At 35.2% G+C, this 72,089-nt stretch overlaps 2 pseudogenes; both read left to right on the plus strand.

Moving 5' to 3' along the window:
- Positions 1-35,741: 35,741 nt before the first annotated feature.
- LOC147786398 (cysteine proteinase inhibitor 1 pseudogene) lies at positions 35,742-36,101 on the plus strand (annotated as a pseudogene).
- A 21,337-nt stretch (positions 36,102-57,438) lies between these two features.
- Positions 57,439-57,798, plus strand: LOC111783561 (cysteine proteinase inhibitor 1 pseudogene; annotated as a pseudogene).
- The last annotated feature ends 14,291 nt before the right edge of the window (positions 57,799-72,089 follow it).

Raw genomic sequence — 72,089 nt, forward strand, 5'->3', positions numbered from 1 at the left:
ATAGCATTCAAGTAATGTCCCTTGATTTCACCTGTTTCAGCCTGTGATTTATAAATGGCTTCCGCACAAAATAAGAAACAGTCTCTCCAACGCATAAATGGTTGGAAATTCACGTTTTCATCATCTTGGGTAAAATCAAGTCTACCGCGTAGACATTCATAAACTGCTATACCATAATTCTTGGTGGAGAATCCCAATTTTGGTTTAATAGTACATCCCAATAGATGGCGACCATACTTGTTCAATTTAGCTCTTTCAACCTGGATACCATGAGGCGGGCCTTGGAAAGTTTTAATATAAGCAGTAGGGATTCGCAAATCCTCCATACGTAGAGCACGCAGAGCACGCAGAGCCTTGAATCCAAATACATTACCCACAATGGAAGTAAACATGTTAGTAGCATAACCTTCTTCAAAATGGTCTAGGGGATAAGCTACATAAGCAATATATTGATTTTCTTCTCCAGGAACAGGCTCGATTCCATAGCATCGTCCTTTGTAACGATCAAGACTGGTAACGACCCAAAATTTCTACATATCTAGAGTCGCCACTAACGTCTCATGCTCATCTCTAATGCAGAATAAAAATCTAAGAATGCTGGAGTTACGTGTTTCAATGGAAAACACTGTCGGACTTACGTGTTTCAAACATCGTGCTGGAGTTCAAAAAAATAAAATAAAACGATTACAAATTAATTAATATAAATGAATGAAATGCAAACGCCCTATCCTAACCAAGACTAGAAATTAAATATGCAACTATCCTATGCACGCGCCATAGTCTATGATCACAATGCCACCGTCAACCGTACATGGGAGCCTTGCCTTTACCTGAAAAACAATATGGCACACGGCCTGAGTATTTCGAAGAAATACTCAGTAAGTTACCCCACTATAGGGGTCATGCTAATGCAAACACATGCAATCATGAATAGGGACCTATCTCTAATCATCTTAGGGGTGGCCTCCAGTCTCGGACAAATTGGATGTGTAGTACTTCCCTACACACGACTCACATGTGCGAGTGTGAGTCCCCAGGGTGATCGCACACCCCCTGGACGCTTTGGTCAAGCTAATCTGTAGCGACGTCTGGAGATTAGCAAAACCCCATAGTGGCATGTGCCTCATGAACACCCTCATTTGTGTGCTTTCGCACCTGTGCGCATTCGCGCTCATCATAAGGTGCGCGTCCGCACTCATCATCTCTAGGGGAAGTAGCCCTATGCTTATGAACATACAAAATGCATGAGGTCCCTCTAAATCCATCGTAATGTCTCTTCTGACACAACCCTCTAGTCTCATCTCTTTGTTACTCTAGGTAACGCATACTCGTGGATATTTATATTAATATCATTTCATGCTCTTAGGGTTGTGTCCTACGTCGATCTAACGACATGATGCAATATGGCACTCATCATCATCTAGCATACTCAATATGGAAAACATCATCATATTAAGGTAAAAATCATGCAATCATCATGCTCATCATAATGCCACAACGTGCGTCAACATATCAAGCGTCACTCAACAAAATATGTATATACTGGCACATATCATTAAGCATCATACAATTTATTTAGCCTATCCTATAGTAAGGCCACTTACTTGGTTGGCCTTGGCCGAAGTACTCCCTAAATAGCTAAACGTAAGCTCCCGTTCAGTGAGAGCTGCTTCCTACGTCGCCGGGGTTTGTTTCTTATCACACCGTTCACCACTTTCCGTTAGTATTTTACAATTAATTTACCTATAATTTCAGAAATGTGAAATACGGCTCTAAAACGGCCTCGGATACCTTAATCGGGGTCAAAAACAGATCTGGGAGGGTCGAAACAGTGGAAACCGGGCTGAAAACAGGTGAGCCGAGCCGAACAGCCGCTGGAGCCGCCGGAGCGTCACCGGAGGGAGCCTGAGCCGTTTGCGCCGAGCCGAGTCGAGGGACTGCCTGCGCCGCTGTGTGACACGTGGTGGCAGCAGAGAGAGCCACGTCGAGCGGTAGTGTCGAGTCGAAGCGCGGGTCGCAGTCCGGTTCGGGTCATGGTTCGAGTCGCGGGCTGTGGAAGGCTACTGGGCCAAGACTAATCGTTGGGCCTCGGCTTACTGGGCTGGGCTGCAAGTGTTTGGTTTGCAGGCCAGATCAATTGGATCGTGGGTCTAGTCTGGGTTGGTTCAACTGAACCGTTGCTTCTGGGCTGGTTTGAGGTTTGGGCCGCTGTAGTTGGGCTGGGCCGAAGGCAGAGGCCAAGGGAGGAATGGGCTGGCTCTCTCGGGTTTTGGGTTCGGGTTGACTCGGATCCGTGGATCTTGTCTTCCTTACCCGACTTCGGCCGATTTTTCGGCGAGCTTTCTCTCTCCTTCCCGTGGTGTTTTTGTTGCCGATTCGGTCCTCTTTCTTCCCTTTTCCTCTTTGTTCGTCGTCCTTCTTTCTTTTCTAGGAGTTTTGCGGCCTAAAAGCTCCTAAAAGCCACAGATCTAAGAACGATTACGAAAACCTAATTTTTTCGACCTCGGTTACCGACGACGACGCATACGAAATAACATAAAACGTGTTAGAAAACACGCATACAACTAAGAGAGGCAATAAACCAACTTACTCATTATTCAACTTGTTACACAATACATATATAGACAGAATAGCCACACTAACCGGCAATAACTACCCTTAACCGCTAATAACTTCCCTTAACCGCTAATAACTTCCCTCAACTGACATAATTTGAAATACAAACCGTAAATAAAATGAATTACGGTTAATACAAGATTAAATAAACTAACAAATCATCCCCTTGATCTTGTATTTCGATCTTCACATTCTTACATTCTTCAAATCAATTCTTTCAGTAAACGTCCTAACCATATTCCTTAACAAGCCGCTGATGTTGCCACAATATACTCTGCTTCACAGGATGAAAGCTGCCGCCATTATCTCCGCCTTCCTTCTTCTCTATCTTCCTTTCAATGGGCAACTGCTTTTCATCGACAGTTTTAATTACCTGTTCTACTTTTTTGGCCAATGGCTTTTCCTCAACAGTTTTAATTACCTGTGCTACTTCAATTGCACTGCCAGAAACAATGGCCTCCTTCTCCTTCTCTGCTTTCGTTTCTTCGGCGACCTGTTTTTCAATAGCACAGCCATTGTTTCCGTCCTCCTTCTCCTTCTTTCGCCGTCACAGTCCTTCTCTTTTATCTCCTTTGCTTTCGCTACCTCCGTTGCCACATTCTAGACCTCCGCCACAACGCCATCTCTCTTCTCCTCGGATTCAAACTTCACACCGCCAATGATTTTCTCGCCATCGCTCTTCTTCTCTTCTCGCTTCTCTATTTTTTTCCTCCGATTCAATCTTCACAGAGCCATCGATTTTCTCCTCATCGATCATCTTCTCTGTTTTTTTCATAGACGCAGCCTTCACATCTCCACGTCCTTTTATCTCTACAAGTGTTCCTTCTCCGAACTTCACCGTGCCGGTCACTGACTCGTTCAATTCTGAGAACCAACTTCGACAACCAGTCATGTGATTGCTGGCTCCCGTATCTAGGAACCAAATGTTGTTTTTCTTCTCAATTTCTTTTGGGACAATCTTCTCTTTATAAAGAGCCATTTCCGTCAACTCTGGTGAACCGAGAGTTCGGACCTCACAAACTTGTGCCGTAAGTAAAGCTGGCTCATCCTCATCACTTTGCGTCTCAGCCAAGTGCGCCTGATCCTCCCATTTCTTCGATCTACAGTCGGATGCATAATGGCCAATTTTTTGACAATTATAACACTTCACCTTCCGACATTCTGAGGCATAGTGGCCTAGGCCATGACAATTGTAGGATCTTACCTTGCTCTTGTCAGCCTTCTTCTCTTGATGAAACGAGTCGTTTCCACGACCATGACCTCTCCCTCTCCAGCGACCACTGCGACCTTGCCCTCGGCTATGGCCTCCATTGTCGCTACGTTCTTTTGCTTTCCATTCTCCTTGAGTCAATAAGACATGCTCAGCATTCTCTTTGTTGCCACCGATCCGTTCCTCGTATGCTTTAAGACGACCGATGACTTCCTCCATGGTCATCACCTTTAAATTGGTAAATTGCTCTATTGTCGATGCGATATGAAGAAACTTAGGAGGTACTCAGCGGAGGAATTTTTTCACCAAGTATGCCTCTTCAAACTTGTCTCCAAAAGTACGTATTTTATTAACAACTTCTGTCAACCTTGCTGCATAATCATCAATAGTCTCGGACTCCTTCATATTCATAATTTCAAACTCAATCTTCAGAGTTTGGATCTTTGCCTCCTTTACACGTTCAGCACCGAGATAAATAGTTTTTAGTGTCTGCCATGCTTCCTTTGCTGTCTCTTTCTCTGCTAACAAAAACAACATCTCCTCAGGGATTGCTTGATAGATAGCTGCTAAGGTCATTTGATTCTTCCTTTCATCAAGACTATCCAGAGGCTCAGTTGATTCGATTGCGTCCCACACCCCTTGAGCACGCAAATAGACCTTCATCTTCATAGCCCATGCTGAGTATGGTTCTCGATAACGTCGGGTATTGGAGTGATACCAGACCTTCCTTTGTTGCAGACTTCGACGACATGATCTTTGGCATGTAACCACGCTCTGATACCAATTGTTAGAAAACACTCATACAACTAAGAGAGGCAATAAACCAACTTACTCATTATTCAACTTGTTACACAATACATATATAGACAGAATAGCCACACTAACCGCCAATAACTACCCTTAACCGCTAATAACTACCCTTAATCGCTAATAACTACCCTTAACCGCTAATAACTTCCCTCAACTGACATAATTTGAAATACAAACCGTAAATAAAATGAATTACGGTTAATACAAGATTAAATAAAATAACAAAACGCACCCTGAGTTATTGTGCTTTCGTTAGGGATCCTTCTCATGGTGGTAACAGGTCGTTTGGTGTCGATTTGAGGGTGGTTTGAGGGCTCGTCGGAGAAACTGGACACTCGCCGACGTTTGTCCGAAATCTCTCTCTCTCTCGAAATTTTCTCTCTTTTCTCCCTTTGCAGGTGTTCTGAAGATGCTGGGTGTCATGGGCTGAGGGCTGGGCGTGCTGTGGCCGTCGTTTCGCGTGGGTTCCGCAAAACTCGGCGGTCGCCGGAAAACTCGCAGGTTTTCCGGCGACTGAGTTTTTAATTTTTTTTTTAAATTTTTTTATTATATATATATATATATATTTTTTCTTTCTTTCCCGGGTCGTTACATTGATTGTGATGTCCCACATTGGTTGGGGAGGAGAACAAATCACCATTTATAAGGGTGTGGAAACCTTCCCCTAGCAGACGCGTTTTAAAGCCTTGAGGGGAAGCCCGAAAGGGAAAGTCCAAAGAGGAGAATATCTGCTAGCGGTGGATCTGGGTCGTTATAGGTAAGCCCATCGGTCCACATATCCATGTACCAGTAGAAGATTCAGCAGCTACTGCGGCTCCTGCTTCCTCGGGTGGAACTCCCGGTTGAGGAGTTACTCGGAATGCTACCAAGATATCGGTATCTTTGGTTTCATATTCAGGAGTATAATAAGTCAATTTATAATCTTTAACACCAGCTTTGAATCCAACACTTGCTTTAGTCTCTGTTTGTGGTGACATAAGTCCCTCCCTACAACTCATGAATTAAGAATTCTCGCAACAAGAAGGTCTACTCGACATGAATTAGGAGTTAAGGGTGAGGAAGAATTATGGGATAATCTTTTGTTCCACAGTATTTTGTTACATGTTATGGCTTATCACATGGACCCAATCTCATATGTACAATGCTAGAATACAGTATATACAAGAATAACTCTTATTTCTATAATATTGAGTTATCACTAATTTGGTTAACGACATTATTAACGACTTTAATGAGTTCTTTGTAAATATGAACCATCATATTAGGTATCGTAATTTTATCCTAATAAGTATTGTCTTACGATAGGTAAATAATCGAAAATAAAACTACAATCCTTTCCTTTTCAGAAGTTCCTCGTTCATAACCCTTATATTATATAGGTTAGATTGATTTTAATGTAAATTACAAATTTAAAATAAAAATTAATCACATTTTGTGCTTATTTCAAATTATTAATTGAAACTCGACTTATTCATCTCGAGTTAGTGTTTAAATAAGAGTGTTCTTTCAATAAATATCTTGAGACAAAATCATTTTTAAATAGAGTTTTCTTATAGTTAATTTTTATTTATAATTTAATAAATCTTAATTAACTATTAAATATAAGATGAATAAACATACCTAAATTAATCTTTAGTTCTATAAAAAGAATTAATTCATTTAATGAATAGTTTTAAAATTCTACAAACTCTTTAGAATTAAAATTAATAGACTACCTTAAGCTATAATCCTTGTAACCACACAAAATTTTCTACTTAATCTAAGGTTGTTACTGTATACACGTAAAACATAAATCGCATCTTAAAACAAATCTATGGACTTTGTGTTTGAAAACATCTTTAAAGCGACAGAACAAAGAACTAAATAAAATAAATAAATGATTAAATTAAAAACATTATCCAATTATAGCCTACATCTGATCTCAAGTTATCCTATTATACGGTTAGGGTATGCAACTACCCTATACATGTGTCATGGTCTCGAGTTGCGATGTCGTCGTCAGTCGTACAAGGATGTTTTTCCTTTACCTGAAATAGAAGTAGCACGTATCTTTAGTATTTTAAATATAATACTCAGTAAGTGACCCCACTAATGGGGTTATATGCAAACACATGCAATTTAATGAATGAGACCTATCATAACGGTCTATATTCCTTAGGTGGCTATCATAACCCTATCGTTCTATCATTCTATAATAATCCTATCATTTTCTATCCATACCCTAACCGTATCATTTTTTCAATCGATCGTGACCATATCGTTTCGTATACATAACTTAACCATATCATTATATTAATCATATCTTAACTATAGCGTTTTCTATACATAACATTATCGTATCTTTTTATCAACCTATCACAACTATAGTCTTTTCTATACATAACCTTATCGTATCGTCTGATGAACATATCGTAGTCCTATCGTTACATTATGTTTAGTGCATCCTTCTCATATCCTATCTCAAACATATCATTAAACACATCATATCGTAAGTATGATCATACAATTCACATATCATAACATATACCTATCATATCATAATCATATCGATTCATAAATAATTCACACATATCAATATATATGACAAGTGCAGAACCATAGGGCACGTGTCAACATCAAATATAATCATGCGGATAGTAAAGTTATATTCTCTATTATTTTATGGAAGATATTGTTATGTTATATGAAAGAATTTGATAGGGTTTCTTGATCATAATTCCTCTATTTTATCTTTTAATTCCCTTTCACTCTCTGTAGAATAATTTAAAATTTTATTTTTAATATTTATATATTTATTTATGGTAGTAACTACTATTACCTTATTTGATTTATTTCACCATAAATGACTCTTATTTTTTATTTTTTTATTTTTTTATATGGTAGTAAACATATTAAAAGAAAACGCTTTGAATACTTTTGTTTAAAAAATTGTAATCTCCTCCACATTTATGCATTTATCCATTCCTATAAATACCGGCCAACCTTCTCCTTAAACAAACCATCAAATACTCTTCATCATCTTCAAACTTTATCACCATGGCTAAGGCTCTTTTCCTCATGGCTTCTCTTCTCCTCTATGTCCTATCGCTATTGTCGCTCGCAGCGGCAACCCAACGTTTAGATTTGGCTGGTAGCTACAAACCAATAGAAAACATAGATGACCCAAAGATTCAGAGCTTAGGTGAGTTCGCAGTCAATGAACACAATAAATAGGCAAAAACTCAAATCCAGTTCCAAAAAGTGATTGGTGGAGAAATGCAAATTGTGGCCGGGACCAACTATAAACTTCGATTGACAGCTCTTGAGGGGACTAGTAGGGGAACCTATGGCACCCTTGTGTTCACTGACCTCAACAACAAGAACAACCTTATCAACTTCTATAAGGTCCCCAAATAGACTTCTTGCTTCTTATCAAAGACTATGTGTGTTTTTAATTCTCTATCTTTTTTATATTATGTTATGAATGTTTGGAATCTCGATCAACCCTATGTATGGTTTAAAACTTAATATAAGTATAATTTTGTTGAATAAGATATATGTCTTTGAATAAAAGAATTATACGATCAACTTAAATTTATATAAATAAAACAAAAAAATAAATCATATAAAAGGGAACATACATATAATAAATCAAAAATAATTAAAGTCAAAACAAATAAAATTAATTTCATAATTTTATAGAATAACTTAAATAAAATGTACAAACAAAATTTAAATCATCAAAACATGCGTTTCATAATTATAATGAAAATTAAATATTAAAGAAAAAGTTTAAGAAGTTCCCTTCTATGCCTGGTTGAAAATCAACATAACTCTAGTGAGAAGTTAGTGTAAATAATATCACATTTTCTTTGAAAAAAAAATAAATTAAATTGAGACATTTTTTGGACGCACTTAGAAATGTTTACAGGGCGGGATAGGGTTAGGGAAGTCTTCCCACACACGTGTCCTATTTTAATTTCTATCACTGTGAAATGTTCCATTTATTTTTGTGATGATTTTCGTGAGAAATTTGTTTTAAAGACTTTTTAGGAGATAATTTTCATTTTTCAATATAGTTTCTAATAAAAGCGGTAAAATATTCTAATAAAATCCAATAATATTTCATGAGCAAACATTTAATATAATGTTACAGCCCACGTAAATAAGGTTGCTACTACATGCATATCTTCACTACCAAGTGCGGAAATCCTTTACAACGATTTATTAAAACATCGTCATAGAATTAAAATAAGTTTCGTATTTTAACCCAACATATCTGTAAGATTCATAAAACTTGAGTGTTCCTCACAGATTCGTTGAAAAAGATCGATAGAAACAAAGGTTTTTCACATAATGATTTAAGTGCCTCCACTAGGGTCTTTTCGAATGGGTTGAAGTTGTAAGGTCTTATAGACACGAGTAAATGTTGTTTTTTTTTCATATTTTAAGCTTAAGACAATCTAGTCGATATGGTATGATACTAAAAGGAGAAAACAATTTTTCAAATCGAGTTAACGACCCTGTCTCAATGGGGAAAAAAGTTTCAATGTTAACACTTATGGAATTTGACTCCAAAATCACCCGGAAGCGAAAGTGCATAAGTTTTGTATTTTAACCCAACATATGTATAAGATTCATCAAACTTGAGCGTTCCTTACAGATTCGTTGAAAAAGATCGAAAGAAACATAGGTTATTCACATAATGATTTAAGTGCCTCCATGAGGGGTTTTCTCGACAGGATTGAGGTTGTGAGGTCTTATAGACACGAGTAAATGGTTTTTTTTTTCTTTCCATATTTTAAGCGTAGGACAAGTTTTAGTCGATATGGTATGATACTAAAACAAGAAAATAACTTTACACATCGAGTTAATGACCCTGTCTCAAAGGGGAGAAAAGTTCCAATGTTAACACCTATGAAATTTGACTCCAAAATGGCCTGTAAGCGAAAGTGCATAAGTTTCATATCTTAACTACACATATGTATAAGATTCATCAAACTTGAACGTTTCTTACAGATTCGTTGAGAAAGATCAATAGAAACAAAGGTTTTTCACATAATGATTTAAGTGCCTCCATTAGGGTCTTCTCGCAGGGTTAAGGTTGTGAGGTCTTATAGACACGAGTAAATATTGTTTTTTTTTTTTTTTTTTTCATATTTTAAGCCTAGGACAATCTTTAGTCGATATGGTATGATACTAAAAGGAGAAAACAACTTTTCAAATCGAGTTAACGACCCTGTCTCAAAGGGGAAAAAAGTTCAAACGTTAACACCTATAGAATTTTACTCCAAAATGGCCCAAAAACGAAAGTGCATAAGTTTTGTATTTTAACCTAACATATGTGTGAAATTCATCAAATGTGAGCGTTCCTTACATTTTCGTTGAAAAAGATCGAACTAACAATGGTTTTTCACATAATGATTTAAGTGCTTCCATGAGGATCTTCTCGACAAGGTTGAGGTTGTGAGGTCTTATAGAGACGAGTAAATTTTTTTTTCTTCCATATTTTTAGCTTAAGACAATCGATATGATATGATACTAAAATGAGAAAACAACTTTGCAGATCGAGTTAATGATCTTGTCTCAAAGGAAAAAAAAGTTCCAATGTTAACACCTACGCAATTTGACTCCAAAATGGCCCAGTAGCGAAAGTGCATAAGTTTCGTATTTTAACCCAACATAAGTGTACGATTCATCAAACTTGAGCGTTACTTACAGATTCATTGAAAAAGATCGAAAGAAACAATGGTTATTCACATAATGATTTAAGTGCCGCCATAAGGGTCTTCTCGACAGGGTTGAGGTTATGAGGTCTTATAGACACAAGTCAAGTAGGTGCGTCTCCAGACTCTACGTGGTGAGTTGGAGAGCATGAAGATGAAGGAGTCAGAAAATGTATCTGACTACATTACATGTGTACAGACCGTGGCGAATCAGCTAAATCGAAACAGAGAAATGTTACCCGAGACGCGGGTTGTGGAGAAAATCTTGAGGTCGTTAACAGACAACTTCGAGAATGTCGTATGTGCCATAGAAGAGTCAAAGGACCTGATGAAGTTCACAGTCGATGAGCTTGCCGGTTCTCTCGAGGCACATGAGCAACGCAAGAAAAAGAAGGAGGAGCCACTCGATCAAGTGCTTCAGACGAAGGTATCAATAAAGGATGGAAAAGTACTCCATTCACAAAATTTTCGAGGTAGAGATCGTGAAGCCGCGGGAATGGTCGAGGTGGTCAAGGCAACAGTTATGAAGAAAACTATTAGTAGAAGAGACTGTCGAGCCAAGCAAATTGGCGTGGAAGAGGACGCAATCAAGGACGCAGTCAAGGATACAATTTCAACATCCAAAGCTTTAAATGTCAGAAATATGGCCACTATGCAAATAATTGTAACTCCGACAGATGTTATAATTGTGGCAGAATGGGTCACTATGCGAGAGATTGTCGAGCCGAAGAAAAGATGGAAGAAACCATCAACCTGGCCTTAGATGACGCAACAAGTGGAGGCATCCTCTTGATGGCTCAAAACGAAGAGCCGAACACAAAAAGAGATGGCGGTGCGAAAGACGATGGCGATAGTCGTGAGGTAGTGGAAGTTGTGTGAAATGAGGTGATACGCAGCAGATTTGGCGAAATCGCGGTATCAGAGATGAGAAAATTGAAGAAGGATAAACAACCGAATAACAAAGAGCTTGAGCTCGAAGAGAGACAGAGCTCCAATGGTCGGAAAGGAAATTCGAGGAAGAAAAAAGAAAGAGGATGAAAATTGAAGAAGAAAAGAAAGAGTTGGAAACAAAAGTTAAAAGGTTAGAGAAGAAAATTGCTGAGCTGAATGAGAGTTCCACCTATCTCAACAGGAGAAGGAAGAGAATAGACAGGTAATCTCTGAACTTGCGAAGAAAGTTGAAGAAGGCGTGAAGAAAGAGAATGACCTGTTAATGGAGATTGAGGGTCTAGTGGATGAGCTAGTGAGGGAGAAGAAAGATATAGAGATACTGACTCAACAGAGAAACTCACTCGACGTGCACCTGAATCAAGTCCAACAGAAGACAGTGAACTTACGACACACGATTGATACATTCACTCGTGATAAAACCAAACTAGTGGAAATAAGAATGCTAGCAGTAAAGGTCGCTATGGACTTACGAAGGGAATTGAGTAAACTGAACGAAGTCATGATGTCTGAGTCAAGCGTGGTTGAGAACTGAAGAAATGAAGAATTGGAGTCTCAGATGGGCTGTTCTTGAGAAGATCCAAATGAAGTCTCGTCAGAGAAGGACAACCCTATTTTGTCGCTCGAGGAAAAGAAGAGTAAATTGAAGAAACCACGACTGAGATCGAGAAAACGAAAACGGTGCAGGTGGAATCATTGAATAGAACATTTAAGTTTATGGGGGGAGTTTTTGTTGGAAATAAACTTGAATGAGAGAAAAAAAAAAAAGAAATAAAGAACCTTAAACTTAAATGAGAGGGAAAAAGTGTTATTATTCTTTGGTTTTTAAATTAAGTCAAAAAAATCATATGTAATTTTTGGAAAGGAATAGTTTATGAGTGAGAAAAACCTGGCTTAGTTCCATTTTTAGGGTCAGTAAAACTTATAATAGGCCTTTACTTCTCAATGTAATAACAGAGAACGAGAGAGAGAGAGCAAAAGAAGAAAAACAACAAACTTGTTTGAGTTGAAGTAGAGTATGTAATAGAAAAAAGCTTTTGAGAATTCTTTGTCTCCTTGTCTCTCCCCTCTCGACACCCACTTTACAGTTTCATGAGAGTTATCTAAACGAGTTAGTTTTAGAACGAGCGTCTATTTTCTACAAGTTGGTATCGGAGCGGCTTTTAATTTCAACAAATTGGTATTAGAGCAAATTTATTTTCTACACACCACGCTTTGAACCAGAAACCTCCTCAACACTCAACCCCAAATATTTGGCGTGGAGAGTAGCCGATCAACGAATTCTCTGTCTCCTACTCTCCTCTCTCACCGAGGAAGCCATGACTGCTGTCGTTGGTCTCTCTACTGCACGTGATGTTTGGATTGTATTGGAAACTACGTTCAGCCATCATTCGAAAGCTTGTGAGCTGAGACTCAAGGATGACTTGCAGCTGATGAAACGTGGCACCAAACTTGTTGCTGAGTATGCCCGTGCCTTCTAAACAATTTGTGACCAACTTCATGTCATTGGCAGACCAGTCGAGGACATTGATAAAGTGCACTGGTTCCTTCGTGGACTCGACACTGAATTTTCAGCTTTTTCTACTGCTTAGATGGCTCTCACCCCTATCCCCTGTTTTGCAGATTTAGTCTCTAAAGCTGAAAGTTTTGAGTTGTTTCAGCGCTCCCTCCTCTGACTCCACTCCTGCAACATTCACAGCCACTAATCATGGTCGCACCTTTGGAAGCCACCCTGCATCCTCTAACAACCAGCGAGGTCATTCTTATTCCCACAAAAACAACTCTTCCAATCGAGGACGAACCCACTCAGGTCAGGGTCGTCGATCACCTCACTGCCAAATATTCCGCAAAGAGGGCCATTATGCTACCGCTGCAACCAACAGTATGTTCAACCTGATTCTTCTCATGCTCACCTTGCTGAAGCCTTTAACACGTCATGTTCTATTGCTGGACCTGATGCTGCTGATTGGTTTCTGGACACTGGGACTTCGGCCCATATTACTGCCGACCCATCTATTTTAGATCAGTTTAAAATTACATGGGTAAGGACTATGTGATCGTAGGAAGCGGTGCATCCCTACCCATTACCCACACTGGTACTCTTTCTCCTCTTCCAAATATTCACTTGTTAGATGTCTTGGTTGTCCCTCATCTCACTAAAAATCTTCCTTCCCTCAGTAAATTAACGTCTGATTTTCCTCTCTCCGATACATTTACTAATAATCTTATTACTGTCCATAATCATCAAACAGGAATGGTGGCGGCAATCGGTAAAAGAGATGGGGGGCTATATGTGCTAGAACGTGGCAACTCTGCTTTTATTTCAATTCTTAGAAACAAATCTTTACGTGATTCATATGATTTATGTCATGCTCGCCTGGGTCATGTGAATCATTTTGTTATTTCTTTTTTAAATAGAAAATGTCATCTTTCTCTTACGTCTTTATTGCCTTCTCCATCATTATGTAATACTTGTCAGCTTGCGAAAAGTCATCGCTTGCCTTATTCCTGCAATGAACGTAGTGTCTCATGTGTTAGATCTTATTCATTGTGATCTTTGGGGTCCTTCCCCCGTCAAATCAAATTCGGGTTTTCTTTACTATGTTATTTTTATTGATAATCATTCTCGATTCACTTGGCTTTACCTTTTAAAATTTAAATGTAATTTTTTTGATATTTTTCTTCAATTTCAAAAATTTGTGGAAAATCAATATTCTTCTCGTATCAAGGTATTTCAAAGCGATGGAGGTACTGAATTTACTAGCAATTATTTCAAAACTCATTTACGTAATTCTGGCATCCACAATCAACTCTCTTATCCATATACACCTGCTCAAAATGGTCGTGCTGAGAGAAAACATCGTCATGTGACTGAGACTGGCTTGGTTCTTCTCTTTCTCTCATCTTTCTCCTCGTTTTTGGGTTGATGCCTTCAGCACTGCAGCTTATATTATCAACCGGTTGCTACTCCACTTCTTGGAGGTAAGTCACACTTTGAACTCCTCTATCAACCGGTTGTCGTGTTTATCCTTACTTGCGTGATTATATGCCTAATTAACAAGCTTTCTCCCCGCAGCATTCCTTGTATTTTTTTGGATTATAGTCCTGCTCATAAAGGGTTCCATTGTCTTAATCCCACCACTACTAAGCTATATCTCACCTGCCATGCTCAATTTGATGAAACTCACTTTCCTGCTATCCCTAGCTCCCAGGCCCAACATCTTCCCTCTCTTCCTATTTCAAATTTCTTGGAACCACATCCCCCCTACCACTTCATCATCGCACATTTCTCGATCCAGTTCATCCACGTGTGATATTTGTTCTGACCTTGTGGATGAGTCCGTGTAGGTTGATACTTCTCTTGCAGTTTCAACTTTGCCACCCTTGACTTCTGATTCGACCTCTATTGAACCTATGGTTGATTCCTCTTCTTTGGGCACTCATCCTATGATCGCACGAGCCAAAGCTGGTATATTCAAGACTTATCATCCAGGAAATCTTGGTATTTTAGGCTCATCTAGACTTCTTTCTACTCTTCTTGCATCCACTAAGCCAAAAGGATTCAAATCTGCGGCTAAGAATCCTACTTGGCTTGCTGCCATGGATGAAGAAATTCGAGCGTTACAACAAATTGATACTTTGACTTTGGTTCTTCACCCTGCCAATACCAACATCGTGGGCTCTAAATGGGTGTTTCGTATTAATATTTGCCTGATGGATCCGTCTAGAATTTCAAGGCTCATCTTGTTGCAAAATGTTCTATTCAGGTTCTTGTTCTTGACTACACTGACACTTTCAGTCCAGTTGTCAAAGCTACCATTGTCCGTGTTGTGCTTTCCATTGCAGTCACAAATAAATGACCTCTTCGACAACTTGATGTCAAGAATGCTTTTCTCAATGGAACTCTTATTGAACGTGTTCATTTGGAACAATCTTCTGGGTATATTGATCCTCAATTTCCCATTCATGTTTGTCTATTAAAGAAAGCCCTCTATGGCTTAAAGTAAGCTCCTTGCGCCTGGTTTCAGCGTTTTAGCTCATTTCTTCTCACACTTGGTTTTTCTTGCAGTCGCGCTGACACACCCTTTTTGTCTTTCATCAGCAATATAAGCTTATATATTTGCTTCTTTATGTTGATGAAATTATTGTTACCGGCAACAACTCATCTCTTATTGATAGCCTTACTCGCAAGCTTCATTCTGAGTTTGCTACCAAAGATTTGGGTTTTCTCAATTACTTTCTTCATCTTGAAGCTTCACCCACTCCTGATGGTCTCTTTATTAGTCAGTTAAAATATGCTCGAGATATTCTTACTTATGCTCAGTTGCTCGATAGCAAACCAGTTCACACTTCCATGGTTGTTTCTTCACACCTAACTGTTGATGGTTCTCCTTTCTCCGATCCTACTCTCTATAGATCTCTTGTTGGCGCCCTTCAGTACTTGACTATTACGCGTCTAAATATTGCCTATGCTGTCAATTCTGTCAGTCAATTCTTGCATGCCCCTAGTGCAGATCACTTTTTTGTTGTCAAACGTATTCTTCGCTATATCAAAGGAACACTCCACTTTGGTTTTTTCTTTCGCCCATCCACTGTTCCTAGTACGCTAGTCGCTTATTCGGATGCTTACTAGGCTGTTGTCCCGATACTCGTCGTTCTACTTCCGGCTATTCTATTTATCTTGGTAACAATCTCGTTTCTTGGAGTGTAAAAAAGCAACCTACTGTCTCACGCTCCAGCTGTAAATCTGAGTATTATGCTCGTGCCACAACCGTTGCGAACTTCTTTGGGTTATAAATCTTTTGCATGACCTCAAGGTCCCTATTTCACAGCAGCCCTTACTCTTATGAGACAACAAAAGTGCTATTTTTTGAGCTCTAATCCCGTTTCTCACAAGCGGGTCAAACATGTTGAAATAGATTATCATTTCCTTCGAGAACTTGTTATCGCTGTCAAACTTCGCACACGATATGTACCTTCTCATCTCCAAGTTGCTGACATCTTCACAAAAAGTATTTCTCGACCTCTCTTTGAATCTTTCAGATCCAATCTTCACGTTCGTTCAAATCCGACGCTCAGCTTGTAGGGGGTGTTAAGGATAGTTGACCGTTCATTATAAGGCATATTTGCCTTACATTACAACTTTGCCCTTTTACTAAAAGCAAATATATTGTATTGCATCCAACCCTCTTCTAAGGGATGCATTTAAGAGTGCAATGATCTTCAACTTTCTATAGTTTTGTTCTTTCTTTGATTCAAGTGATTACCAGACCACAGTTCAAATAGCAATAGGGTGGATGTTGATTCATTATAATTTTGATTATCCAATGATGTGAAAATTATACAGCGCACCTTGCATCGTAGAATTTTAAAATGAAACCTTCGAGAATAAGATTTCCCGTAAATAAAATGTTGAACAAGTTTCATATGGAAACAACCCTATGCATGTGTCATGGTCTCCTGAGTTGTGATGTCATCGTCAGCCGTACACGAGAGTATTGTCTTTACCTAAAAAAAAAGAGTAGCACATGACTTGAATATTTTAACAAATAATTAGTAAGCGACCCCACTATTGGGGTTGGATGCAAAAACATACAATCATGAATGAGACCTATAATTTAAATTTGTATTTCTGTAGGCGATTATCCTAAACGGGTAACTGGATGTGTATTTACTATTATACACATGACCGACACATGTGAGTATGAACACACCAGTCGGTTCGCACACCCCTGAGCCACTTTTCCTGATCGGGCTAGCATTCTCTGGTGCTACTGCCAGAAAGTAGGAATAGTGACCGTTGCAATATTATGATAAACATAATGATCGTTATTCTACCTCATAACGTATACGTCCGTACCATTGTAAAATGGGAGATTCCCCGATGCATGTAAGACACAATGATGCATGAGGTCACAACATTTTCGTTCATTAAACATGTATAAAAACCCCTTCCGTCTTTTCTTTATGTCATATCATTTTTTTCATAGCTTTCAGTACATATGTAACAGTTACAAAAAAAAAAAAAAAAAAGCACCAGAATTCTCGTGCCTTCAACATACCACGCTCCCCCGACGTCCATGACACGCTACATAGCTTCACAACATTCAACCGCTCCTTACAAACTCACCTGCAAGAATGAAGAGAGTGACAATACCGAGAGTAGACGAAATGTTTACGTTATCAAAGAACCAGCATCAGCGAGATATGAAACTTTATGTTTACACTATAGGAAGGGCAAAGCTCTAAGGAAAAACTCAACAGGGATGGAGAATGTTTAGGTAAGCCAAACCATACCTTTCTTTCGTGCATTTTAGTTTAGAGACGGGAGTTGTGTAAGGTTGCTGATAGAAATTTGGGGAAGGAATTTTTTTTTTTTTTTTTTTTTTTTGTTACCAAGTTAGAGTTGATTCTCTAAATCTTCTCTTATATCATTTTTTTGTTTGGTCAAATTACATAAGATTATGTGATCCAAATACGAAATAATATATATATATTTAATAGTTACTATTAAACAAAACAATGAAAACATGGAACTTAAGAATCAGAATCATGATGATGACGACTATGGCAAATGAACTGAATTTTGAAATGTCAAAGGGTAGGAGAGTGTAGAATGTCTTCCCTAAAACGCTAACAATTTAATAAAAATTATATATAAATATATATATATATATATATATAATCATTTGAATATCTCATTTCCTATTAGTAACACGATCTAAATCCAATCACTCGCATTATTAACTACTAAGGAGTGGGTCTTAAAAAAAAAGTGATCCATTATATATAATATAGTGAAGTTATACTTAGGGTTCTCACAAAAGAGAATTTTTATTTCAATTAAATCAATTAAATTATTAATTTAATTGATTTAATTAAAAAATAACGGTTTCTCTCATGTTAGATCAAATTCACATTAAACAAAATCGTTGTTCTCCCTATGAATATGAAGAACTTTTTTCATAAAATCTCGTTTACTAAAAAATTTGTATTCAAAGGACAATATACAGGATGGGTAGAAGAAGTTGTGACACTTGGCTCGATCCATGATCTGAAATGACGCTACGAGATATAATATATTAAACGACTACACCAATTCTAAGGATCCATAGGCTTAATTGCGAATCCGGCACAACAATAAAAATGTTTACGTTGTTTCGTCTTAGACTTTTATTTCAATTTTGAATTTTGTATATCTAGCAAAAAGATATACAATAGTATCTTTGTATTGTATTCGGCTCAATCTTTAAGTAAAAGATTGGGTCGAGTTTTGTTTAATTGAAAGTCAATTAAAAGAACGAAGAGTAATTACTGGATTACAAAGTATCTACTTCCTCAAATTCGAATTTGATCGCCTTCCATACTTCACAAGCAGCAGCTAGTTCAGGACTCCATTTACTAGCCTCACGGATAATTTCATTACCCTCACGAGCAAGATCACGTCCCTCATTACGAGCTTGTATACATGCTTCTAGAGCTACTCGGTTAGTTACGACACCTGGTGCATTACTCCAAGGGTGCCCCAAAGTTCCTCTACCAAATTGTAGTACAGAATCATCTCCAAGAATCTCGGTTAGAGCAGGCATATGCCAAACGTGAATACCACCAGAAGCCACTGGCAGAACACTTGGTAAAGAGACAATCTTGAGTGAAATAAATAGCGCGGCTTCGATCTTTATGAACAAAATCATCACATAGTAAATCAACAAAGCCTAAAGTGATGTCTCTTTCCCCTTCAAGTTTACCTACTACGGTACCAGCGTGAATATGGTCTCCACTAGACTGACATAACGCTTCAGCTAGTACACGAAAGTGCATACCACGATTCTTCTGTCTATCAATAACGACATGCATTGCACGGTGAATGTGAAGAAGTAGACCATTATCCTGGCAATAATGAGCCAAGCTAGTATTTGCAGTGAATCCACCCGTTGAATAGTCATGCATTACGATAGGAACTCCCAATTCTCGAGCAAATATAGCCCTTTTCATCATTTCTTCGCATGTACCTGCAGTAGCATTCAAGTAATGTCCCTTGATTTCACCTGTTTCAGCCTGTGATTTATAAATGGCTTCTGCACAAAATAGGAAATGGTCTCTCCAACATATAAATAGTTGGAAATTCACGTTTTCATCATCTTGGGTAAAATCTAGTCCACCACGTCAACATTCATAAATTGCTATACCATAATTCTTAGTGGATAATCCCAATTTTGGTTTAATAGTACATCCCAATAGATGGCGATCATACTTGTTCAATTTATCTCTGGATACCATGAGGCGGGCCTTGGAAAGTTTTAATATAAGTAGTAGGGATTCGCAAATCCTCCATACATAGAGCACGCAGAGCCTTGAATCCAAATACATTACCCACAATGGAAATAAACATGTTAGTAGCAGAACCTTCTTTAGAAAGGTCTAGGGGATAAGCTACATAAGCAATATATTGATTTTCTTCTCCAGGAACAAGCTCGATTCCATAGCATCGGTCCTTTGTAACGATCAAGACTGGTAAGCCCATCGGTCCACACAGTTATCCATGTACCAGTAGAAGATTCAGCAGCTACTGCAACCCCTGCTTCCTCCGGTGGAACTCCCGGTTGAGGAGTTACTCGGAATGCTCTAAGATATCGGTATCTTTGGTTTCATATTCTGGAGTATAATAAGTCAATTTATAATCTTTAACACTAGCTTTTAATCCAACACTTGAAGGATAATATTTAGTAGTGGTGGGTTTGGGCTGTTTCAAATGGTATTAGAGTCAGACACCGAGCGATGTGTGAGCGAGGAGGTAGAACCTCGAAATAAGGATGAAAACTAGGCGGTGTGCCAGCAAGGACGCCTGGCCCGAAGGGGTGTAGGTTGGGGGTCCCATATCGATTAGAGAAGAGAACGAATGCCAGTGAGGACGCTAGGCCCCAAAAGGGATGGATTGTGAGATCCCACATCAGTTGGAGAGGAGAAGAAACATTATTTACAAGTGTGTGGAAACCTCTCCTTAGCCAATCGCTTTAAAAACCTTGAGCAGACAATATTTGCTAGCGGTGAATTTAGGTTGTTACACAAAATCTCTAATGTTTTCATGGAGTAACACATGAACCAACTCAAAAAAAATACAAAATTAATAAATTTAAAGAACATCATCTATCGAGTTAGCCCTAGATAATAGAAATAGAAAGTGAATAGAAAAACATAAAATAAAATTATCTTAAACGAATATAAAATAAGGGCTAAAATATAGAATATTTAAATTGTCAACTTCAATGGAAGGATTAAAAATAGACATTTATTTGACCTAAAATAAAAGGTGAAGTATGGTTTGGTAATAATTTTGTTTATGTTTATTTCCTCACAATTTTTTATTATAATTTATACCACTTCAAAAGAAATATTATAATACTTTGTTAAATTCTAATTTTTTATAAAAAAACTATATAACATAATTTTAAAAGCACTTAACAAAATAAAAAAAAATTATATAATTATCGAGCAATGTCTAATTTATCTATTAGATTATGTTCAAAATACTATTTTTCGTGTTATTATCAAATTTATTATACATTTATTACATTAAAAACTAAAGCCACATGGATCGAAAGAACTCCCTTCCCAATATCGAACACGCAAGATAGGAACAATTTGGATTGTAGAATATATATATATATTTTATAATAAATAATCGAAGTATTTTATTACATGTTATGGCTTATCTACATGGACCCAATCTGATATGTACAATGCTAGAATACAGTATATACAAGAATAACTCTTATTTCCATAATATTGAGTTATCACTAATTTGGTTAACGACTTTAATGAGTTCTTTGTAAATATGAACCATCATATTAGGTATCGTAATTTTATCCTGATAAGTGTTGTCTTACGATAGGTCAAGAATCAAAAATAAAACTACAATGTTTTCCTTTTCAGAGGTTGCTGGTTCATAAGCCTTGTATTATATTGGTAAGATTGATTTTGATGCGAATTACAAGTTTTAAATTTAAAATAAAAATTAATCACATTTTATGCTTATTTCAAATTTTTAATTAAAATTCCGACTTATTCAACTCCCATATTAGTGTTTAAATAAATGTGTTCTTTCTAAAAATATCTTGAGACAAAATCATTTTTAAATAGAGTTTTCTTATAGTTAATTTTTTTTATATAATTTAATAAATTTTAATTAACTATTAAATAGAAGATGAATAAACACACCTTAATTAATATTTGTTTACAAAAAAAAAAAAAAAAAAAAAAAAAAAAAAAAATCATTTAGTGAATAATTTTGAAATTCTACCAACTATTTAAAATTAAAATTAAAAGACTACCTTAAACTATAATCTTTGTAACGATCCAAAATTTCTACTTAATTTAATGTTGTTACTGTCTACACGTAAAACATTAATCTTATCTTAAAACAAAGCTATGGATTTCATGTTTGAAAACGTCTTTAAAGCGACACAACAAATAACTAAATAAAATAAATAAACGATTAAATTAAAAACATTATCCTATTATAGCCTACATTTGATCTCCACTTATCCTATTATACGGTTAGGGTATGCGACTACCTTATACATGTGTCATGGTCTCGAGTTGCAATGTCGTTGTCAGTCGTACAAGGATGTTTTTCCTTTACTTGAAATAGAAATAGCACATATCTTGAGTATTTTAAATATTATTAGTAAGTGACCCCACTAATGGGGTTATATGCAAACACATACAATTTCATGAATGAGACCTATCATAACCATCTACATTTCTTAGGTGGCTAGCATAACTCTATCGTTCTATTAATCTATAATAATCCTATCCTTTTCTATCCATACCCTAACCGTATCATATTTTCAATCGATCGTGACCATGTCATTTCGTATACACAGCTTAACCATATCATTATTGTAACGACCCAAAATTTTCTACTTCATTTAAGGTCGTTACTGTATACGTACCATAAACATTGAATGCGAAAGACTTCATTTAAATTCCATAAACATAACCTTTATCTTAAAACACAGCCATAGACTTACGTGTTTCGAAAACATCTTTAAAACGACACAACAAAAGACCAAATAAAACGAATAAGAGTTTAAGTTAAAAACATTCTATTCTAGCCTAAGTCTAAGAAAATAAATACCACTATCCTATGCATGTGCCATGGTCTCGAGTTGCGATGCCGTCGTCAGCCTTTCCTTAGGTTGAAAAAAAAACCGGGAAAGATTATAAAAACAAAATAACACAATGTATCAAAAACAAACAAAAAAATGGATTTTAGCGTCTTTGAATTCTAAGCAAAAAGATTCAAAAGAGCTAAACGTGTTTTTAAATCAGTTTTATGCCTCTTTGGAGGAGAAAAATAAATTTATATTACCGCGGGAAGAGGTTAACACGACCAAATCTCAATTCTATGAACAGTCAGTATTGAATCTTATGGAAGAATATAAATCGAAGTTTCCTTTAGCAGAAATTGAATTACGTCAGCTCCAACAGAAAATAGAAGATTACAGTATGAAGTTCGACGAGAGTGCAATATATAATGCCTTAACCTAAAAAATGTAGTAGCACATGACTTGAGTATTTAAAGAAATCCTCAATAGGTGACCCCACTATTAGGGTTAAATGCAACAATCACATGCAATGAGATGATGGGACGTATCTTTCATTTCGTTTTCTCTACGGTGCTGTCCTAACGGATAATTTTGGACGTGTACCATATACTATACACACAATCCATACGTGCGAGTATGGGCTCACCAGCAAGTTCGCACACCACTGGGCCACTTTCCTTATCCGGTGGGCATACTCTGGGAGCTCCTTAGGCCGGACCCGCTAGAACTAGTAACCGTCACGGTAGCGCTATGCAAAGCATAACGATCGTTGTCCTACCATTGGATGTACGCGTCCGTACCCTCGTGATGGGATAGGAGTATCCCCCCAAATGCATGAGCACACATAATGCATGAGGTACCAAAACGTTTCCATTTTCATTATCCTTTAATACAACCCCGCTAGCATTATGTACATATCATATCATTTTTCATATCGTTCATCATTCATGTCATATCGTTTCTCATTCTTCAGTTCTCAAATCATACATAATTCTAACGGGGTTATACTTCATACCATTTATCGTAATTTCATGTCACTCATATCATGCTGTATACACACAATTTATCATATACACATCATACCATGACATATTGCATCACAATGTATCATATCATAAACGAGTCATAACGTAAACACTTCATAATCATATCGTTCTCTAACTTATCATAGCCTTAATGTTCTTATACCTATCACAGACATATCATTACGTGAACGTACTTTAGTCATCTCATCACAAGAACTTAACCTAACGCTATCGTTCTATCAATCTATCATAAACCTATCCCTTTCTACCCGTAGCCTAACCGTATTCTTCCATCAATCTCTCTTATCCATACCACTTCGGTATGTAACCTAACCTTAACGTTTCATGAACGTATTTTACTCCTATCGTTACATTTTGTTTTGTGCATCCTTCTCGTATCCTATCTCAAACATATCCTTGAACACATCGTACCGTAATTATTATCATACAATTCACATATTATCACATATACATAACATATAGGAAGCATATCGATCCACAGACAATTCACACATATCAATATATATGACACATGCAGAACCAAAGGGCACGTGTCAACATCAAATATAACCATGCCGATCGTAAGGTCACTTACCTGGTTAGCTTAGGTTGATATTCCGTCGTTATCCTTAATGAAAGTCCATTGAAATCCAAGTCAACCTATGTGAGCCCATGACATCAGTTTCAAGTTTGAACTCTATAATATTATTTCTCTAATTTACATTGGTACATTGTTAAAAGTCTTGAAATGTCATATGTTTATAATTATATTTTTATTAACAATCTTATTCTTTATGGTTACTGTTGTATAAAGGAGTAGATACAACTATTTCAAGTTATTCTCGGATATTTTTATTAAAAATCTTATTTTTTCATGGTTACTGTTGTAAAGTAGATACAGCTATTTCAAGTTAGTCTGTGCTTTACTACTCTATGTATTTACCTTCTGTATTTACCTTTCCCTCAATATTTAGTTTGTGGTTTTTAATTCCCTAATTTTTTTTTTATATGTTGCCTTTTAATTCTGTTATCATGAATTCGAAATGGCTAGTGGATCTCTGTTTTCAAATCTTTCCCTATCTCAGCTTTTCCTAAAGTTTTCTGGGTCATTCTGTCTTTAGTCTATTCATTTGGCTAGTGATAAAAATCTTATCTAATATTATTAATGTAACAAAAATTTAATCTAATATTACTATATTATTAATATGACAAAAATTTAATGTAATATTACTAATATGACGTGATTTACTAGAATCGTATAAATGATTGACATTTAGTTTCTAACTCAAAGCTAAGTCATTGTAATAATTAAATGAAGATCTTATGATAAAAGAAAATGAAGATTTAATATATACCTTATTGATCAGATCTATCTTCACCAAAATCTTCTGTAAATCTCAACTGGGTATATGTCATTCTCATTTTTTTTCTAGTAAATTTGACAATTATTGTTTCTCTTTTTCTTTTTGCATACTTTCTAGCGTAAGGATCCGTTGAGGAGAGATAATTGTGGGAAGGAATGAGAGGTTATTGGAGAGAAGTGGGGAAATATATATATATATATATATATTTTAACTTTAATTTTAATTTTAATTTTAATTTAGTTATTTATTTATTCTTATTATTATTTTAACTATTTTTTTTTATAATTTTTTTTATTTGTTTATTTCTTTATTTATTTTTGGCCTATTAATTTTAAATATTATGAGTAGGTGACCCACTTATGGGTTATATGCAAACACATACAATTTCATGAATGAGACCTATCATAACCGTCTATATTTCTTAGGTGGCTATCATAACCCTATCGTTCTATCAATCTATAATAATCCTATTCTTTTCTATCCATACCCTAACTGTATCATTTTTTCAATCGATCGTGACCATATCGTTTCGTATACATAACTTAACCATATCATTATATTAGTCATATCATAACTATAGCGTTTTCTATACATAACATTATCGTATCTTTTTATCAACCTATCATAACTATAGGCTTTTCTATACATAACCTTATCGTATCGTCTTATGAACATATTGTAGTCCTATCGTTACATTACGTTTAGTGCATCCTTCTCATATCCTATCTCAAACATATCATTAAATGCATCGTATCGTAAGTATGATCATACAATTCACATATCATATCATAATCATATCGATTCATAAACAATTCACACATATCAATATACATGACAAGTGCAGAACTACAGGTCACGTGTCAACATCAAATATAATCATTCCGATAGTAAAGTCATATTCTCTATTATTATTATTGTTTTATGGGAGATATTGTTATGTTATATGAAAGAATTTGATAGGTTTCTTGACCATAATTCCTCTATTTTATCTTTTAATTCTCTTTTACTCTATGTGTTTCCTCCATAAAATTTAAATTTTTCTTTTTCCTCTGCTTCTTTTTTTCTTCTTGTTAATCTATTCTTATTTCTAAATCTCACGATTTTCTTTAATTAGTTACCATTTACTAGAAGTAATATAATACTAACTAAAATCTTATTGATAAATTAATGAAAAAGAGATTTGATTCTATTGTAATACAATGGATTGTATAAAGTAAAGGAGATCTAAATATAACTCACCATAATAACAAAACAAAATCTCTCTCGATAAATCATCTAGAAAAGGAGATCTTGTAACACGATTGCATCAAGAAAAAAGATATCTCAAATATAAGTTTTCATAATAACAAAACAAAATCTCTGTAACTAAATCTGCATCATCTCCCGGTAAATCTGCAATTTTTTTGGTTTGAGTAACTGATACATTCTTGGTGACTGAAGTGGTTGAGGAGAGAGAGAGTTGGGAGAGGGATAAGATGTTAGTGAGAGCCGTTTGGATAAGATTGTTATTTTTTATTTATTATTTATTACTATTATTTTCTTTTACCGTTGTTATAATCCTCTTGATTTAGTTCAATTTTCTAAAATATTCCAAATTAAAATTAAAAGAGTTTGTTTTGCTTTAATTAGTAGATTTAAGGACTATAATTGACTTTTTATTATTTATGGTAGTAACTACTATTACCTTATTTGATTTATTCACCATAAATGACTCTTATTTTTTTTTAATTTTTTTTTAATAGGGTAGTAAACATATTAAAAGAAAACGCTTTGAATACTTTTGTTTAAAAAATTGTAATCTCCTCCCCATTTATGCATTTATCCATTCCTATAAATACCCACCAACCTTCTCCTTAAACAAACCATCAAGTACTTCATCATCTTTAAACTTTATCACCATGGCTAAGGCTCTTTTCCTCGTGGCTTCTCTTCTCCTCTACGTCCTATCACTATCGTCGCTCGCAACAGCAACCCAACATTTAGATTTGGCTGGTAGCTACAAACCAATAGAAAACGTAGATGACCCAAAGATTCAGAGCTTAGGTGAGTTCGCAGTCAATGAATACAATAAACAGGCAAAAACTCAACTCCAGTTCCAAAAAGTGATTAGTGGAGAAATGCAAATTGTGGCCGGGACCAACTATAAGCTTCGATTGACAGCTCTTGAGGGGACTAGTAGTGGAACCTATGGCACCCTTGTGTTCACTGACCTCAACAACAAGAACAACCTTATCAACTTCTATGACGTCCCCAAATAGACTTCTTGCTTCTTATCAAAGACTATGTGTGTTTTTAATTCTCTATCTTTTTTATATTATGTTATGAATGTTTGGAATCTCGATCAACCTTATGTATGGTTTAAAACTTAATACAAGTATAATTTAGTTGAAGAAGATATATGTCTTTGAATAAAAAAATTATACGATCAACTTAAATTTATACAAATAAAACAAAAAAATAAGTCAGATAAAAGGGAACAAACATATAATAAATCTAAAATAATTAATGTCATAACAAATAAAATTAATTTCATAATTTTAAGGTAAATCTTGAGTAGAATAACTTAAATAAAATGTACAATACGAAATTGACAGGTAATCTCTGAACTTGCTAAGAAAGTTGAAGAAGGTGTGAAGAAAGAGAATGACTTGTTAATGGAGATTGAGGGTCTAGTGGATGAGCTAGTGAGGGAGAAGAAAGATATAGAGATACTGACTCAAGAGAGAAACTCACTCGACGTGCACCTGAATCAAGTCCAACGAGAGATAGTAAACTTACGACACACGATTGAGACATTCACTCATGATAAAACAAAACTAGAGAAAACAAGAATGCTAGCTGTAAAGGTCGCTATGGACTTACGAAGGGAATTGAGTAAACTGAACGAAACCATGATGTCTGAGTCAAGCGTGGCTGAGAACTGGAGAAATGAAGAATTGAAGTCTCAGATGGGCTGTTCTTGAGAAGATCCAAATGAAGTCTCGTCAGAGAAGGACAACCCTATTTTGCCACTCGAGGAAAAGAAGAGAAAATTGAAGAAACCACGACTGAGATCGAGAAAATGAAAACGGCGCAGGTGGAATCATTGAATAGAACATTTAAGTTTATGGGGGAGTTTTTGTTGGAAATAAACTTGAATGAGAGAGAAAAAAAAAAAAAAAAAAAAACCTTCAACTTAAATGAGAGAGGGAAAAACTATTATTATTCTTTGGTTTTTAAATTGAGTCCAAAAAAAAATCATATGTAATTTTTTGGAAAGGAATAGTTTATGAGAGAGAAAAACCTGGCTTAGTTCCATTTTTAGTTTTAGCGTAAATAAAATTTATAATAGGCCTTTACTTCTCAACCTAATAACAGAGAACAAACAGAGAGAACGAGAGAAGAGCAAAAGTAGAAAAACAACAAACTTGTTTGAGTTGAAGTAGAGTGTGTAATAGATAAAGGATTTTGAGAATTCTTTGTCTCCTTGTCTCTCCCCTCTCGACACCCACATTACAGTTTCATGAGAGTTATCTAAACGAGTTAGTTTTAGAGCGAGCGTCTATTTTCTACAAGTTGGTATTGGAGCGGCTTTTAATTTCAACAAATTGGTATTAGAGCAAATTTATTTTCTACACACCACGCTTTGAACCAGAAACCTCCTCAACACTCAACCCCAAATATTTGGCGTGGAGAGTAGCCGATCAACGAATTCTCTGTCTCCTACTCTCCTCTCTCACCGAGGAAGCCATGACTGCTGTCGTTGGTCTCTCTACTGCACGTGATGTTTGGATTGCATTGGAAACTACGTTCAGCCATCATTCGAAAGCTTGTGAACTGAGACTCAAGGATGACTTGCAGCTGATAAAACGTGGCACCAAACTTGTTGCTGAGTATGCCCGTGCCTTCAAAACAATTTGTGACCAACTTCATGCCATTGGCAGACCAGTCGAGGACATTGATAAAGTGCACTGGTTCCTTCGTGGACTCGACACTGAATTTTCAGCTTTTTCTACTGCTTAGATGGCTCTCACCCCTATCCCCTGTTTTGCAGATTTAGTCTCTAAAGCTGAAAGTTTTGAGTTGTTTCAGCGCTCCCTTGAGTTCTCTGACTCCACTCCTACAACATTCACAGCCACTAATCGTGGTCGCACCTTTGGAAGCCACCCTGCTTCCTCTAACAACCAGCGAGGTCATTCTTATTCCCACAAAAACAACTCTTCCAATCGAGGACGAACCCACTCAGGTCAGGGTCGTCGATCACCTCACTGCCAAATATTCCGCAAAGAGGGCCATTATGCTACCGCTGCAACCAACAGTATGTTCAACCTGATTCTTCTCATGCTCACCTTGCTGAAGCCTTTAGCACGTCATGTTCTATTGCTGGACCTGATGCTGCTGATTGGTTTCTGGACACTGGGACTTCGGCCCATATGATTGCCGACCCATCTATTTTAGATCAATTTAAAAATTACATGGGTAAGGACTATGTGATCGTAGGAAGCGGTGCATCCCTACCCATTACCCACACTGGTACTCTTTCTCCTCTTCCAAATATTCACTTGTTAGATGTCTTGGTTGTCCCTCATCTCACTAAAAATCTTCTTTCCCTCAGTAAATTAACGTTTGATTTTCCTCTCTCCTATACATTTATTAATAATCAAATTACTATCCAGAATCGTCAAACAGGAATGGTGGTGGCAATCAGTAATCAAATACGGGTTTTCTTTACTATGTTATTTTTATTGATAATCATTATCGATTCACTTGGCTTTACCATTTAAAATTTAAATCTGATTTCTTTTATATTTTTCTTCCATTTCAAAAATTTGTGGAAAATCAATATTCTTCTCGTATCAAGGTATTTCAAAGCGATGGAGGTACCGAATTTACTAGCAATTATTTCAAAGCGATTGATGTCAAGAATGCTTTTCTCAATGGAACTCTTATTGAACGTGTTCATTTGGATCAACCTTCTGGGTATATTGATCCTCAATTTTTCACTCATGTTTGTCTATTAAAGAAAGCCCTATATGGTTTAAAGCAAGCTCTTTGCGCCTAGTTTCAGCGTCTTAGCTCATTTCTTTTCACACTTGGTTTTTCTTGCAGTCGCGCTGACACACCCTTTTTGTCTTTCATCAGCAATCTAACCTTATCTATTTGCTTCTTTATGTTGATGACATTATTCTTACCGGCAACAACTCATCTCTTATTGATAGCTTTACTCGCAAGCCTCATTCTGAGTTTGCTACCAAAGATTTGGGTTCTCTCAGTTACTTTCTTGGTCTTGAAGCTTCATCCACTCCTGATGGTCTCTTTATTAGTCAGTTAAAATATGCTCGAGATATTCTTACTCGTGCTCAGTTGCTCGATAGCAAACCAGTCCACACTCCCATGGTTGTTTCTTCACACCTAACTGCTGATGGTTCTCCTTTCTCCGATCCTACTCTCTATAGATCTCTTATTGGCGCCCTTCAGTACTTGACTATTACGCGTCCAAATATTGCCTATGCTGTCAATTCTGTCAGTCAATTCTTGCATGCCCCTAGTGCAGATCACTTTTTTGTTGTCAAACGTATTCTTCGCTACATCAAAGGAACACTCCAGTTTGGTGTTACCTTTCGCCCATCCACTGTTCCTAGTACGCTAGTCGCTTATTCGGAAGCTGACTGGGCTGGTTGTCCCGATACTCGTCGTTCTACATCCGACTATTCTATTTATCTTGGTAACAATCTCGTTTCTTGCAGTGTAAAAAAGCAACCTACTGTCTCACGCTTCAGCTGTAAATCTGAGTATCGTGCTCGTGCCACAACTGTTGCTGAACTTCTTTGGGTTACACATTTTTTGCATGACCTCAAGGTCCCTATTTCACAGCAGCCCTTACTCTTATCCTGTTTCTCACAAGCGGGTCAAACATATTGAACTAGATTATCATTTCCTTCGAGAACTTGTTATCGTTGTCAAACTTCGCACACGATATGTACCTTCTCATCTCCAAGTTGTTGACATCTTCACAAAAAGTATTTCTCGACCTCTCTTTGAATCTTTCAGATCCAAGTTTCACGTTCGTTCAAATCCGACGCTCAGCTTGTAAGGGGGTGTTAAGGATAGTTGACCGTTCATTATAAGGCATATTTGCCTTACATTATAGCTTTGCCCTTTTACTAAAAGCAAATATATTGTATTCATTTATTATTCTTCTCTTTTGTTGTTATTTCCCTATTATTTGTAATTTACCATATTTCTCTATTCTTAAATGATTATAAATAAGACAACTCTCACCACCATTTAGGTGTGGTGGTTCCAGCGAACATTCACACTTACAGATTCATTAAAAAAGATCGAAAGAAAAATGGTTATTTACATAATGATTTAAGTGCCTCATGAGGGTCTTCTCGACAGGTTGAGGTTGTGAGGTCTTATAGACATGAGTAAATGTTTTTTTTTTTCCTTCTATTTTTTAAGCTTAGGACAATTTTTAGTGGATATGGTATGATACTAAAACGAGAAAACAAATTTTCAGATCGAGTTAACGACCTTGTCTCAAAAGGGAAAAAATTTCCAACGTTAACCCTTCAAAAAAAATATTATAATTCTTTGTCAAGTTCTAATTTTTTTTTTCAAAAACTATATTATATAATTTTAAAAGCACTTAAAAAAAATAAAAAAAAAATTATATAATTATCGAGCAATGTCTAATTTATTTGTTAAATTATGTTCAAAATACCATTTTTCGTGTTATTATCAAATTTATTATACATTTATTAAATTAACAACTAAAGCCACATGGATCGAAAGAACTCCCTTCCAAATATCGAACACGCAAGATAGGAACAATTTGGATCGTAGAATATATATATATATTTTTTAATAAATAACCGAAGTATTTTATTACATGTTATGGCTTATCTACATGGACCCAATCTGATATGTACAATGCTAGAATACAGTATATACAAGAATAACTCTTATTTCCATAATATTGAGTTACCACTAATTTGGTTAATGACATTATTAACGACTTTAATGAGTTCTTTGTAAATATGAACCATCATATTAGGTATCGTAATTTTATCCTGATAAGTGTTGTCTTACGATAGGTCAAGAATCAAAAATAAAACTACAATGTTTTCCTTTTCAGAGGTTGCTGGTTCATAACCCTATATATTATATTGGTTAGATTGATTTTGATGCGAATTACAAGTTTTAAATTTAAAATAAAAATTAATCACATTTTATGCTTATTTCAAATTTAAAATTAAAATTCCGACTTATTCAACTCCCATGTTAGTGTTTAAATAAATGTGTTCTTGAGACAAATCATTTTTAAATAGTCTTCTTATAGTTAATTTTTTTTATATAATTTAATAAATCTTAATTAACTATTAAATAGAAGATAATAAACATACTTTAATTAATTTTTGTTTTTATAAAAATAATAATAATAATAATTCATTTAAGGAATAATTTTGAAATTCTACAAACTATTTAAAATTAAAATTAAAAGACTACCTTAAACTATAATCTTTGTAACGATCCAAAATTTCTACTTAATCTAAGGTTGTTACTATCTACACGTAAAACATAAATCTTATCTTAAAACAAAGCTATGGACTTCGTGTTTGAAAACGTCTTTAAAGCGACACAACAAATAACTAAATAAAATAAATAAACGATTAAATTAAAAACATTATCTTATTATAGCCTACATTTGATCTCCAGTTATCCTATTATACAGTTAGGGTATGCGACTACCCTATACACGTGTCATGGTCTCGAGTTGCAATGTCGTCGTCGGTCGTACAAGGATGTTTTTCCTTTACTTGAAATAGAAATAGCACATATCTTGAGTATTTTAAATATTATTAGTAAGTGACCCCACTAATGGGGTTATATGCAAACACATACAATTTCATGAATGAGACCTATCATAACCGTCTATATTCCTTAGGTGGCTAGCATAACCCTATCGTTCTATTAATCTATAATAATCCTATCCTTTTCTATCCATACCCTAACCGTATCATATTTTCAATCAATCGTGACCGTGTCGTTTCGTATACACAGCTTAACCATATCATTATTGTAAAGACCCAAAATTTTCTACTTAATTTAAGGTCGTTACTGTATACGTACCATAAACATTGAATGCGAAAGACTTCATTTAAATTCCATAAAAATAACCTTTATCTTAAAACACAGCCATGGGCTTACGTGTTTCAAAAACATCTTTAAAACGACACAACAAAAGACCAAATAAAACGAATAAGAGTTTAAGTTAAAAACATTCTATTCTAGCCTAAGTCTAAGAAAATAAATATCACTATCCTATGCATGTGCCATGGTCTCGAGTTGCGATGCCGTCGTCAGCCGTACAGGAATGCCTTGCCTTAACCTAAAAAATGTAGTAGCACATGGCTTGAGTATTTAAAGAAATCCTCCGTAGGTGACCCCACTATTAGGGTTAAATGCAACAATCACATGCAATGAGATGATGGGACCTATCTTTCATTTCGTTTTCTCTACGGTGCTGTCCTAACGGGTAATTTTGGACGTGTATCATATACTCTACACACAATCCATACGTGCGAGTATGGGCTCACCAGCTAGTTCGCACAACGCTGGGCCACTTTCCTTATCCGGTGGGCATACTTTGGGAGCCCCTTAGGCCGGACCCGCTAGAACTAGTAACCGTCACGACAGCGCTATGCAAAGCATAATGATCGTTGTCCTGCCATTGGATGTACGATCGTTGTCCTGCCATTGATGATCTCTGTTTTCAAATCTTTTCCAATATCAGCCTTTCCTATTCGGAAGTTTTTTTTTTTGCCATTCTATTTTTAATCTACTCATTTCGCTACGGATAAAAATTTAATTTAATATTACTAATCTGACAAAAATTTAATCTAATATTACTAATGTGACCTCATTTACTAGAATTGTATAAATGATTGATATTTAGTTTCTAACTCAAAGCTAGACCATTGTAATAATTAAATGAAGATTAACTATAATTGGTTGTGATTTCTAAAAAAAATAGGATAAAAGAAAATGAAGATTTAATATATACCATCTATCTTCGCCCAAATCTCCTGAGAATCTCAACTGGGTAAACGTCATTCTCATTTTTTTTTTCTAAGTAAATCTGACAATTATTGTTTCTCTTTTTCTTTTTGGAGTAACTATTACTTTCTTGGGAAGGATGGGTTGAGGAGAGATAATTGTGGGAAGGAATGAGAGGTTAGTGGAGAGAAGTGGGGAAATGTTTTTTTTTTTTTTTAATTTTAATTTTAATTAATTTATTAATTTATTATTATTATTATTATTTAACTATTTCTTTATAAATTTTTTATTTGTTAATTTCTTTATTTATTTTTGGGCTATTAATTTTAAATATTATTAGTAAGTGACCCCACTAATGGGTTATATGCAAACACATACAATTTCATGAATAAGACCTATCATAACCGTCTATATTCCTTAGGTGGCTGTCATAACCTTATCGTTCTATCAATCTATAATAATCCTATCATTTTCTATCCATACCCTAATCGTATCATTTTTTCAATCGATCGTGACCATATCGTTTCGTATACGTAACTTAACCATATCATTAAATTAGTCATATCTTAACTATAGCATTTTCTATACATAACATTATTGTATCTTTTTATCAACCTAATACAACTATAGTCTTTTCTATACATAACCTTATTGTATTGTCTTATGAACATATCGTAGTCCTATCGTTACATTACGTTTAGTGCATCCTTCTCATATCCTATCTCAAACATATCATTAAACACATCGTATCATAAGTATGATCATACAATTCACATATCATAACATATACATATCATATCATAATCATATCGATTCATAAACAATTCACACATATCAATATACATGACAAGTGCAGAACCACAGGGCACGTGTCAACATCAAATATAATCATGCCGATAGTAAAGTCATATTCTCTATTATTATTATTGTTTTATGGAAGATATTGTTATGTTATATGAAAGAATTTGATAGGTTTCTTGACCATAATTCCTCTATTTTATCTTTTAATTCCCTATTATTCTATGTGTTTCCTCGGTTAAATTTAAATTTTTCTTTTTCCTCTACTTCTTTTTTTCTTCTTGTTAATCTATTCTTATTTCTAAATCTCACGATTTTTTTTTAATTAGTTACCATTTACTAGAAGTAATATAATACTAACTAAAATCTTATTGATAAATGAATGAAAAAGAGATTTGATTCTATTGTAACACAATGGATTGTATAAAGTAAAGGAGATCTGAATATAACTCACCATAATAACAAAGCAAAATCTCTCTCGATAAATTATCCAGAAAAGGAGATTTTCTAACACTCAAGAAAAAAGATATCTCAAATATGAGTTTTCATAATAACAAAGCAAAATCTCTGTAACTAAATGTGCATCGTCTCCTAATAAATCTGCATTTTCTGTTGTTTGATTAACTAATACATTCTAGGTGACTGAATGGGTTGAGGAGAGATAGTTGGGAAAGGAATAAGATGTTAGTGAGAGCAATTGGGATAAGGCTGCTATTTTTTATTATTTATTTATTATTATTTTTTTCTTTTACCGTTGTTATAATTCTCTTCAATCTTCTAATATATTCTAAATTAAAATTATAAGATTTTGTTTTGCTTTAATTGGTAGATTTAAGGACCATAATTGACTTTTTATTTATTATTTATTTATTTATGGTAGTAACTACTATTACCTTATTTGATTTATTCCACCATAAATGACTCTTATTTTTAATTATTTTTAATTTTCTATATGGTAGTAAACATATTAAAAGAAAACGCTTTGACTACTTTTGTTTAAAAAATTGTAATCTCCTCCCCATTTATGCATTTATCCATTCCTATAAATACCCACCAACCTTCTCTTTAAACAAACCATCAAATACTCTTCATCATCTTCAAACTTTATCACTATGGCTAAGGTTCTTTTCCTCGTGGCTTCTCTTCTCCTCTATGTCCTATCGCTATCGTCGCTCGCAGCGGCAACCCAACGTTTAGATTTGGCTGGTAGCTACAAACCAATAAAAAACATAGATGACCCAAAGATTCAAAGCTTAGGTGAGTTCGCAGTCAATGAACACAATAAACAGGCAAAAACTCAAATCCAGTTCAAAAAAGTGATTGGTGGAGAAATGCAAATTGTGGCCGGGACCAACTATAAACTTCGATTGACAGCTGTTGAGGGGACTAGTAGGGGAACCTATGGCACCCTTGTGTTCACTGACCTCAACAACAAGAACAACCTTATCAACTTCTATAAGGTCCCCAAATAGACTTCTTGCTTCTTCTCAAAGACTGTGTGTTTTTAATTTTCTATCTTTTTTATATTATGTTATGAATGTTTGGAATCTCGATCAACCTTATGTATGGTTTAAAACTTAATACAAGTATAATTTTGTTGAATAAGATATGTCTTTGAATAAAAGAATTATACGATCAACTTAAATTTATATAAATAAAACAAAAAATAAATCATATAAAAGGGAACTACATATAATAAATCTAAAATAATTAAAGTCATAACAAATAAAATTAATTTCATAATTTTAATGTAAATCTTGAGTAGAATAACTTAAATAAAATGTACAATACAAAATTTAAATCATAAAAACATGGTTTCATAATTATAATGAAAATTAAATATTAAAGAAAAAGTTCAAGAAGTTTCCTTCTATGCCTTGTCCAAAATCAACATAACTCTAGTGAGAAGTTAGTGTAAATAATATCACATTTTCTTTGAAAAAAAACAAATTAAATTGAGACGTGTTTTGGACTCACTTAGAAATGTTTACAGGGCGGGATAGGGTTAGGGTAGTCTTCCCACACACGTGGCCTATTTTAATTTCTATCACCGTGAAATGTTCCATTTATTTTTGTGATGATTCTCGTGAGAAATTTGTTTTAAAGACTTTTTAGGAGATAATTTTCATTTTTCAATATAGTTTCTAATAAAAGCGGTAAAATATTCTAATAAAATCCAATAATATTTCATGAGCAAACATTTAATATAATGTTACAGCCCACGTAAATAAGGTTGCTACTACATGCATATCTTGACTACCAAGTGCGGAAATCCTTTACAACGATTTATCAAAACATCGTCATAGAATTAAAAAAAGTTTCGTATTTTAACCCAACATATCTGTAAGATTCATAAAACTTAAGTGTTCCTCATACATTCGTTGAAAAAGATCGATAGAAACAAAGGTTTTTCACATAATGATTTAAGTGCCTCCACTAGGGTCTTTTCAAATGGGTTGAAGTTGTGAGGTCTTATAGACACGAGTAAATGTTATTTTTTTTTCTTCATATTTTAAGCTTAAGACAATCTAATCGATATGGTATGATACTAAAAGGAGAAAACAATTTTTCAAATCGAGTTAATGACCCTGTCTCAATGGGGAAAAAGTTTCAATGTTAACACTTATGGAATTTGACTCCAAAATCGCCCGGAAGCGAAAGTGCATAAGTTTTGTATTTTAACCCAACATATGTATAAGATTCATCAAACTTGAGCGTTCCTTACAGATTCGTTGAAAAAGATCGAAAGAAACATAGGTTATTCACATAATGATTTAAGTGCCTCTATGAGGGGTTTTCTCGACAGGATTGAGGTTGTGAGGTCTTATAGACACGAGTAAATAGTTTTTTTTCTTTCCATATTTTAAGCTTAGGACAAGTTTTAGTCGATATGGTATGATACTAAAACAAGAAAACAACTTTACAGATCGAGTTAATGACCTTGTCTCAAAGGGGAGAAAAGTTCCAATATTAACACCTATGAAATTTGACTCCAAAATGGCCTGTAAGCGAAAGTGCATAAGTTTCGTATCTTAACCAAACATATGTATAAGATTCATCAAACTTGAACGTTCCTTACAGATTCGTTGAGAAAGTTCAATAGAAACAAAGGTTTTTCACATAATGATTTAAGTGCCTCCATTAGGGTCTTCTCGCAGGGTTGAGGTTGTGAGGTCTTATAGACACGAGTAAATATTTTTTTTTTCATATTTTAAGCCTAGGACAATCTTTAGTCGATATGGTATGATACTAAAAGGAGAAAACAACTTTTCAAATCGAGTTAACGATCCTGTCTCAAAGGGAAAAAAAGTTGCAACGTTAACACCTATAGAATTTTACTCCAAAATGGCCCGGAAACGAAAGTGCACAAGTTTCGTATTTTAACCCAACATATGTGTGAAATTCATCAAATGTGAGCGTTCCTTACATTTTCGTTGAAAAAGATCGAACTAACAATGGTTTTTCACATAATGATTTAAGTGCCTCCATGAGGATCTTCTCGACAGGGTTGAGGTTGTGAGGTCTTATAGAGACAAGTAAATTTTTTTTTCTTCCATATTTTAAGCTTAAGACAATCGATATGATATGATACTAAAATGAGAAAACAACTTTGCAGATCGAGTTAACGATCCCGTCTCAAAGGGGAAAAAAGTTCCAATGTTAACACCTACGCAATTTGACTCCAAAATGGCCCGGAAGCGAAAGTGCATAAGTTTCGTATTTTAACCCAACATATGTGTACAATTCATCAAACTTGAGCGTTACTTACAGATTCGTTGAAAAAGATCGAAAGAAACAATGATTTTTCACATAATGATTTAAGTGCCTCTATAAGGGTCTTCTCGACAGGGTTGGGGTTATGAGGTTTTATAGACACGAGTAAATATTTTTTCTCTTTCATATTTTCATCGTAGGACAATCTTTAGTCCCTATGGTATGATACTAAAAGGAGAAAACAACTTGTCAGATCGAGTTAACGACCCTGTCTCAAAGGGAAAAAAAGTTCCAATGTCACCTACGCAATTTGACTCCAAAATGGCCTGGAAGCGAAAGTGCATAAGTTTCTTATTTTAACCCAACATATGAGTAAAATTTTTCAAACTTGAGAATTCCTTATTGTTAAGGACAGTTGACAGTTCATTATAAGGCAATATTTGCCTTATATCATGCGTTGCCATATTTGCCCTTTTATTAAAGACAAATATATTGTATTCATTTATTACTCCTTCCTTTTGTTGTTATTTCCATATTATTTGTAATTTACCATATTTCTCTATTTTGTAAATAATTATGAATGAGATAACTCTCAACACCATTTAGATGTGGTGGTTTCAGGAAACATTCACATGGTATCAGTGCCGTTTCGGTTTAACAACCATGATCCTTTCTTCTCCATGGCTTCCGAATCCTCTTATCTTTTTCTTCCTTTCAACACTCTAATCCATATGATCACCATCAAACTTTCTTCCTCCAATTATCTTCTTTGGAAAAACCAACTTCTCCCTCTTCTTGAGAGTCAAGACATGCTGGGCTATGTTGATGGTACTATGGTTCCACCACCTTTAAATAAACATAAATGAGAGAGAAAAAAAAAAGGTAAACTTAAATGAGAGAGAGAGAAAAAGCATTATTATTATTTGGTTTTTAAATTCCGTCCAAAAAGTCATACGTAATTTTTTAAAATGAATAGTTTATGAGTGAGAAAACGTGGTAAGAAAATGTGGGTTGGTTATGGCTATTTTTAGCGTTATGAAAACTTATAAATAGGCCTTTAATTCATGTAATAGCAGAGAACAAGAGAGAGCAACAAGACAGAAAAAGAAGAAAAATAGCTCACTTGTTTGAGTTGAAGTATAGTGTAATAGAAAAAAGATTTTGAGAATTCTTTGTCTCCTTGTCTCTCCCTTCTCGACACCCCCTTTACAGTTTCATGAGAGTTATCTAAACGAGTTAGTTTCAGAGCGAGCGTCTATTTTCTACAAGTTGGTATTAGAATGACTTTTAATTTCAACAAATTGGTATCAGAGTAAATTTATTTTCTACAAATTGGTATCAGAGCCGATGGCGAACATGATGGGACAAATGCCGCTACCACGATTGATGAAAACGAACTACGAGAATTGGAGCATCCAAATGAAAGCTCTTCTCGGTTCGCAAGACGCATGGGAGGTGGTCGAAGAAGGTTTCGAAGAACTGAAGGATACCACGGGTTATACGGCAGCGCAAAACAAGGCGCTAAAGGAAGCGGCTCTGACGAACATGATGGGACAAATGCCGCTACCACGATTGACGAAAACGAACTACGAGAATTGGAGCATCCAAATGAAAGCTCTTCTCGGTTCGCAAGACACATGGGAGGTGGTCGAAGAAGGTTTCGAAGAACTGAAGGATACCATGGGTTATACGGCAGCGCAAAACAAGGCGCTAAAGGAAGCACGTTCAAAGAATAAGGCAGCATTATACATGCTGTAACAGGCTGTTGACGAGTCGGGCTTTGAGAAGATTGCAAGGGCAACTACTTCAAAAGAAGCGTGAGACATTCTAGAAAAGGTGTTCAAAGGAACCAACTAAGTCAAGCAGGTGCGTCTCCAGATTCTGCGTGGCGAGTTGGAGAGCATGAAGATGAAGGAGTCAGAAAATGTATCTGACTACATTACACGTGTACAGACCGTGGCGAATCAGCTAAATCGAAACGGAGAAATGTTACCCAAGACGCGGGTTGTGGAGAAAATCTTGAGGTCGTTAACAGACAACTTCGAGAATGTCGTATGTGCCATAGAAGAGTCAAAGGACCTGATGAAGTTCACAGTCGATGAGCTTGCCGGTTCTCTCGAGGCACATGAGCAACGCAAGAAAAAGAAGGAGGAGCCACTCGATCAAGTGCTTCAGACGAAGGCATCAATAAAGGATGGAAAGTACTCCATTCACAAAATTTTCGAGGTAGAGATCGTGAAGCCGCGGGAATGGTCAAGGTGGTCAAGGCAACAGTTACGAAGAAAACTATTAGTAGAAGAGACTGTCGAGCCAAGCAAATTGGCGTGGAAGAGGACGCAATCAAGGACGCAGTCAAGGATACAATTTCAACATCCAAAGCTTTAAATGTCAAAATTATGGCCACTATGCAAATAATTGTAACTCCGACAGATGTTATAATTGTGGCAGAATGGGTCACTATGCGAGAGATTGTCGAGCCGAAGAAAAGATGGAAGAAACCATCAACCTGGCCTTAGACGACGCAACAAGTGGAGGCATCCTCTTGATGGCTCAAAACAAAGAGCCGAACACAAAAAGAGACGGCGGTGCAAAAGACGATGGCGATAGTCGTGAGGTAGTGGAAGTTGTGTGAAATGAGATGATACGCAGCAGATTTGGCGAAATCGCGGCATCAGAGACGAGAAAATTGAAGAAGGATAAACAACCGGATAACAGAGAGCTTGAGCTCGAAGAGAGAGAGAGCTCCAATGGTCGGAAAGGAAATTCGAGGAAGAAAAAAGAAAGAGGATGAAAATTGAAGAAGAAAAGAAAGAGTTGGAAACAAAAGTTAAAAGGTTAGAGAAGGAAATTGCTGAGCTGAATGAGAGTTCCACCTATCTCAAACAGGAGAAGGAAGAGAATGGACAGGTAATCTCTGAACTTGCGAAGAAAGTTGAAGAAGGTGTGAAGAAAGAGAATGACCTGTTAATGGAGATTGAGGGTCTAGTGGATGAGCTAGTGAGGGAGAAGAAAGATATAGAGATATTGACTCAACAGAGAAACTCACTCGACGTGCACCTGAATCAAGTCCAACGGAAGACAGTGAACTTACGACACACGATTGAGACATTCACTCGTGATAAAACCAAACTAGAGGAAACAAGAATGCTAGCTGTAAAGGTCGCTATGGACTTACGAAGGGAATTGAGTAAACTGAACGAAGCCATGATGTCTGAGTCAAGCGTGGCTGAGAACTGGAGAAATGAAGAATTGGAGTCTCAGATGGGCTGTTCTTGAGAAGATCCAAATGAAGTCTTGTCAGAGAAGGACAACTCTATTTTGCCGTTCGAGGAAAAGAAGAGAAAATTGAAGAAACCACGACTCAGATCGAGAAAACAAAAATGGCGCAGGTGGAATCATTGAATAGAACATTTAAGTTTATGGGGGGTTTTTGTTGGAAATAAACTTGAATGAGAGAAAAAAAAAGAAAGAAAGAGGAGTAAACTTAAATGAGAGAGGGAAAAAGATATTATTATTCTTTGGTATTTAAACTGAATAAAAAAATATCATATGTAATTTTTGGAAAGGAATAGTTTATGAGTGAGAAAACGTGGGTTAGTTCCATTTTTAGTGTCAGTAAAACATATAATAGACCTTTACTTCTCAATGTAATAACAGAGAACAAATAGAGAACAAGAGAGAGAGAGAGCAAAAGAAGAAAAACAACAAACTTGTTTAAGTTGAAGTAGAGTGTGTAATAGAAAAAGGCTTTTCAGAATTCTGTCTCCTTGTCTCTCCCCTCTCGACACCCACTTTACAGTTTCATGAGAGTTATCTAAACGAGTTAGTTTTAGAGCGAGCGTCTATTTTCTACAAGTTGTTATCGGAGTGGCTTTTAATTTCAACAAATTGGTATTAGAGCAAATTTATTTTCTACACACCATGCTTTGAACCAGAAACCTCCTCAACACTCAACCCCAAATATTTGGCGTGGAGAGTAGCCGATCAACGAATTCTCTGTCTCCTGCTCTCCTCTCTCACCGAGGAAGCCATGACTGCTGTCGTTGGTCTCTCTACTGCACGTGATGTTTGGATTGCGTTGGAAACTACGTTCAGCCATCATTCGAAAGCTTGTGAACTGAGACTCAAGGATGACTTGCAGCTGATGAAACGTGGCACCAAACTTGTTGCTGAGTATGCTCGTGCCTTCAAAACAATTTGTGACCAACTTCATGCCATTGGCAGACCCGTCGAGGACATTGATAAAATGAACTGGTTCCTTCGTGGACTCGACACTGAATTTTCAGCTTTTTCTACTGCTTAGATTGCTCTCACCCCTATCCCCTGTTTTGCAGATTTAGTCTCTAAAGCTGAAAGTTTTGAGTTGTTTCAGCACTCCCTTGAGTCCTCTGACTCCACTCCTACAACATTCACAGCCACTAATCGTGGTCGCACCTATGGAAGCCACCCTGTTTCCTCTAACAACCAGCGAGGTCATTCTTATTCCCACAAAAACAACTCTTCCAATCGAGGACGAACCCACTCAGGTCAGGGTCGTCGATCACCTCACTGCCAAATATTCCGCAAAGAGGGCCATTATGCTACCGCTGCAACCAACAGTATGTTCAACCTGATTCTTCTCATGCTCACCTTGCTGAAGCCTTTAACACGTCATGTTCTATTGCTGGACCTGATACTGCTGATTGGTTTCAAAAAAGTACTCCAAGCAAAATGATACCCTATAGGGAAAGAAACCTTTCACACAACCCCTATTAGACACAAAAACACTCTCGCACACTCTTCTCCATCAATACACTGCCTCAAACAACCACTCACACAGACAATCACATCACTCACAAACACACTATGTACACACTTACACAAACTACATACACACAATACAAACTACAACACACATACAAAACACACTCACCTTACCCATATACGCAGTTACGACATTTGAGCCAAAACACATAAAAACACACTCAAAATCACGGTACACAACCACAATCAAAGATACCACACTATTCTCAATAACCAGAAAGGATAATAAGTCTTCACCCTTATCCAACTCCTTACCTCTGAGACTGTGGTCCATCTCATCCGAGTATACAATGGATCACAGCAAGTAAGCCACAATCCACTATGTGCCCTTTCCGCCGAGTTCGTGGTTATGCTAGCGGATGTATGCCCACCCAATTAATTACTGGGTGATACGGCTAGGTGAGTGGGGAATTATAGCTTATTATCTCCAGTTTCTTCAGTTTACCACAGATTCCCTTACTCCTTAACTACCTCCCAGATTGCCTACTCTACTACGGTGACTTATGGTATCATCGCAGACAGAAAGGATCAGACTGGCTGTGTCACCACCCTCCTTAAATTCGATGGTGGGGAGTGGGGGAAGATGTAGACACACCTACTACCATATCAGACAAAGAAGACATTACTCCTTACGCATGACACTGCTCGTTTATTGCCCACTCTGTAATAGGTTTTTGCTTACTTACAGAGATACGATCAGTTTAGTAGGGCACCATCCACTGTGCGCCAAGGCAGAAGGCTTAGTGGCATTTCCTTCGGTCAATGCATTATTGCACGGCGAGTAAGGCTTCAGAAGGACCTAGTCTCGGGAATAAAAACACAACATTCTACCCCACCTTATCTACAAATCAAACACACAATTCTACCTCACCTTATCGAAAATCAAAACACTCGATATCAAACAGACTACTATAATCGATGAATAAAAACACACATTTCTACCCCACCTTATCGATAAATCAAACACACATTTCTACCCCACCTTATCGAAAATCAAACTAACATTTCTACCCCACCTTATCGAAAATCAAACACACTATTCTACCCCACCTTATGGAAAATCAAACACACAATTGTACCCCACCTTATCGACAAAACAACATATTAGGGGAATAAAAACACAACATTCTACCCCACCTTATCGAAAATCATTATCGGGAATAACAAAAACACTATTCTAACACACCTTATAGAACACTATTATCTGAATAAAAACACACAATTGTACCCCACCTTATCGAGAAACTCAAACACACCATATAAAGCAGATGGATCCTCGTACAATCTGGATATAAACATCCTGGTTTAAAAAAGATCCTGTTTTGCTTTAAGGTATTTTTGCCTAGGGGAATTATGCCAATAGCTGTGTTATCTACATTGCATATTACCCAGAAAACATCCTCCTTTGCTCTATCAAGTTTTTGCCCTGAAAGACAATTACACACAAAACATCTTACCCGGAATCGGAGAAAGAGGCATTCCTTTTATGCCCGGAATCTGAGAAAGAAAGAAAGAAAGAGGCTTTCCCAATATTTTAGTATCAATTATATGGGTTCATAAAAGGAAAGCCTCTTTCTTTCTTTCTTTCTTAGATTCCGGGCATAAAAGGAATGCCTCTTTCTCCGATTCCGGGCATCAAAGGAAAGCCTCTTTCTCCGATTCCGGGCATAAAAGGAATGCCTCTTTCTCCGATTCCGGGTAAGATGTTTTGTGTGTAATTGTCTTTCAGGGCAAAAAAAGCAAAATGATACCCTATAGGGAAAGAAACCTTTCACACAACCCCTATTAGACACAAAAACACTCTCGCACACTCTTCTCCATCAATACACTGCCTCAAACAACCACTCACACAAACAATCACATCACTCACAAACACACTATGTACACACTTACACAAACTACATACACACAATACAAACTACAACACACATACAAAACACACTCACCTTACCCATATACGCAGTTACGACATTTGAGCCAAAACACATAAAAACACACTCAAAATCACGGTATACACAACCACAATCAAAGATACCACACTATTCTCAATAACCAGAAAGGATAATAAGTCTTCACCCTTATCCAACTCCTTACCTCTGAGACTGTGGTCCATCTCATCCGAGAATACAATGGATCACAGCAAGTAAGCCACAATCCACTGTGTGCCCTTTCCGCCGAGTTCGTGGTTATGCTAGCGGATGTATGTCCACCCAATTAATTACTGGGTGATACGGCTAGGTGAGTGGGGAATTATAGCTTATTATCTCCAGTTTCTTCAGTTTACCACAGATGCACCGCTTCATTGGTGTTGTATTATATGTCAAAAGGTCAAAAAACACAAAAGGCGAGACTTAATAAGGTATTAGACCTCTCACCCAGCCGTAGGATAGTCCTACGATGCTGTTACCGAAGGAAATGCCACTACGCCTTCGGTATTGGCGCACAGTGGATGGTGCCTTACTAAACTGTTCGTATCTCTGTAAAGTAAGTAAGCAAAAACCTTAACAGAGAGCCCAATGATATTAAAGAAAAATTGCCGAAAACCTTAATATCACGGTGGGATCTTACTGGCAGTGTCAGACATAAGGAGTATATGGCTTTATTTGAGTTTTATTATATGGTCTAAAAACACGAGAAAGCGAGACTTAATAAGTTTTTTCCTCACTCACCCTGCTAAAAAGTAGTAACCGAAGGAAATGCCACTACGCCTTCGGTATTGGTACACAGTGGATGGTGCCTTACATGAAAGATTGTGTCTCGGATGATATATGTTAACAACAACGAAAACCATCACATCAGAGTTCACAAATTCACAACCTTAGTAAGGAGTCAGGTAGTAGCTTATTATATGTCTAAACCTCAAACCTCAGTATCTCTACGCCGCGCTGCATGAGGATAGTTATAAATGCAGTAACCGAAGGAAATGCCACTACGCCTTCGGCTTGTGCGCACAGTGGAGGGTGCCTAACCGTAAAGGAGGGTCCGGTCAACGATGCAATAGTAAACTACGCAACCGGAAGGTTAAGGAGTGAGGGATACTTTAGTTTGGATTTAGGATTTATTTGGATTTGAGAATGGTGATGTATTTTTGAGTGTGCGTGTTTATACGGTCATTGAGTTATGGTTTGTATGTGTTTTGGCAGTAAGAGGCTGAAATGCGATATACGTTCATTGAGTGGTGTTGTAGTGGTCTTTGTTGTTGGAGTGTATTTATGGAGTTTGTGTAAGTGTGTACATGTGGTGTATTATGGAGGTGTGATTAATGTTTCAGTTGGTGTTTAGAGAAGTGTATATTTGATGTAAATGAGTATGTTTGTGTTTTTGTGTGTGAAGGGTGTCTGTAAATATGCTTCTTACTCTATAGGTTGACTATTTGTGTGGAGAACTTTTTATTAAGGTCGGCAGTCATATGGACCTTTGGAGATTGGCCCATATGACTGCCGACCCATCTATTTTAGATCAGTTTAAAAATTACATGGGTAACGACTATGTGATCGTAGGAAGCGGTGCATCCCTACCCATTACCCACACTGGTACTCTTTCTCCTCTTCCAACTATTCACTTGTTAGATGTCTTGGTTGTCCCTCATCTCACTAAAAATCTTCTTTCCCTCAGTAAATTAACGTCTGATTTTCCTCTCTCCGATACATTTACTAATAATCTTATTACTATCCAGAATCGTCAAACATGAATGGTGGTGGCAATCGGTAAAAGAGATGGGGGGCTATATGTGCTAGAGCGTGGCAACTCTGCTTTTATTTCAATTCTTAGAAACAAATCTTGACGTGATTCATATGATTTATGTCATGCTCGCCTGGGTCATGTGTAACAGCCAAAAATAAATAAATAAATAAATAAATAAATTATTATAAAGAACAAAAAATTATTATTATTTAAAATAATAATAATAATAATAATAAATTAATAAATAAGTAAATAAAAATAATTATTCCCTCATCTCTCCTAGTCACTTCCCCAACAATCTCTCCTCAACCCACCTTATAGTTCTTTCAAAAATGAAAGAGAAATGAAAAATGTCAGATTTGAGAAAACAGAAATACATGCGTCAAATTTATAGGAGATGGATTTGCAGAGATGATCAAGATTTACATGGGAGAGAGATTTGAGATTTCTCTGTTGACTTGGAGTTCAATGGACTTTCATTAAGGATAACGACGGAATCGAACTTTCATTAAGGATATATTCGTGACAACGACTTAAGCTAACCATGTAAGTGACCTTACTATCGGCATGGTTATATTTGATGTTGACACGTGCCCTGTGGTTCTGCACGTGTCATATATATTGATATGTGTGAATTGTCTGTGGATCGATATGCTTTCTATATGTTATGTTATGTTATAATATGTGGTTTGTATGATAATAATTATGGTACGATGTGCTCAAAGATATGTTTGAGATAGGGTACGAGAAGAATGCACAAACCGAAATGTAATGATAGGAGTAAGATACGTTCATGAAACGTTAGAGTTAGGTTACATACCAGAGTGCTATGGATAGGAGAGATTGATGAAAGAATACGGTTAGGTTATGGGTAGAAAGGGATAGGTTTGTGATAGATTGGTAGAACGATAGCGTTAGGGTATGTTCTTGTGACGATATGACTAAGGTACGTCACGTAATGATATGTCTGTGATAGGTATAAGAACGTTAAGGCTATGGTAAGTTAGAGAACGATATGACTATGAAGTGTTTACGTTATGACTTGGTTATGATATGATACATTGTATGCTAGATTATTGTGCTTAAGTACGAAATCATGTGAACGTGAATGTATGTTATTTATGCTGCTTAGTTGATGTGATATGAATGCATGTGACGATGTGTGGCCCTTGTACAATTATGACTTGTTGTATGAGTATTGGAATGTAACTGAATGAATTGTATGACATGAAATACGGTAAATTGCATGATACATAACCCCGCTAGGAATATGTATGATATGTAACGAAATGAGAATGAGAATGACATGTAAGCATGAAAACGTGACACGGGGTTATGTTCATTAAATGATGACTGTAGGACTAGTGGGACCTCATGCATATTGTGTGATCATGCATTTGGGGGGATACCCCTATCCCATCACGAGGGTACGGACGCGTACATCCAAATGGCAGGACAACGATCGATATGCCCTGCATAGCGCTGCCGTGACGGTTTTAGTTTTAACGGGTCTCGGTGGGCCCCTAGAGCATGCCCACCGGCTAGGGACAGTGGCCCAGCGGTGTGCGAACTAGCTGGTGAGCCCATACTCGCACGTATGGGCTGCGTGTAGAGTATATGGTACACGTCCACGATTACCTGTTAGGAGTACACCGTAGGGAAAACGAAAAGAAACGAAACGAAACGAAAGATAGGTCCCATCATTTCATTGCATGTGATTGTTGCATTTAACCCCAATAGTGGGGTCACTTACTGAATATTTCTTTAAATACTCAAGCCATGTGCTACTACATTTTTCAGGTTAAGGCAAGGCATTCCGTACGGCTGACGACGGCATCGCAACTAGAGATCATGGCACATGCATAGGATAGTAGTATTTATTTTCTTAGACTTAGGATAGAATAGGATGTTTTAAACTTAAACGCTTATTTATTTTATTTCGGGTCTTTTGTTGTGTCGTTTTAAAGATGTTTTCGAAACACGTAAGTCCATGGTTGTGTTTTAAGATGAAGGTTATGTTTTATGGAATTTAAATGAAGTCTTCCGCATTCAATGTTTATGGTATGTATACAGTAGCGACCTTAAATTAAGTAGAAAATTTTGGGTCGTTACATCATGTGAATCATTCTGTTATTTCTTTTTTAAATAGAAAAGGTCATCTTTCTCTTACGTCTTTATTATCTTCTCCATCATTATGTAATACTTGTCAGCTTGCAAAAAGTCATCGCTTGCCTTATTACTGCAATGAACGTAGCGTCTCATGTGTTAGATCTTATTCATTGTGATCTTTGGGGTCCTTCCCCCGTCAAATCAAATTCGGGTTTTCTTTACTATGTTATTTTTATTGATAATCATTCTCGATTCGCTTGGCTTTACCTTTTAAAATTTAAATCTAATTTCTTTGATATTTTTCTTCAATTTCAAAAATTTGTGGAAAATCAATATTCTTCTCGTATCAAGGTATTTCAAAGCGATGGAGGTACTGAATTTACTAGCAATTATTTCAAAACTCATTTACGTAATTCTGGCATCCACAATCAACTCTCTTATCCATATACACCTGCTCAAAATGGTCGTGCTGAGAGAAAACATCGTCATGTGACTGAGACTGGCTTGGTTCTTCTCTTTCTCTCATCTTTCATCTCATTTTTGGGTTGATGCCTTCAACACTGCAGCTTATATTATCAACCGGTTGCTACTCCACTTCTTGGAGGTAAGTCACACTTTGAATTCCTCTATCAACCGGTTGTCGTGTTTATCCTTACTTGCGTGATTATATGCCTAATTAACAAGCTTTCTCCCCGCAACATTCCTTGTATTTTTTTGGATTATAGTCCTACTCATAAAGGGTTCCACTGTCTTAATCCCACCACTACTAAGCTATATATCACCCCCCATGCTCAATTTGATGAAACTCACTTTCCTGCTATCCCTAGCTCCCAGGCCCAACATCTTCCCTCTCTTCCTATTTCAAATTTCTTGGAACCACATCCCCCCTACCACTTCATCATCGCACATTTCTCGATCCAGTTCATCCCCGTGTGATATTTTTTCTGATCTTGTGGATGGAGTCTATGTAGGTTGATACTTCTCTTGCAGGTTCCACTTTGCCACCCTTGACTTCTGATTCGACCTCTATTGAACCTACGGTTGATTCCTCTTCTTTGGGCACTCATCCTATGATCACACGAGCCAAAGCTGGTATATTCAAGACTCATCATCCAGGAAATCTTGGTATTTTGGGCTCATCTGGACTTCTTTCTACTCTTCTTGCATCCACTGAGCCAAAAGAATTCAAATCTGCGGCTAAGAATCCTACTTGGGTTGCTGCCATGGATGAAGAAATTCGAGCGTTACAACAAATTGATACTTGGACTTTGGTTCTTCACCCTGCCAATACCAACATTGTGGGCTCTAAATGGGTGTTTCGTATTAATATTTGCCTGATGGATCCGTCTAGCATTTCAAGGCTCGTCTTGTTGCAAAATGTTATACTCAGGTTCTTGGTCTTGACTACACTGACACTTTCAGTCCAGTTGTCAAAGCTACCATTGTCCGTGTTGTGCTTTCTATTGCAGTCACAAATAAATGACCTCTTCGACAACTTGATGTCAAGAATGCTTTTCTCAATGGAACTCTTATTGAACGTGTTCATTTGGATCAACCTTCTGGGTATATTGATCCTCAATTTTTCACTCATGTTTGTCTATTAAAGAAAGCCCTCTATGGCTTAAAGCAAGCTCTTCGCGCCTGGTTTCAGCGTTTTAGCTCATTTCTTCTCACACTTGATTTTTCTTGCAGTCGCGCTGACACACCCTTTTTGTCTTTCATCAGCAATATAAGCTTATCTATTTGCTTCTTTATGTTGATGACATTATTGTTACGAGCAACAACTCATCTCTTATTGATAGTCTTACTCGCAAGCCTCATTCTGAGTTTGCTACCAAAGATTTGGGTTCTCTCAGTTACTTTCTTCATCTTGAAGCTTCACCCACTCCTGATGGTCTCTTTATTAGTCAGTTAAAATATGCTCGAGATATTCTTACTCGTGCTCAGTTGCTCGATAGCAAACCAGTTCACAGTCCCATGGTTGTTTCTTCACAGCTAACTACTGATGGTTCTCCTTTCTCCGATCCTACTCTCTATAGATCTCTTGTTGGCACCCTTCAGTACTTGACTATTACGCATCTAAATATTGCCTATGCTGTCAATTCTGTCAGTCAATTCTTGCATGCTCCTAGTGCAGATCACTTTTTTGTTGTCAAACGTATTTTTCGCTATATCAAAGGAACACTCCACTTTGGTTTTTCCTTTCGCCCATCCATTGTTCCTAGTACGCTAGTCGCTTATTCGGATGCTTACTGGGCTGGTTGTCCCGATACTCGTCATTCTACATCTGGCTATTCTATTTATCTTGATAACAATCTCGTTTCTTGGAGTGTAAAAAAGCAACCTACTGTCTCACGCTCCAGTTGTAAATCTGAGTATTGTGCTCGTGCCACAACCGTTGTTGAACTTCTTTGGGTTACACATCTTTTGCATGACCTCAAGGTCCCTATTTCACAGCAGCCCTTACTCTTATGAGACAACAAAAGTGCTATTTTTTGAGCTCTAATCCCGTTTCTCACAAGCGGGTCAAACATGTTGAAATAGATTATCATTTCCTTCGAGAACTTGTCATCGCTGTCAAACTTCGCACACGATATGTACCTTCTCATCTCCAAGTTGCTGACATCTTCACAAAAAGTATTTCTCGACCTCTCTTTGAATCTTTCATATCCAAGCTTCACGTTCGTTGAAATCCGACGCTCAGCTTGTAGGGGGTGTTAAGGATAGTTGACCGTTCATTATAAGGCATATTTGCCTTACATTACAACTTTGCCCTTTTACTAAAAGCAAATATATTGTATTCATTTATTATTTTTTTCTTTTGTTGTTCTTTCCATATTATTTGTAATTTACCTTATTTCTCTATACTTAAATGATTATAAATAAGACAACTCTCACCACTATTTAGGTGTGGTGGTTTCAGCAAACATTCACACTTACAGATTCATTAAAAAAGATCGAAAGGAAAATGGTTATTTACATAATGATTTAAGTGCCTCAAGGGTCTTCTCGACAGGGTTGAGGTTGGGAGGTCTTATAGACATGAGTAAATGTTTTTTTTTTCCTTCTATTTTTTAAGCTTAAGACAATCTTTAGTGGATATGATATGATACTAGAACGAGAAAACAAATTTTTAGATCGAGTTAACGACCTTGTCTCAAAGGAATCTTTAGTGGATATGATATGATACTAGAACGAGAAAACAAATTTTCAGATCGAGTTAACGACCTTGTCTCAAAGGGGAAAAAAGTTCCAACGTTAACCCTTCAAAAGAAATATTATAATTCTTTGTCAAAGTTCTAATTTTTTTTTTCAAAAACTATATTATATAATTTTAAAAGCACTTAAAAAAATAAAAAAAATTATATAATTATCGAGCAATGTCTAATTTATTTGTTAAATTATGTTCAAAATACTATTTTTCGTGTTATTATCAAATTTATTATACATTTATTAAATTAACAACTAAAGCCATATGGATCGAAAGAACTCCCTTCCAAATACCGAACACGCAAGATAGGAACAATCAGGATACTTTTTTTTTTTTTTTTTTTATAAATAACTGAAGTATTTTGTTACATGTTATGACTTATCTACATCGACCCAATCTGATATGTACAATGCTAGAATACAATATATACAAGAATAACTCTTATCTCCATAATATTGAGTTATCACTAATTTGGTTAACGACATTATTAATAACTTTAATAAATTCTTTGTAAGTGTGAACCATCATATTAGATATCTTAATTTTATCTTAATAAATAACTGAAGTATTTTGTTACATTGGTCTCAAGTTGCAATGTCTTCAGTTGTACAAGTATGTTTTTCCTTTACCTGAAATAGAAGTAGCACTTGTCTTGAGTATTTTAAATATAATACTCAGTAAGTGACCCAACTATTGGGGTTATATGCAAACACATACAATTTCATGAACGAGACCTATCATAATAGTCTATATTCCTTAGGTGGCTATCATTCTTAGGTGGCTATCATAACCTATCGTTCATCAATTTATAATAATCCTATCCTTTTCTATCCTTACCCTAACTGTATCATTTTTCCAATCGATCGTGATCATAACGTTTCGTATACATAACTTAACCATATCATTATATTAATCATATCTTAACTATAGCGATTAGTATACATAACATTATCGTATCTTTTTATCAACTTATCACAACTATAGTCTTTTCTATACATAACCTTATCATATCGTCTTATGAACATATCATAGTCCTATCGTTACATTACGTTTAGTGCATCCTTCTCATATCCTATCTCAAACATATCATTAAACACATCGTATCAAAAGTATGATCATACAATTCACATTTCATAACATATACAAATCATATCATAATCATATCGATTCATAAACAATTATCACATATCAATACATATGACAAGTGTAGAACCACTGGGACGTTTTTTTACAATATATATGTATATGTGTGTGTATATATATATATATGTATATGTATATGTATGTATATTCAAATGATATAGAAAATGAGATATTTAATAAAAATTATATATATATATATATATAGATGTATGTATGGATGCATGCATGTATATTCATATATAAATATTCCAAGACTAAGGATAATATTTAGTAGTGGTGGGTTTGGGCTGTTTGAAATGGTAATAGAGTCAGACACCGAGCGATGTGCGAGCGAGGAGGCAGAACCCCGAAAGGGGGATGAAAACTAGGCGGTGTGCCAGCAAGGACGCCTGGCCCGAAGGGGTGTAGGTTGGGGGTTCCATATCGATTAGAGAAGAGAACGAATGCCAGTGAGGACGCTGGCCCCAAAAGGGGTGGATTCTAAGATCCCACCTCAGTTGGAGAAGAGAACGAAACATTATTTACAAGTGTGTGGAAACCTCTCCTTAGCCAATCGCTTTAAAAACCTTAAGCAGACAATATTTGCTAGCGGTGAATTTAGGTTGTTACACAAAATCTCTAATGTTTTTATGGAGTAACACATGAACCAACTCAAAAAAATACAAAATTAATAAATTTAAGGAACACCATCTATTGAGTTAGCCCTAGATAATAGAAATAGAAAGTGAATAAAAGAATATAAAATAAGATTATCTAAACGAACATAAAATAAGATTATTTTAAATTTTAGGGGCTAAAATATAGAATATTTAAATTCAGATACTGAAGGACTAAAAAGAGACCTTTATTTTAGGTAATAATTTTGTTTTTATCTTTTTTTTCAATTAGGTTCATTTCCTCACAATTTTTTTATTATAATTTATACTTCAAAAGAAATATTATAATACTTTATCAAATTCTAATTTTTTTTAAAAAAAACTATATAATATAATTTTAAAAGCACTTACAAAATAAAAAAAAAATTATATTATTATCGAGCAATGTCTAATTTATCTATTAGATTATGTTCAAAATACTATTTTTGTGTTATTATCAAATTTATTATACATTTATTACATTAACAACTAAAGCCACATGGATCGAAAGAACCCCCTTCCAAATATCGAACACGCAAGATAGGAACAATTTGGATCGTAGAATATATATATATATATTTTAATAAATAACCGAAGTATTTGGTTACATGTTATGGCTTATCTACATGGACCCAATCAGATATGTACAATGCTAGAATACAGTATATACAAGAATAACTCTTATCTCCATAATATTGAGTTATCACTAATTTGGTTAACGACTTTAATGAGTTCTTTGTAAATATGAACCATCATATTAGGTATCGTAATTTTATCCTGATAAGTATTTTGTTACTGGTTCATAACCCTTATATCATATTGGTTAGAAGTTGTTGGTTCATAACCCTTATATCATATTGGTTAGATTGATTTTGACACGAATTACAAGTTTTAAATTTAAAATAAAAATTAATCACATTTTATGCTTATTTCGAATTTTAATTTTTAATTAAAATTCGGACTTATTCAACTCCCATGTTAGTGTTTAAATAAATGCATTCTTTCCATAAATATCTTGAGATAAAATCATTTTTAAATAGAGTTTTCTCATAGTTAATTTTTTTTTATATAATTTAATAAATCTTAATTAACTATTAAATAGAAGAGGAATAAACATACCTTAATTAATCTTTGTTTAAAAAAAAAAATTCATTTAAGGAATAATTTTGAAATTCTCCAAACTATTTAAAATTAAAATTAAAACTATAATGTTTGTAACGATCCACAATTTCTACTTAATCTAAGTTTGTTACTGTCTACACGTAAAACATAAATCTTATCTTAAAACAAAGCTATGGACTTCGTGTTTGAAAACGTCTTTAAAGCGACACAACAAATAACTAAATAAAATAAAAAAACGATTAAATTAAAAACATTATCCTATTATAGCCTACATTTGATCTCTAGTTATCCTATTATACGGTTAGGGTATGCGATTACCCTATACATGTGTCATGGTCTCGAGTTGCAATCGTCAGTCGTACAAAGATGTTTTTCCTTTACTTGAAATAGAAATAGCACATATCTTGAGTATTTTAAATATTATTAGTAAGTGACCCCACTAATGGGGTTATATGCAAACACATACAATTTAATGAATAAGACCTATCATAACCATTTATATTTCTTAGGTGGCTAGCATAATCCTATAGTTCTATTAATCTGACAATTATTGTTTCTTTGGAGTAACTGTTATTATTTTCTGTTGTAGTAAGGATGGGTTGAGGAGAGATAATTGTGGGAAGGAATGAGAGGTTAGTGAAGAGAAGTGGGGAAATGTTATTTTTTTTTTTTTTTTTTTTAACTTCAATTTTAATTTTAATTTTAATTAATTAATTTATTATTATAATTATTTTAACTATTTCTTTATAATTTTTTTATTTGTTTATTTGTTTATTTATTTTTGGACTATTAATTTTAAATATTATTAGTTAGTGACCCCACTAATGGGTTATATGCAAACACATACAATTTCATGAATAAGACCTATCATAACCGTCTATATTTCTTAGGTGGCTATCATAACCTTATCGTTCTATCAATCTATAATAAACTTATCATTTTCTATCCATACCCTAATCGTATCATTTTTTCAATCGATCGTGACCATATTGTTTCGTATACATAACTTAACCATATCATTATATTAGTCATATCTTAACTATAACATTTTCTATACATAACATTATTGTATCTTTTTATCAACCTATCACAACTATAGTCTTTTCTATACATAACCTTATTGTATCGTCTTATGAACATATCGTAGTCCTATCGTTACATTACGTTTAGTGCATCCTTCTCATATCCTATCTCAAACATACCATTAAACACATCGTATCGTAAGTATGATCATACAATTCACATATCATAACATATACATATCATATCATCATCATATCGATTCATAAACAATTCACACATATCAATATACATGACAAGTGCAGAACCACAAGGCACATGTCAACATCAAATATTATCATGCCGATAGTAAAGTCATATTCTCTATTATTATTATTGTTTTATGGAAGATATTGTTATGTTATATGAAAGAATTTGATAGGTTTCTTGACTATAATTCCTCTATTTTATCTTTTAATTCCCTATTACTCTATGTGTTTCCTCGGTTAAATTTAAATTTTTCTTTTTCCTCTACTTCTTTTTTTTTTTCTTATTAATCTATTCTTATTTCTAAATCTCACGATTTTTTTTAATTAGTTACCATTTACTAGAAGTAATATAATACTAATTAAAATCTTATTGATAAATGAATGAAAAAGAGATTTGATTCTATTGTAACACAATGGATTGTATAAAGTAAAGGAGATCTGAATATAACTCACCATAATAACAAAGCAAAATCTCTCTCGATAAATCATTCAGAAAAGGAGATCTTGTAACACAATTGCGTCAAGAAAAAAGATATCTCAAATATGAGTTTTCATAATAACAAAGCAAAATCTCTGTAACTAAATGTGTATAGTCTCCTAATAAATCTGCATTTTTCTTTTGTTTGATTAACTGATACATTGGTGGTTGAGGAGAGAGATAGTTGGGAAAGAGATAAGATGTTAGTGAGAGCAATTCGGATAAGGCTGCTATTTTTTATTATTTATTTATTATTTTTTTCTTTTACCGTTGTTATAATTCTCTTGATTTAGCTCAATTTTCTAATATATTCCAAATTAAAATTAAAAGAGTTTGTTTTGCTTTAATGTGTAGATTTAAGGACCATAATTGACTTTTTATTTATTATTTATTTATTTATTTATGGTAGTAACTACTATTACCTTATTTGATTTATTCCACCCTAAATGACTCTTATTTTTTATTTTTTTTTATTTTTTTATATGGTAGTAAACATATTAAAAGAAAACGCTTTGAATACTTTTGTTTAAAAAAATTTAATCTCCTCCCCATTTATGCATTTATCCATTCCTATAAATACCCACCAACCTTCTCCTTAAACAAACCATCAAATACTCTTCATCATCTCCAAACTTTATCACTATGGCTAAGGTTCTTTTCCTCGTGGCTTCTCTTCTCCTCTATGTCCTATCGCTATTGTCGCTCGCAGCGGCAACCCAACGTTTAGATTTGGCTGGTAGCTACAAACCAATAGAAAACATAGATGACCCAAAGATTCAGAGCTTAGGTGAGTTCGCAGTCAATGAACACAATAAACAGGCAAAAACTCAAATCCAGTTCCAAAAAGTGATTGGTGGAGAAATGCAAATTGTGGCCGGGACCAACTATAAACTTCGATTGACAGCTCTTGAGGGGACTAGTAGCCGAACCTATGGCACCCTTGTGTTCACTGACCTCAACAACAAGAACAACCTTATCAACTTCTATAAGGTTCCCAAATAGACTTCTTGCTTCTTATCAAAGTCTATGTGTGTTTTTAATTTTCTATCTTTTTAATATTATGTTATGAATGTTTGGAATCTTGATCAACCTTATGTATGGTTTAAAACTTAATACAAGTATAATTTTGTTGAATATGATATATGTTTTTGAATAAAAGAATTATAACGATCAACTTAAATTTATATAAATAAAACAAAAAATAAGTCATAAAAGGGAACATACATCTAATAAATCTAAAATAATTAATGTCATAACAAATAAAATTAATTTCATAATTTTAAGGTAAATCTTGACTAGAATAACTTAAATAAAATGAACAATACAAAATTTAAATGACCAAAACATGAGTTTCATAAGAAAATTAAATATTAAAGAAAAAGTCTAAAAAGTTTCCTTCTATGCCTGGTTGAAAAGCAACATAACTCTAGTGAGAAGTTATGGTAAATAATATCACATTTTCTTTGAAAAAAATAAATTAAATTGAGACATTTTTTGGACTCACTTAGAATGTTTACACGGCGGGATAGGGTTAGGGAAGTCTTCCCACACACGTGTCCTATTTTAATTTCTATTACCGTGAAATGTTCCATTTATTTTTGTGATGATTATCGTGAGAAATTTGTTTTAAAGACTTTTTAGTAGATAATTTTCATTTTTCAATATACTTTCTAATAAAAGCGGTAAAATATTCTAATAAAATCCAATAATATTTCATGAGCAAACATTTAATATAACTGAGAGTAGACGAGATTGTATTTCATTCTAGCTCGTCATTTTGCATGTCAATCATATCATATCAATCATGTCACACACATATTATATTATAACATTTTCATGCTTTTAGACATAACAGTCCACATCATGCATATATCCCATCATTTCATATATCATAACAGACACATAACATATCTCATGCATGCCTTCAACGTACCATATCACAAACATATTAATTCATCAAACACATCGTACCATAACAGTTGATCATAATGGATGTTCAGGTTGGAACCAAACGTGACAAGTTGACTGTAGATGCTACCACAGACCGAATTAATCGTCTTCTTCTTATGTCAATGTCTTCTTCTTATAGATGAGATCCGTCCGGATGAGTGGTTCCTATGCACTGAACCTCTGTGGTGTAGCCTTGTGAAAGGATTGATTTATTTTTCGAAACCGGTTTTGGAGGTCCTTGGTATGATATATAAACTACCTGTCCATTGCTAATCTGAGACATCACACTTACTACAGTAATCATTCAGGGATGTCGTGGGCGGTGTTGTTATCCTCACAGAAACTGGTGGGCTCGTGTTTGATCCGTAAGTAGCAGGAACTAGAGTCGAGTATGTTACTCTTTTGAACTCTACTCTAATGAGCTATAACCATTTCGTAGCTGAAATACAAAAGAAAAAAGCTTTTATCTATCAGCGAATGCTCGTGTAACTGATTTGTTTTCTGGCTTAGGAAATTTAGAAACTTGGTTTTTATGGATATTGATTGTAATGGCAGCTCTAGCAAGGAGTTTGACGTAACATCTTAAAGGGTAGCAGCATCCAACCCTCTTCTAAGGGATGCATTTAAGAGTGTAATGTCTTCAACTTTCTATAGTTTTGTTCTTTCTTTGATTCAAGTGATTACCAGACCACAGTTCAAATAGCAATAGGGTTGATGTTGATTCATTATAATTTTGATTATCCAATGATGTGAAAATTATACGGCGCACCTTGCATCGTAGAATTTTAAAATGAAACGTCCGAGAATAAGATTTCCCGTAAATAAAATGTTGAACAAGTTTCATATGGAAACAACCCTATGCATGTGTCATGGTCTCCTGAGTTGTGATGTCATCGTCAGCCGTACACGAGAGTATTGCCTTTACCTAAAAAAAAAGAGTAGCACATGACTTGAATATTTTAACAAATAATTAGTAAGCGACCCCACTATTGGGGTTGGATGCAAAAACATACAATCATGAATGAGACCTATAATTTAAATTTGTATTTCTGTAGGCGATTATCCCAAACGGGTAACTGGATGTGTATTTACTATTATACACATGACCGACACATGTGAGTATGAACACACCAGTCGGTTCGCACACCCCTGAGCCACTTTTCCTGATCGGGCTAGCATTCTCTGGTGCTACTGCCAGAAAGTAGGAATAGTGACCGTTGCAATATTATGATAAACATAATGATCGTTATTCTACCTCATAACGTATACGTCCGTACCATTGTAAAATGGGAGATTCCCCGATGCATGTAAGACACAATGATGCATGAGGTCACAACATTTTCGTTCATTAAACATGTATAAAAACCCCTTCCGTCTTTTCTTTATGTCATATCATTTTTTTCATAGCTTTCAGTACATATGTAACAGTTACAAAAAAAAAAAAAAAAAAAGCACCAGAATTCTCGTGCCTTCAACATACCACGCTCCCCCGACGTCCATGACACGCTACATAGCTTCACAACATTCAACCGCTCCTTACAAACTCACCTGCAAGAATGAAGAGAGTGACAATACCGAGAGTAGACGAAATGTTTACGTTATCAAAGAACCAGCATCAGCGAGATATGAAACTTTATGTTTACACTATAGGAAGGGCAAAGCTCTAAGGAAAAACTCAACAGGGATGGAGAATGTTTAGGTAAGCCAAACCATACCTTTCTTTCGTGCATTTTAGTTTAGAGACGGGAGTTGTGTAAGGTTGCTGATAGAAATTTGGGGAAGGAATTTTTTTTTTTTTTTTGTTACCAAGTTAGAGTTGATTCTCTACATCTTCTCTTATATCATTTTTTTGTTTGGTCAAATTACATAAGATTATGTGATCCAAATACGAAATAATATATATATATTTAATAGTTACTATTAAACAAAACAATGAAAACATGGAACTTAAGAATCAGAATCATGATGATGACGACTATGGCAAATGAACTGAATTTTGAAATGTCAAAGGGTAGGAGAGTGTAGAATGTCTTCCCTAAAACGCTAACAATTTAATAAAAATTATATATAAATATATATATATATATATATAATCATTTGAATATCTCATTTCCTATTAGTAACAGGATCTAAATCCAATCACTCGCATTATTAACTACTAAGGAGTGGGTCTTAAAAAAAAAGTGATCCATTATATATAATATAGTGAAGTTATACTTAGGGTTCTCACAAAAGAGAATTTTTATTTCAATTAAATCAATTAAATTACTGGATTACAAAGTATCTACTTCCTCAAATTCGAATTTGATCGCCTTCCATACTTCACAAGCAGCAGCTAGTTCAGGACTCCATTTACTAGCCTCACGGATAATTTCATTACCCTCACGAGCAAGATCACGTCCCTCATTACGAGCTTGTATACATGCTTCTAGAGCTACTCGGTTAGTTACGACACCTGGTGCATTACTCCAAGGGTGCCCCAAAGTTCCTCCACCAAATTGTAGTACAGAATCATCTCCAAGAATCTCGGTTAGAGCAGGCATATGCCAAACGTGAATACCACCAGAAGCCACTGGCAGAACACCTGGTAAAGAGACAATCTTGAGTGAAATAAATAGCGCGGCTTCGATCTTTATGAACAAAATCATCACATAGTAAATCAACAAAGCCTAAAGTGATGTCTCTTTCCCCTTCAAGTTTACCTACTACGGTACCAGCGTGAATATGGTCTCCACTAGACTAACATAACGCTTCAGCTAGTACACGAAAGTGCATACCACGATTCTTCTGTCTATCAATAACGACATGCATTGCACGGTGAATGTGAAGAAGTAGACCATTATCCCGGCAATAATGAGCCAAGCTAGTATTTGCAGTGAATCCACCTGTTGAATAGTCATGCATTACGATAGGAACTCCCAATTCTCGAGCAAATATAGCCCTTTTCATCATTTCTTCGCATGTACCTGCAGTAGCATTCAAGTAATGTCCCTTGATTTCACCTGTTTCAGCCTGTGATTTATAAATGGCTTCTGCACAAAATAGGAAATGGTCTCTCCAACGCATAAATGGTTGGAAATTCACGTTTTCATCATCTTGGGTAAAATCTAGTCCACCACGTCAACATTCATAAATTGCTATACCATAATTCTTAGTGGATAATCCCAATTTTGGTTTAATAGTACATCCCAATAGATGGCGATCATACTTGTTCAATTTATCTCTGGATACCATGAGGCGGGCCTTGGAAAGTTTTAATATAAGTAGTAGGGATTCGCAAATCCTCCATACATAGAGCACGCAGAGCCTTGAATCCAAATACATTACCCACAATGGAAATAAACATGTTAGTAGCAGAACCTTCTTTAGAAAGGTCTAGGGGATAAGCTACATAAGCAATATATTGATTTTCTTCTCCAGGAACAAGCTCGATTCCATAGCATCGTCCTTTGTAACGATCAAGACTGGTAAGCCCATCGGTCCACACAGTTATCCATGTACCAGTAGAAGATTCAGCAGCTACTGCAGCCCCTGCTTCCTCCGGTGGAACTCCCGGTTGAGGAGTTACTCGGAATGCTCTAAGATATCGGTATCTTTGGTTTCATATTCTGGAGTATAATAAGTCAATTTATAATCTTTAACACTAGCTTTTAATCCAACACTTGAAGGATAATATTTAGTAGTGGTGGGTTTGGGCTGTTTCAAATGGTATTAGAGTCAGACACCGAGCGATGTGTGAGCGAGGAGGTAGAACCCCGAAATAAGGATGAAAACTAGGCGGTGTGCCAGCAAGGACGCCTGGCCCGAAGGGGTGTAGGTTGGGGGTCCCATATCGATTAGAGAAGAGAACGAATGCCAGTGAGGACGCTAGGCCCCAAAAGGGATGGATTGTGAGATCCCACATCAGTTGGAGAGGAGAAGAAACATTATTTACAAGTGTGTGGAAACCTCTCCTTAGCCAATCGCTTTAAAAACCTTGAGCAGACAATATTTGCTAGCGGTGAATTTAGGTTGTTACACAAAATCTCTAATGTTTTCATGGAGTAACACATGAACCAACTCAAAAAAAATACAAAATTAATAAATTTAAAGAACATCATCTATCGAGTTAGCCCTAGATAATAGAAATAGAAAGTGAATAGAAAAACATAAAATAAAATTATCTTAAACGAATATAAAATAAGGGCTAAAATATAGAATATTTAAATTGTCAACTTCAATGGAAGGATTAAAAATAGACATTTATTTGACCTAAAATAAAAGGTGAAGTATGGTTTGGTAATAATTTTGTTTATGTTTATTTCCTCACAATTTTTTATTATAATTTATACCACTTCAAAAGAAATATTATAATACTTTGTTAAATTCTAATTTTTTATAAAAAAAAACTATATAACATAATTTTAAAAGCACTTAACAAAATAAAAAAAATTATATAATTATCGAGCAATGTCTAATTTATCTATTAGATTATGTTCAAAATACTATTTTTCGTGTTATTATCAAATTTATTATACATTTATTACATTAAAAACTAAAGCCACATGGATCGAAAGAACTCCCTTCCCAATATCGAACACGCAAGATAGGAACAATTTGGATTGTAGAATATATATATATATTTTATAATAAATAATCGAAGTATTTTATTACATGTTATGGCTTATCTACATGGACCCAATCTGATATGTACAATGCTAGAATACAGTATATACAAGAATAACTCTTATCTCCATAATATTGAGTTATCACTAATTTGGTTAACGACTTTAATGAGTTCTTTGTAAATATGAACCATCATATTAGGTATCGTAATTTTATCCTGATAAGTGTTGCCTTACGATAGGTCAAGAATAAAAAATAAAACTACAATGTTTTCCTTTTCAGAGGTTGCTGGTTCATAACCCTTATATTATATTGGTTAGATTGATTTTGATGCGAATTACAAGTTTTAAATTTAAAATAAAAATTAATCACATTTTATGCTTATTTCAAATTTTTAATTAAAATTTCGACTTATTCAACTCCCATATTAGTGTTTAAATAAATGTGTTCTTTCTAGAGACAAAATAATTTTTAAATAGAGTTTTCTTATAGTTAATTTTTTTTATATAATTTAATAAATCTTAATTAACTATTAAATAGAAGATGAATAAACACACCTTAATTAATATTTGTTTACAAAAAAAAAAAAAAAAAAAAAAATCATTTAGTGAATAATTTTGAAATTCTACCAACTATTTAAAATTAAAATTAAAAGACTACCTTAAACTATAATCTTTGTAACGATCCAAAATTTCTACTTAATTTAATGTTGTTACGGTCTACACGTAAAACATTAATCTTATCTTAAAACAAAGCTATGGATTTCATGTTTGAAAACGTCTTTAAAGCGACACAACAAATAACTAAATAAAATAAATAAACGATTAAATTAAAAACATTATCCTATTATAGCCTACATTTGATCTCCAGTTATCCTATTATACGGTTAGGGTATGCGACTACCTTATACATGTGTCATGGTCTCCAGTTGCAATGTCCTCGTCAGTCGTACAAGGATGTTTTTCCTTTACTTGAAATAGAAATAGCACATATCTTGAGTATTTTAAATATTATTAGTAAGTGACCCCACTAATGGGGTTATATGCAAACACATACAATTTCATGAATGAGACCTATCATAACCATCTATATTTCTTAGGTGGCTAGCATAACTCTATCGTTCTATTAATCTATAATAATCCTATCCTTTTCTATCCATACCCTAACCGTATCATATTTTCAATCGATCGTGACCATGTCGTTTCGTATACACAGCTTAACCATATCATTATTGTAACGACCCAAAATTTTCTACTTCATTTAAGGTCGTTACTGTATACGTACCATAAACATTGAATGCGAAAGACTTCATTTAAATTCCATAAACATAACCTTTATCTTAAAACACAGCCATAGACTTACGTGTTTCGAAAACATCTTTAAAACGACACAACAAAAGACCAAATAAAACGAATAAGAGTTTAAGTTAAAAACATTCTATTCTAGCCTAAGTCTAAGAAAATAAATACCACTATCCTATGCATGTGCCATGGTCTCGAGTTGCGATGCCGTCGTTAGCCGTACACGAATGCCTTGCCTTAACCTAAAAAATGTAGTAGCACATGACTTGAGTATTTAAAGAAATCCTCAGTAGGTGACCCCACTATTAGGGTTAAATGCAACAATCACATGCAATGAGATGATGGGACCTATCTTTCATTTCGTTTTCTCTGCGGTGCTGTCCTAACGGATAATTTTGGACGTGTACCATATACTATACACACAATCCATACGTGCGAGTATGGGCTCACCAGCAAGTTCGCACACCACTGGGCCACTTTCCTTATCCGGTGGGCATACTCTGGGAGCTCCTTAGGCCGGACCCGCTAGAACTAGTAACCGTCACGGTAGCGCTATGCAAAGCATAACGATCGTTGTCCTGCCATTGGATATACGCGTCCGTACCCTCGTGATGGGATAGGGGTATCCCCCCAAATGCATGAGCACACATAATGCATGAGGTACCAAAACGTTTCCATTTTCATTATCCTTTAATACAACCCCGCTAGCATTATGTACATATCATATCATTTTTCATATCGTTCATCATTCATGTCATATCGTTTCTCATTCTTCAGTTCTCAAATCATACATAATTCTAACGGGGTTATACTTCATACCATTTATCGTAATTTCATGTCACTCATATCATGCTGTATACACACAATTTATCATATACACATCATACCATGACATATTGCATCACAATGTATCATATCATAAACGAGTCATAACGTAAACACTTCATAGTCATATCGTTCTCTAACTTATCATAGCCTTAATGTTCTTATACCTATCACAGACATATCATTACGTGAACGTACTTTAGTCATCTCATCACAAGAACTTAACCTAACGCTATCGTTCTATCAATCTATCATAAACCTATCCCTTTCTACCCGTAGCCTAACCGTATTCTTCCATCAATCTCTCTTATCCATACCACTTCGGTATGTAACCTAACCTTAACGTTTCATGAACGTATTTTACTCCTATCGTTACATTTTGTTTTGTGCATCCTTCTCGTATCCTATCTCAAACATATCCTTGAACACATCGTACCGTAATTATTATCATACAATTCACATATTATCACATATACATAACATATAGGAAGCATATCGATCCACAGACAATTCACACATATCAATATATATGACACATGCAGAACCAAAGGGCACGTGTCAACATCAAATATAACCATGCCGATCGTAAGGTCACTTACCTGGTTAGCTTAGGTTGATATTCCGTCGTTATCCTTAATGAAAGTCCATTGAAATCCAAGTCAACCTATGTGAGCCCATGACATCAGTCTCAAGTTTGAACTCTATAATATTATTTCTCTAATTTACATTGGTACATTGTTAAAAGTCTTGAAATGTCATATGTTTATAATTATATTTTTATTAACAATCTTATTCTTTATGGTTACTGTTGTATAAAGGAGTAGATACAACTATTTCAAGTTATTCTCGGATATTTTTATTAAAAATCTTATTTTTTCATGGTTAATGTTGTACAAAGAAGTAGATACAGCTATTTCAAGTTAGTCTGTGCTTTACTACTCTATGTATTTACCTTCTGTATTTACCTTTCCCTCAGTATTTAGTTTGTGGTTTTTAATTCCCTAATTTTTTTTTATATGTTGCCTTTTAATTCTGTTATCATGAATTTGAAATGGCTAGTGGATCTCTGTTTTCAAATCTTTCCCTATCTCAGCTTTTCCTAAAGTTTTCTGGGTCATTCTGTCTTTAGTCTATTCATTTGGCTAGTGATAAAAATCTTATCTAATATTATTAATGTAACAAAAATTTAATCTAATATTACTATATTATTAATATGACAAAAATTTAATGTAATATTACTAATATGACGTGATTTACTAGAATCGTATAAATGATTGACATTTAGTTTCTAACTCAAAGCTAAGTCATTGTAATAATTAAATGAAGATCTTATGATAAAAGAAAATGAAGATTTAATATATACCTTATTGATCAGATCTATCTTCACCAAAATCTTCTGTGAATCTCAATTGGGTATATGCCATTCTCATTTTTTTTTCTAGTAAATTTGACAATTATTGTTTCTCTTTTTCTTTTTGCATAGCGTAAGGATCCGTTGAGGAGAGATAATTGTGGGAAGGGATGAGAGGTTATTGGAGAGAAGTGGGGAAATATATATATATATATATATATATATATATATATATATATATATATTTTAACTTTAATTTTAATTTAGTTATTTATTTATTCTTATTATTATTTTAACTATTTTTTTTATAATTTTTTTTATTTGTTTATTTGTTTATTTATTTTTGGCCTATTAATTTTAAATATTATGAGTAGGTGACCCACTTATGGGTTATATTATATGCAAACACATACAATTTCATGAATGAGACCTATCATAACCGTCTATATTTCTTAGGTGGCTATCATAACCCTATCGTTCTATCAATCTATAATAATCCTATTCTTTTCTATCCATACCCTAACTGTATCATTTTTTCAATCGATCGTGACCATATTGTTTCGTATACATAACTTAACCATAATTATATTAGTCATATCATAACTATAGCGTTTTCTATACATAACATTATCGTATCTTTTTATCAACCTATCATAACTATAGGCTTTTCTATAAATAACCTTATCGTATCGTCTTATGAACATATTGTAGTCCTATCGTTACATTACGTTTAGTGCATCCTTCTCATATCCTATCTCAAACATATCATTAAACGCATCGTATCGTAAGTATGATCATACAATTCACATATCATATCATAATCATATCGATTCATAAACAATTCACACATATCAATATACATGACAAGTGCAGAACTACAGGTCACGTGTCAACATCAAATATAATCATTTCGATAGTAAAGTCATATTCTCTATTATTATTATTGTTTTATGGGAGATATTGTTATGTTATATGAAAGAATTTGATAGGTTTCTTGACCATAATTCCTCTATTTTATCTTTTAATTCTCTTTTACTCTATGTGTTTCCTCGGTTAAATTTAAATTTTTCTTTTTCCTCTGCTTCTTTTTTTCTTCTTGTTAATCTATTCTTATTTCTAAATCTCACGATTTTCTTTAATTAGTTACCATTTACTAGAAGTAATATAATACTAACTAAAATCTTATTGATAAATTAATGAAAAAGAGATTTGATTCTATTGTAACACAATGGATTGTATAAAGTAAAGGAGATCTAAATATAACTCACCATAATAACAAAACAAAATCTCTCCCGATAAATCATCTAGAAAAGGAGATCTTGTAACACGATTGCATCAAGAAAAAAGATATCTCAAATATAAGTTTTCATAATAACAAAACAAAATCTCTGTAACTAAATCTGCATCATCTCCCGGTAAATCTGCATTTTTTTTTGGTTTGAGTAACTGATACATTCTTGGTGACTGAAATGGTTGAGGAGAGAGAGAGAGTTGGGAGAGGGATAAGATGTTAGTGAGAGCCGTTTGGATAAGATTGTTATTTTTTATTTATTATTTATTACTATTATTTTCTTTTACCGTTGTTATAATCCTCTTGATTTAGTTCAATTTTCTAAAATATTCCAAATTAAAATTAAAAGAGTTTGTTTTGCTTTAATTAGTAGATTTAAGGACTATAATTGACTTTTTATTATTTATGGTAGTAACTACTATTACCTTATTTGATTTATTCACCATAAATGACTTATTTTTTTTTAATTTTTTTTTAATAGGGTAGTAAACATATTAAAAGAAAACGCTTTGAATACTTTTGTTTAAAAAATTGTAATCTCCTCCCCATTTATGCATTTATCCATTCCTATAAATACCCACCAACCTTCTCCTTAAACAAACCATCAAGTACTTCATCATCTTTAAACTTTATCACCATGGCTAAGGCTCTTTTCCTCGTGGCTTCTCTTCTCCTCTACGTCCTATCACTATCGTCGCTCGCAACAGCAACCCAACATTTAGATTTGGCTGGTAGCTACAAACCAATAGAAAACGTAGATGACCAAAAGATTCAGAGCTTAGGTGAGTTCGCAGTCAATGAACACAATAAACAGGCAAAAACTCAACTCCAGTTCCAAAAAGTGATTAGTGGAGAAATGCAAATTGTGGCCGGGACCAACTATAAACTTCGATTGACAGCTCTTGAGGGGACTAGTAGTGGAACCTATGGCACCCTTGTGTTCACTGACCTCAACAACAAGAACAACCTTATCAACTTCTATGACGTCCCTAAATAGACTTCTTGCTTCTTATCAAAGACTATGTGTGTTTTTAATTCTCTATCTTTTTTATATTATGTTATGAATGTTTGGAATCTCGATCAACCTTATGTATGGTTTAAAACTTAATACAAGTATAATTTAGTTGAAGAAGATATATGTCTTTGAATAAAAAAATTATACGATCAACTTAAATTTATACAAATAAAACAAAAAAATAAGTCAGATAAAAGGGAACAAACATATAATAAATCTAAAATAATTAATGTCATAACAAATAAAATTAATTTCATAATTTTAAGGTAAATCTTGAGTAGAATAACTTAAATAAAATGTACAATACGAAATTGACAGGTAATCTCTGAACTTGCTAAGAAAGTTGAAGAAGGTGTGAAGAAAGAGAATGACTTGTTAATGGAGATTGAGGGTCTAGTGGATGAGCTAGTGAGGGAGAAGAAAGATATAGAGATACTGACTCAAGAGAGAAACTCACTCGACGTGCACCTGAATCAAGTCCAACGAGAGATAGTAAACTTACGACACACGATTGAGACATTCACTCATGATAAAACAAAACTAGAGAAAACAAGAATGCTAGCTGTAAAGGTCGCTATGGACTTACGAAGGGAATTGAGTAAACTGAACGAAGCCATGATGTCTGAGTCAAGCGTGGCTGAGAACTGGAGAAATGAAGAATTGAAGTCTCAGATGGGCTGTTCTTGAGAAGATCCAAATGAAGTCTCGTCAGAGAAGGACAACCCTATTTTGCCACTCGAGGAAAAGAAGAGAAAATTGAAGAAACCACGACTGAGATCGAAAAAACGAAAACGGCGCAGGTGGAATCATTGAATAGAACATTTAAGTTTATGGGGGAGTTTTTGTTGGAAATAAACTTGAATGAGAGAGAAAAAAAAAAAAAAAAAAAAAAAAAACCTTCAACTTAAATGAGAGAGGGAAAAACTATTATTATTCTTTGGTTTTTAAATTGAGTCCAAAAAAAATCATATGTAATTTTTTGGAAAGGAATAGTTTATGAGAGAGAAAAACCTGGCTTAGTTCCATTTTTAGTTTTAGCGTAAATAAAATTTATAATAGGCCTTTACTTCTCAACGTAATAACAGAGAACAAACAGAGAGAACGAGAGAAGAGCAAAAGTAGAAAAACAACAAACTTGTTTGAGTTGAAGTAGAGTGTGTAATAGAAAAAGGATTTTGAGAATTCTTTGTCTCCTTGTCTCTCCCCTCTCGACACCCACATTACAGTTTCATGAGAGTTATCTAAACGAGTTAGTTTTAGAGCGAGCGTCTATTTTCTACAAGTTGGTATTGGAGCGGCTTTTAATTTCAACAAATTGGTATTAGAGCAAATTTATTTTCTACACACCACGCTTTGAACCAGAAACCTCCTCAACACTCAACCCCAAATATTTGGCGTGGAGAGTAGCCGATCAACGAATTCTCTGTCTCCTACTCTCCTCTCTCACCGAGGAAGCCATGACTGCTGTCGTTGGTCTCTCTACTGCACGTGATGTTTGGATTGCATTGGAAACTACGTTCAGCCATCATTCGAAAGCTTGTGAACTGAGACTCAAGGATGACTTGCAGCTGATGAAACGTGGCACCAAACTTGTTGCTGAGTATGCCCGTGCCTTCAAAACAATTTGTGACCAACTTCATGCCATTGGCAGACCAGTCGAGGACATTGATAAAGTGCACTGGTTCCTTCGTGGACTCGACACTGAATTTTCAGCTTTTTCTACTGCTTAGATGGCTCTCCCCCCTATCCCCTGTTTTGCAGATTTAGTCTCTAAAGCTGAAAGTTTTGAGTTGTTTCAGCGCTCCCTTGAGTTCTCTGACTCCACTCCTACAACATTCACAGCCACTAATCGTGGTCGCACCTTTGGAAGCCACCCTGCTTCCTCTAACAACCAGCGAGGTCATTCTTATTCCCACAAAAACAACTCTTCCAATCGAGGACGAACCCACTCAGGTCAGGGTCGTCGATCACCTCACTGCCAAATATTCCGCAAAGAGGGCCATTATGCTACCGCTGCAACCAACAGTATGTTCAACCTGATTCTTCTCATGCTCACCTTGCTGAAGCCTTTAGCACGTCATGTTCTATTGCTGGACCTGATGCTGCTGATTGGTTTCTGGACACTGGGACTTCGGCCCATATGATTGCCGACCCATCTATTTTAGATCAATTTAAAAATTACATGGGTAAGGACTATGTGATCGTAGGAAGCGGTGCATCCCTACCCATTACCCACACTGGTACTCTTTCTCCTCTTCCAAATATTCACTTGTTAGATGTCTTGGTTGTCCCTCATCTCACTAAAAATCTTCTTTCCCTCAGTAAATTAACGTTTGATTTTCCTCTCTCCGATACATTTATTAATAATCAAATTACTATCCAGAATCGTCAAACAGGAATGGTGGTGGCAATCGGTAAAAGAGATGGGGGGTTATATGTGCTAGAGCGTGGCAACTCTGCTTTTATTTCAATTCTTAGAAACAAATCTTTATGTGATTCATATGATTTATGTCATGCTCGCCTGGGTCATGTGAATCATTCTATTATTTCTTTTTTAAATAGAAAATGTCATCTTTCTCTTACGTCTTTATTGTCTTCTCCATCATTATGTAATACTTGTCAGCTTGCGAAAAGTCATCGCTTGCCTTATTCCCGCAATGAACGTAGCGTCTCATGTGTTAGATCTTATTCATTGTGATCTTTGAGGTCCTTTCCCCGTCAAATCAAATACGGGTTTTCTTTACTATGTTATTTTTATTGATAATCATTATCGATTCACTTGGCTTTACCATTTAAAATTTAAATCTGATTTCTTTTATATTTTTCTTCCATTTCAAAAATTTGTGGAAAATCAATATTCTTCTCGTATCAAGGTATTTCAAAGCGATGGAGGTGCCGAATTTACTAGCAATTATTTCAAAGCGATTGATGTCAAGAATGCTTTTCTCAATGGAA

Source organism: Cucurbita pepo, chromosome 20, assembly GCF_057944985.1.
Source record: "Cucurbita pepo subsp. pepo isolate OVF chromosome 20, ASM5794498v1, whole genome shotgun sequence".
NCBI classification, from domain to species: domain Eukaryota; kingdom Viridiplantae; phylum Streptophyta; class Magnoliopsida; order Cucurbitales; family Cucurbitaceae; genus Cucurbita; species Cucurbita pepo.